At 40.2% G+C, this 61,782-nt stretch overlaps 1 protein-coding gene across 1 annotated transcript; it reads right to left on the bottom strand.

Moving 5' to 3' along the window:
* Window positions 1-8,933: 8,933 nt before the first annotated feature.
* On the bottom strand, window positions 8,934-39,606 carry Frzb (frizzled related protein). The gene is made up of 6 exons (XM_051184393.1): window positions 39,126-39,606; window positions 32,314-32,361; window positions 19,451-19,516; window positions 13,473-13,677; window positions 13,043-13,106; window positions 8,934-9,324 (listed from the first exon to the last, which is right to left on the bottom strand). The coding sequence occupies exons 1-6, from the start codon at window positions 39,604-39,606 to the stop codon at window positions 9,214-9,216; spliced, it is 975 nt and encodes a 324-aa protein (XP_051040350.1). The 3' UTR covers window positions 8,934-9,213.
* Between the last annotated feature and the right edge of the window lie 22,176 nt (window positions 39,607-61,782).

The raw sequence follows: 61,782 nt of genomic DNA, 5'->3' as shown, positions 1-61,782 counted from the left end.
AATTTGCCACCTGTGGTTAGGTGGTTCTTCTTTCAGCTCTTTCTTTGGTTGTCATCTGTTTTTCCAATATAGACTAGCTCAAGTCCTTCATGATTTAGTTTTATTTCCCAATGCAGTAAAAGCAGCCTGTGTTTTGAGCCCTTTCTTCAGAGTGCAGCCTGGAATGCAGAGCCTGTACTTTTTTGAACATAAACACTTTGTCTCAATATACATTTAGTACTTCTGCAACTCCCTAGGAAATGAAAAACATTTAGAAGCAACTCAACAAAACTTCAGCTCTTATTAGGAACATGTATCTTTCTAAATGGTCTCTGGTTGCTGCCTGAGGGTATACATAGTGACTCTCAGGGAAAACAACACAAAACAAAACTTTTAACAATAACATTGAGAAAGTGGTTTTGCTTGTTGTCTTACTAGGGTTTCTATTGCTGTAGTGAAACACCATAACCAAAAGAAAGTGTCTATTTGACTTACACATCTTGAATCACAGTCCCTTGACAGAAACCAAAGCAGGAACTCAAACCTGGAGGCAGGAGCTGATGCAGAGGCAAAGGAGGAGTGCTGCTTACCAGCTTGTTTGGCCTGCTTTCTTATGGAACCCAGTACCACCTGTTCAATAGGCTTATCCCTCCCACATCACTAATTAAGAAAATGCCCTACAGGCTTGCAAACTGATATGCAGGCATTTTCTCAATTGTGGATCTCTGTCCTTGGATGAGTATGACTTCTGTGGCATTGACTACAGCAAACTAGCCAGCACACTTGTTTTTCTGCTTTTTAAGACTGTTTATGTTTGTGCATGTGTGTTTTTATGAATTTCTGTGCACCCTGTGCCAACAGATGCCTCCTGAGGCCAGAAGAGGTCGGGCACCCTGGAATTGGGGATCCAGGAGATTGTGAACTGCCACATGGGTACTGGGGACTGAATCTGGGTCCTCTGTTAGAAACATAAGCACTCCTACCCACTGAAGCATCTCCCCAGCCCCTTGCATAGGTATGCAGAACTCTCCCGCTGCTGTTTTTTGGTTTGGTATTAGAGACGGGTTTCTCTGTGTAGCCCTGCCTGACCTGGGTGGAATTCTCTCTGTAGAATAGGCTAGCCTCAGATTCTTAGGCCTGCCTGCCCCTCTGCATCCTGAGTGCTCTGTGTGTGTGTGTGTGTGCGCGCGCGCGCACCCACGTACGCCACCATTCTTGCTGCTGCTTTTTTGAAATATTAACTTTTTAAAAATATTTAAATTTGAAACAAGGTTGTACTACATGTCAGTCTCAGTTTCCTTACCCTCCCGTCCTCCCTTATCACCCCCACCAGACCCCTGACCATCCCCTTCCTGCTCCCCAAGAAGGATGAGGCCTTCCATGGGGAGTCTTCAAAGTCTGTTATATCATTTGAGGCAGGGCTCAGGCCTCCCCCACTCATCCAGGCTGAGAAAGCACCCCTCCATGTGGGATGGACTCCCAAAGTCCATCGGTATACCAGAGACAAATACTGATCCATTATCAGAGGCCCCATAGACTGCCCAGTCCTCCTAGCTAACACCCACATTCAGCGGGACTGGGTCAGTCCTATGCTGGTTTCCCAGCTGTCAGACTGGGGTGCATGAGCTCCCCCCTCGTTCAGGTCAGATGTTTCTGTTGGTTTCTCCAGCTTATTCTTGACTTCTTTGTTCATCACTCTTCCCTCTCTGTAACTGAATTCTAGGAGTTCCGCTAGTGTTTAGCTGTGGGTGTCTGCTTCTGCTTCCATCAGCTACTAGATGAAGGCTCAAGGATGGCCTATAAGGTAATCATCAATCTTGTTATTGTGGAAGGGTGTTAAAGGTAGCTTCTCCATTATTGCTTAGATTGTTAGTTGGGTTCATCCTTATAGATTCCCTAGTGCCAGATTTCTCCTTAAATCTATAACGGCTCCCTCTATTATGGCCTCTCTTTTCTTGTTCTCCTCTATTCTTTCCCTGTCTCAATCTTCCTGTTCCCTCATGCCCACCTCTCCCTTCCTCTTCTCCCCTTCTCTCTCTCCTAACTCCCTCTCTCCTCCCTCCATGCTCAAGAGATCTTGTCCCTTTCCCCTTCTCCAGAGGACCATGTATGTCACTCTTAGAGTCATCCTTGTTTCCTAGCTTTTCTGGTGGTGTGAATTATAGGCTGGCAATCCTTTGCTCTATGTCTAAAATCCATATATGAGTGAGTACCTTAAGAGCCAGTAACTCCACTCGTAGGCATATACCTAAAAGATGCACATTCATACAACAAGGACATCTGTTCAACTATATTCATAGCAGCATTATTTGTAATAGCCAGAACCTGGAAGCAACCTAGAAGATCCTCAACTGAAGAATGGATGGAGAAAATGTGCTACATTTACACAATGGAGAGTGGAAAAACACAATGGAATCTTGAAATTTGAAGGGGATGGAACTAGAAGAAACCATCCTGGGTGAGGTAACCCAGCCACAAAAAGACAAACACGGTATGTACTCACTCATATTTGCTGCTGCTTTTTAAACACATCTTCCTGGCCAAGACAAAAGGAAAGGACTTTCAGTAGTGAGCTTCAGGTGATTTGAGGATTTTATTTGAGTCAGGCATGTAAAGACATATGAGAGAGCTTAGGGTAATGGGGTAACATCTTTGGGGAATTTAATTTTCTTCCAACTTAGTAAACATTTGCTAGAGCCCTGTTCAGGAATTATGAACTTCTCAGTATTTGGGAGTCACAGATAGAATGGTCCCAATACTTATTAAGCATCTACTATGTTCCTACTCTGCTCAGCTCTTTGTTCCTGTTCTTAATTTACCAGGAGGCTGTGTAGCCTGAAAACAGCAAACTAGGAGCTTAACTACAAGTACCCAACCCTAAAGCTTTCTCAGGTTGTAGTATAAGGTCCTGATTAAACATCAGGGGCTATCTCCAAGGAAAGAGGAGGGTTGGGAGTTTCAGTTCTGCAACTGTAGACAAAGACCCAGACTGTTTGATCTAGGGATCCAAGAGAAATTTAAATGAGCTAGATGAATATTGAACAATGAATTTAAGGACTACTAGCTTTTAATATTTGCTTCATGATTGATCATCTATCAGTTCATAACATAGAGAGTCATTTGACTTTATCCATCAAGTAATAGGTGAAAAGCAGAAGAGGTATGGGGGCCTGGCGAGGAGAGAGGAGTGTGTCAACAGGACAGTCTTGTCTCAGCTGGTATGCTGTCCTCTGACCTTCATGGTTCTCATTAAGACTTTGATATTTCCCTCAAGTTCTGTTTCACAGGGAAAGGTTTTCGGCTGAGATTTTGTATTTATTTCTTCTTTTGCTGAGTTCTTCTAGACTTTTTTTTTTAACCTCAAATATTACTCTTCAGCTATGGTTTGAATATAAAATGTCCTACATGTCCATGTGGTTCATGACCCTAGCTGATGACATCAGTTTGAGACCTTCTGAATATTTTAGGAGGTTTGGGCTAGCTGGAGGAGGTGGAACATGAGAGGTGTGCCTTTGATATTTGTACTCTGCTTCCTGTTTGATATTTGTACTCTGCTTCCTGTCTACCATGAAGGGAACAACCTCCTCCATCACAGGATCCCACCATAGTGTTCTGCCTCACAATGGATGAAAAGTCAATGAAGCCAAGAACAAAGATCAAATATCTGAAAAAGAAGATAAAATAAATCTTTTTTTTTTAGCAAAAATTTTGCAGGTATTCAATTTATTTTTATTTTAGGTACATTGGTGCTTTGGCTGCAAGTATGTCTAGATGAGGGTGTTGGACCCCCTGGAATAAGAGTAATAGACAGTTGTTAACTGCCATTTTGGTGCTGGGAATTGAACCTCTGGAAGAGAAGTCAGCACTCTTAACCACCGAGTCATCTCTCCAGCCCTAAAATAAATGTTTACACCTTTTCCATTGTCCCCTCAGAAATTTTGGTTCCAATTACACCAATACACAGGGATGCAACCTCCAAGAAGCTATGGTTTCCATAGAAACACCCAAATAATGTAGAAATAGACATTAGAACGAATCCAATTGGCTTTACTCATGAGCTTTATTCAATATGATGAAATACTCTGCTCCCCCATCTCAGACTAACATCTCTGAGCTAGCTCATGCTTCCCACCTCACTCATCTTGCAGAAGCACCTAGCCTGGCCTACAGTGATAACATCCATCCCACATCTCTATGCAAACATGTGACTATACTGCCACTGTAGAGTGGGTACTGTCTCACCCTCATATCACCATGGTTATTGAAAACTTCTTTTCCATTCTTCCCTTCATTGCTGCACCAGCCTCCTAAGCATTCTTCATTTCCTTTCCTTTTAGACAAACTGACCTGAAGTATCTATTATACCTTTTCCTTCTTCATGGGCCTACAGCTCAAGTCTGTAACATTCACTAAGCAAAAACGTAATGTTTGATTTCATCCAGAGAAAAGCATCTTTGTCTTACAATGACATGTTGAATCTGTCATAATAAAAATGCTTCAAGAATGACAAGCTGGGAAAAGGGGCCATGTGGAAGAGTTCCTTTTTAGATTATGATACCCCTGATGGTCCAGTTATAAAGGTGATGGTCTGCGTAGGACATGACAGCATTTCCCTTTTGGAAAACAGCCACTGAGTCTGCTGTGTATCAGCCACAAACTTTTGACTTCACCTTCCTTCAAGCCTTGAAAACACTAGGAACTTCAGACTTTTTCCAAATTCAAAGACAGAAAAATAATCATTTTCCAATTCAAAATCATGTATCTTTATGCTACCAACACCAGAAGAATCACTTGGCTTGTTTACCCAACTATTCAGAACTAGAACAATTACACTGAAATGTTGACTTCATGGTGGGGGGACACCTGGATGGGTAAACTGACAGTATTTTGGGGTAGTGTTGGATGACACGGTGTAGGTTTTCTGAAAACCTACACCTTCCACTCGCTTTGTACTGTGCTTTTTGAAAACCATATTAAGGTACACTTATATTTTTATTAGTAACTATAGCAGAAAACATACAACTTGGGAAATATAAGACTAAGAGATTCTAAACTCCCTCTCTGACACTTAGGATGCCTGAGGTCCTGAATCTTCAATTCATCTCTAAAGTGGGATAAACGATAAACTTTTAAGGTACCAAAAGGACATGTGTAAGTACTTTTGTATAACTTACCACTGCTAGATAGGACCCCAAAGAGATTCCCATCAAAGGTATGAGTACATTATTTTTGTTAGCCTGCATGCAGCTGGGAACCATATACTTTAATTCTCCAGGTTGCATTTCAGGGACACACTATTAAAAATCTCTGCTTCATTTTTACCATCTTCCTTAGTGCTTTTTCTATATTAAAACGTTAAAATCCATAGGGCTAAACAATTACCAATCTTGAAATGCTTTTTTAAAAAAGTCATTTTACTGTTGAAATGTAATTGCAAATAATTTCTTGCAGAAGGCAGTAAGTAGAGCTATTTACTCACAGTGATTGTAACTGTTGTGTTTGACTTCTTAATAGGTAACAGATGTGGAAAGACACAGGACCGTCCCATCCCACCCCCAATGCTCAGTGCACCATATGGCACCGAGTCAGATTACACTATACACAATGCAGTAAAACACTCATGGATCCGTGGAAAAGGGAGTACAAGTTTGCTGCTCATTTTGCACTGGTTCATTTAGCAAGCGCATATGACCGTTTTGTTGTCGTCTGGCTAAGAAAACTAAAATCCTGAAGGTGAGCAAATTTTCCTTAAGAAAATTGCAATTGACTTTAAAGGTCTCAAGCAGGCATGTATGTTAAATTTTTAGTGACTTTTGTTTGTTTGTTTTTCAAGACAGTGTTTCTCTGTGTTGCCCTGGCTGTCAAGGAACTCGATTTGTAGACCAGGCTGGCCTTGAACTCAGAGATCTGCCGGTCTCTGCATCCTGGGTGCTGGTATTAAAAGTGTGTACCACCACTGCCTGGCTTTTAGTGGCTTTCAAGGTGAGCATAAAGGGCCTGTATGGAGGCACTACTGAGACATATATGACATTATTGGCATGGAAATAGTTTTGCAGTCTGCTTAGATATCTGACTATCGTGATAAAATTGTGCTGTCCATGATGTCTGCACAGTTAGTGAAGATGCTGCAGCTAATAAACTGGAAAATGGCACGTACTTTGTTCAAGGTGTTGTCATGTTAAAAATGACAAGTCTCATACAGACAAGACCAAACATCACCTGTATAGATGACTAAAACAGAAAATAGTAAAAACATTGCTTAAGACACCCACAGCTAAACACTGAGCTGAACTCCTGGAATCCAGTTACAGAGAGGGAGGAGTGATGAGCAAAGGGGTCAAGACCAGGTGGGAGAAACCCATAGAAACTGCTAACCTGAACAAAGGGGAGCTCATAGACCCCAGCCTGATAGCTGGGAAACCAGCATAGGACTGACCCAGACCCCCTGAATGTGAGTGTTAGGAGGACTGGGCAGACTATGGGGCCTCTGGTATTGGATCAGTATTTACCCTTAGTATATGAATGGACATTGGGAGCTCATTCCACATAGATGAGTACTCTCTCAGCCTAGACACATGGGGGAGGGCCTGAACCTTGCTCCAAATGATATGACAGACTTTGAAGATCCCCCATGGAAGGCCTCACAGTCCCTGGGGAGCAGAAAGGAAATGGAATTGGGGTTGGCGGGGGAGCAGAGGAGGAGGGGAGGGAGTGGGAATTGGAATTGATATGTAACAAAGGCTTGTTTCTAATTTAAATAAAAAAAATAGGAAAAGAAAAAAACCCGCTTAATCTGAGATATTGCCTTCTTTTGTCCATAAATGCAATTTTGTAAGAATTAAATTTGTTATATGTGAAAGTCGTATACTTATAAGCATGATGTTTTCCAATCTACACACCCACATAAAACATCTGCAGGTTTTCAGTCATATCAAAATATTTCATCATGGCTGGATGTAGCTTAGTGGTAGAAAACTGTTGGGCCTGGTTCCATCTTCAGTACCACAAAAAACGTAAACAAATAAGCAGTCAAATTTTCAACACTTAAAATAGCTTCAATTGCTGTGCAATGGTGTTGCACGCCTTTAATCCCAGGACTCAGGAGGCAGAGGCAGTCAGATCTTCATGAGTTGGAGGCCAGCCTGGTTTACAGAGCAAGTTCCAGGATAGGTTCCAAAGCTACAGAGAAACCCTGTCTCAAAAACAAACAAACAAAAAATAGTTTCAACTATGCCCTGGAAACACTGATGGCATGTTAGAGATCAGATGCCAGATCCTTCAAGTCTCCTGTAACTAAGTCCTGCCCTTTCCCCAGGATTGCTATGGAAGCCTTGAGAAAAATATAAGATAGGTACATTTGGCCTGGGAGCCCAAAGCCAAGGCAGGTACCCTGAGGACAGATTGGAGGCCAGCATCCCTATAGGAGCACTTTGTCCCTACCTAGTGACACAAAATTCACCTTAAAGGGAAGACAACAGCACTTAGGAAGAGACACACCTACCCAGCATCAGAGAATACAGTACAAGGTACCTGAAAGCAACCACATGGTAGATCCAATCCTGGGCTGTCCTCCTATAGGCAAACATGGGATTCTGCTTCTGGAACTGGGGGAAACTTTGGTGTTTAGGGTTCATTGGAAGGTGAGGATGCTGTTTTGCTTCTAAAAGAAAGAATTTGGATGAGTTGTTAATTACCAACATAAGAAACCTCTGACCAGGAATGAATTTCATCCTTGCACAATAGTTCTTACAGAAGGAAACACAGCATCATTTGCTTCATACATGTTTTATTTTCAGCACACCATAGCTTAGAAATCTGCATCTATTACTATCTCATGTGTAAATTGCAAGGAATGAGACTTTCAAGTGATTGGTGCATGCTCTAAAGATCCCCACTGCAGGAAGCAAGAAATGACATCACAGGTTTCCCATGATAGGTAGGGGTCTCACTGCAGGTTAACTAATAAAAGCATTGTGTTGTTTTGTTGTTGTTGTTGTTTAACAGTCAGAATAATCCCTCTTCTGACAACCATACCTCCTTCTATTAATTCTATTAATTCTCTATTTGAACTGAGAATTAAACAGTACAAATTCAAATGAAAATGTCTAGGCTAAAGAGCAGGCCTACAATCTAGTCCCACATGGGTGTGTGTTGGTTTAGACCCACTTCTGTGCAAATACAGATGAACACACCCCAAAAACCAAAATCACAGGCCCAAAGCAAAAAATACAAAAACCAAAAACCAAACCAAAACAAAACAAAACAAAAAAAAAAAAAAAGAATTTGTATATATTTCACTGTCCTATAAACTAGAGTATTTTATAGAGTTACATGCCTCTTTAAAATATCACCCTGGTGCACATGCAAGCTGCTTTATCATGTTCTTTTTCTGGTCAATACAGCAAGCCAAATTTATTATGAATGGAAGGAGGGCATCTAACTGTGGATTTTATTAAGAAGGAAGCAGGGCTATAGTGATAATGGCAGATGTCTAGTATATGTCTTTTTCTAATGCCCATTAATATATTTATGAACAAATCAAATACATTGCCAGAAGAACACTGCTGTTAATGGCTCAAGGGCTACTGGTTCCAGCATGCTCCTTAGTCAGGCAAAATACCCTTTTCTTGGCTCCTAACACTATTTATTTTGCTTCCTGCCAATCTTGAAAATGATTCATGCTGTGTGGCATTTCCTCATAAATGCTTCCTGGTGTTGCATTTCTCTGCATGTGCAGTATTTAATTTCAAACTGCCATTCTACCTTTAATAAACATTTAGAACTTTCATAGCATGAGGGAAATGCCCAAAAGGCATACAAAAATAAGGCTGGAAGAACACCAGCTGAGTTGGGTTTTCAGCAATATCTAGTTTTCGAGGTATTACCAGACATTTCTCTTTATATCCAATATTGCATTCTCAATCTAGGTACAGAACACAAAATCAATACCTGGGTACTCTGGTACAGAGACCTTAGTGTCAGTATGTTTAATTTATTATTACTGTGTGAAAGGACAGCTCCCCCATGATTAGTAAAAATAGAATATATAACATATTTAAGGATCTAACCCAGGCCATTAAGCAGGAGGGGAGGACACAGAAGTAACATCGGTTGCCACATGGTATCTTTAGTAAACAATAGGTCATGAGTGCAATAGTGCAATTTTCCTTTGCTAGTCCAGCAATGCAAATCTTAGTAGGGAGTCCATGGGTGTGGCCTTTTGCACTTCAGGACTTAGCTTCGTGCTGGCCGGGGATTAGAGTTCCTGCCAGCCTTCTGATTCTGAGTGGACTCACTAGCATCCGTTTTACCCAGTCCAAGATGACGGAGTTTCATATCCCAGCGCTGTAAAATGTAAAAGAGAAAACAGTCACACGGACATAGCACAAGGAGCATCAATTCTATGATGTTAGTAGTTAGGAGAGATTGCAAAATCAGATCTCTAAAGTGTTTTACCACTTTCCCAAAAGCATAAAATCTCTATCCCAGGATAACAATGAAACTGATACAGCATAAACTCAATGCTGATTTCAAAAAACACAAAGGAGACCATCTCATCTATAAGACATTCAGTAATGCCGTCATACCAAAACTTAGAAGTAAAATTCCCATGTTCGTAAGTGATGCAAATGTCAGCAGTATCCGTACTTTCCAAGTTTATATTCAAGTGGAAGACTTATCTTGATACATTTGAAAGGGGGGCTATTTTTCATCCTCCTAAGACCAAAGCAATATAACCTTTTAAAAGTTTATTGAGTGGCTGGGGAAATGGCATAAGAGTAAGAACATAACGTTTGGTACCCAGTATCTGGGGAAAAGCCAAGTGGAGTAGTGCAAGTCTATCCCCTCAGTGCTGAGTGAGCAGTGAGGGCAGGGCACAGAGACAGGGGGCAGGGGATGTTCCTCCAGCTTCATGGTCAGTGAGCCCAGCTTAATTAGTTGGGTGTCAGCTTTGGGGAAAGACGTGTGTGTCAACAAGTAAGGTGGAGAGCAACTGAGGAAGACACTAACAGTGACCTCCAGCCACCATATACACATTCACCAGCATGCACACACATGAACATGTACACACAAACACACACACACACACACACACACAAAGTTAACTAATTTGCATAGTGAGAACATGAGGTGCCCCTAGAATCACTTTCTAAAATTTACTGATTACAGCCAAACCACAAGATCTTGCCTCTGCCTCAAGTTTTACAATGTATTGTCGGATTTTGTTTGTTTGTATTTGTTGTGTGCACTGTTTTTAATAAGAAACATCGTATTTACTTGCATTTCATATGAGCAATGTCAATAATGTTGATTTATGATATAGGGAATTGAATGGAGGTTATATTTTGGAAGTGATAAGAACATTTGTACTTGACAAACTTCAGTGAGCATAGGAATCATCAGAGGATCCTGCTGGAAACAGATTCTTGTTCATCAGCTCTGAAATGGAGTCCATGATTTCCACATCAGATTCTCTCCAGTGATCCTGGGGCTACTAGTTCAGTGACCTCACTTTAAGTAGCAAGAAGCTAATGCCAGAGTATCCAAGTTATGATTCTAAATTACTGCTTACCATGCAAAGCTTTTGAACTTAATTGATGGCATTTTATTGTTTCTACATTGAGATTAATAACATAAATAATAGGATTGTTATGAAGACTGAATTATGTACAAAATGAATAGCAAAAGGTAAATTTTACTATTTTCCTATCCAATTATATCTTCTTGGCTGACTTTGTCCCACAATATTATTGCTTTCATATTTAAAAAGCAATCTGATCCTTAATTCTCTCTAAGATAATTCAAATATCTTGATTTGAACTACTGGCGGTCGTGGAACTTAGGCAAACAATTATGTACATAGAAGAATGGCAAAGGGTCTTTTTAAATGGACTTCTCAAACAAAAATCAGCCATAAAGAGCAACTTTGATGGGGTTACAAAAAAAATAATGTCCTTTATAAAAGTCTTTTTAACATTCCTGAGTTAACTGAAAACCTATAATAAGGGTCCTAATAATTCCTGCCAGAGGAGTTTTTCCCACCCCAAACTTCTGGCTCAGAGCATAAACATGAACTAAAAATTGGCCCATTGGGTCTGAAGAGATGGTTGATTGGTTAGGAACACTTGCAGAGGTCCTCAGCACCCAAGAGACTTCTCATAAACTTCTATAACTTCACTTCTAGGGGATCCCACACCCTCTTCTGGTATTCTTGGGCCCAGGAACTCAGGCATAGACATACACACAGACAAACATTCAGACATAGGCAATAAAAATTTTAAAAAGTAAAAAAAAAAACATAATGGAAGAGAGCTGGTGCAATGATATATTACTATAAAACAAACACCAGTGCAGGAGGACAACTGAGAGTTCAAGGCCAGCCTGCACTACATTGCAAATATCAGTCCAGCCTGTGCTGCATCATAGGTACTAGCCTAGCCTGTGCTAAATTTAAAGTATCAGTCCAGTTCAAGTTACTGGTTAATTATCTCCCATTAGTGTGTTTAAATGCAGTCTGAGAACATCAATGACTTCATAAAAAACTGTGAGTTCCTTGCAGGAAGAATTGGGAAGTAAATCTACCATAGTAAGAAACAGGACAAGCCATGCATCCCAGGGAGAACATAACCAGCCAGGCTTGTTACACACACCAACAGAGGTGCTAAAGCTCTTCCAACTGGTACAGAAATTTAGGACAAATTCTTGTTCTGTACTAGGAAGCAGAAAACAGACTTGAAAGGAAGAAAAGAGATCCCAGTATTCTGAAGACAAACCATTTCTCCACTCATAACTAAACACCAGGTTAACTGATTGATGAGAAATGAAAACAGAATGCTCTCGGTCAGCATTTGAAAGTCATCTTGCTACTGACAAAAACACTAAGGACAAGGGGGACTTGGTTGTGGTAGCTTCTATCTACAAAATGCCCTCCACATTTTTGTAGGTCACTTCAATTCACATGTGTCTGCTGGGCTGAGTGCCAGATGTATAAGATCAACTGCCTAGGGGTGTTTAGCTTACCCGGTACATGCTTCACAAACCTTCCACTCTTGGGGAGAAGAGGATGTATTATGTTTGGTAAAATTCCCACCCCCACCTCAGCACACATCCGAGGGGATTCTTCAGCATCCTATGAATTTCCCCTGTTCATCCTTATCTTTGAAAAGGATGTGCTAGTTCAATAATTAGAAATGAAAACCTTTTTTTTTCACTTAGTAATTTACTTGACTTTTTTGATATATAAATTCTAGGGTCTTAATATAAAATATTAAAGTCACATTAAAGTTCTCAGGACCTGGTTTGGTCAGGTCCCTTCTCCTCTGATGACTGTGGCAGCACCTTGAACATAGGAATTGTCTGTACATTAGACACTGTGCTATATTTCCATTCATCACTCTTTTTTTCCTTTCCTGGAGGAGAGCAATTTGTTTAGAAGCAATAAAAATCCTGTTTTCCCTACTCTCACAACTAGAGATCGACACAGCACCCATCCTGATCAAAAGTTCTAAAGTCAGTTTCTGGACAGGATTCTTGGAAAGGTGTGTTTTCCTCCTCCTTTCTTCCTGCCTGAAATGAAGTATGATGTTGGCAGTAGAAAAGTCCTCTGTGACTTCCACTGAACATGAAGATGGAAGTGATACCCTACCAATGTCAGGGGGCTGGAGTTCAAAATAATGTGAAGCCAACCTGTGATTGGCTAACTACAGGCAGTCTCACAAGAAGGTAGGACAACTGTAGTTAGAGCTTCATACCTGTACAGAGAATTCATTCCCCAAATGAATAGGCATTAAAGACAATTTCAGTTCTTAGAATATTCTATGAATGTGTGTAAGTCTATGCACATGTGTATGTAAATATATCAAGTCTTAATATTCTCATGTAGTTGAGGGCAATTATTTAATTTATATAAGAGGTGGTTTTCTGTGGAATATATTACCAGACAGATTTTTTTTTTCTGGTTCTGGGGTCTGAACCTGGAGTGTGCTTGCTAGGTAAGCATTGGACCACAGAGCTGTCCCAGACCCCAGCACTTAACTACCTTGAACACAACATCTAATCTTACCTTGACTTTCTTACCAAGCCGATCCTTCCACTTCTCAGCTATAGTGCCTTCTACCAAGAGTAACCTGAATTTTAAAAATCAATGACCACAAAGCATATTATTGAAAAATTCAAGGCACTGGTGGCAAGAAAAACTAAAAAAATGTTTATTCAAGAATAGGGAAGCCAGAGAATTGAAAAGAGTCTTAACTGTTTACGAGTCATGGATTCCTTTTAGAAATAAGCAAAGTTATGATTCCTCTTCCCAGAAAAGCCCATACCCATAAATTATGCCTACATCCTTTTCTATCCAATATATAAAATTAAAATATAGCCACAGTTCCCAAGGAAATAGAAAGAGCCAAAGACAAAAAGATCATAGGAAGGTGTGTAAAGAGAAATGTTATGGCTAGGAAGGATACACATTACCCTGAATTCTTAGGGGAACTTACCTGGAGCGTTCCTCGTCTTCATAGCCCATGATTATATATTCCTCATTTACATGAAGTGGGGGGCAGAGGCAGCCAGAGGTGGTGTAGAGGTTGATGGTATCCCTTGGGATGTTCACCAGAGATGCCTTTAGAATCTCTTTCACCTCAACAACAACAGTCACATCATGGCACTTCGTCTTTACCTCTTTAACTTTAGCCCGGATGACTGGATAAAAGAAAGTATATCTGATATTATGATGACACATAGTAGCTACACCATTCAAAAAAGCCAAGAGAATTCTTTCTAGTTGATTCCTTTCCATTTCATACTCAATGGTTAGAAAGGAGAAGTTAGGCAGACATTTTTCTTCAGTGAAATTAAACGCCATCCCTGCCTTCCCCATGCTCAGTCCCAATTGCCTGCCAATTGTATGCCTGTCTGTGTATGCACACATTGGTGTTTATATATGCATGTGTATATAACCCACTTAGATAATCAGAGTTGATTGAGTAATCTGTTATATTTCCCGCCAAAGTTTCATGTGTACAACACCAGTTGCTGCCAAAGAGGAATGAACTTACACTAATGTCACCCTCTGTACAGGCCTAGACTCAACTCTATACTTTTTTTTTCTTCATGAGCATTCCACACATGATCAGTTTTCTCAAGGCAGGATCTCTTCAAGGGCTGCAGCAAGGTCCTGTCTAGTAGTGTTCCCAAATGAGTCTTCCATCCTTTTACCTTCCTCATCTCAGCTCATCATCCGGACATTAGCACTGCTCTTCCTTCGTGTTAGTATCATGTTTTGTATCTCCTTTAGGTATACTGAACTTTCTTCTTGAATGAAAGTTGTCTGTTAGGCCTTGTTTGTGCTCAGCCACGCTGCCACCCCATGCTCCTGCTGTGTTATAGAGAGCATTCTATCATGCCAGTTGCATCAGTCTCCCTCCCACAATGTTTTATCCTATAGAGCCCAGCTTCACTCCTCAATACAAAGACAAATGGCCCTCCCTCTACTGCAAAATCAAACTGTGTGACTCAGGATCTAGAGGGCACATGCCTTCTTCTACTCTCTTGTGTCTCTCCTTTTGAAGAGCCACACTGTGTAGATCTCTACCTCTTGTACATAAGCATTTTTACAGAAAAGGTTTTTTTTTTTTAAGATGTGAAAATGCCAATTAATAAAAAGTCAACAGCAATAGCTCAGAAAGCTTTATCATATTAGTACGAAGTCCACTGAGGAATCAAAATATATCCAAATGAATCTACTTTGGGAAATCTTTGTAGGTAGGCATGTATATACAAACCCCTACTTGCAGACCCTCCAGTGTACTTTAGGTGTTCAGGACTACACAGGATTGATAAAATCTCTGCATAAAAACATAAGGCCAGTGGGCAATCTATTCCTCCACCATTGCTCTAACTTTATCACAGTAACTTAATGGTCTACCAGAACACTGATGTACAGGACAGAGATTTAGTTACCAGAATTTGTAAATCTTTAGGATAAAGCCTTATTTTCACTTTATGACTATTTCAGTCTTCAGAGTCTTCATTTGTCCCAGTGCTAGTATGAGAGTTTGGGGCACACAAGGTCTAACTGCCCAGCTGGCCCTGCCTAGCTTGATTGGCAAGCAGAGTCCCTTTCTATTCCTATTCTCTCTGCCCCCCTGTATTTTGACAAGAAATAAAGTTTTCCTTCCAGATGATCAGTTCTGAAGCCTAGCTAGCAGATGTACTTGTGTGAGTCGTGACTTAGATGAACGTGCTTCACAGGGTCCATCAGCCACTAGCGATTATGGAGCCAGGCAAATGTTCTCAAGCTAATGATTTATTTACCCAGTACACCCACTGTTTTCATTAGAAATTTTTAGCACATGTACCTATGCCAAAAAAAAAAAAAAAAAAAAAAAAAAAACCTCTCTACAACACCTACTTTATTATTTGAGTAATTTTGCTAAAACTTACAAATTTTTACTGAATTAGACAAGAATGAGGCTGAGGTTTTATAGGAATTGCCAATTGTTCCTGCCTGTACTTTGTTTTCTCAATAGATATATGCAAATACCTAAAGTGAAAATCAATATATTTTTTTAAAAAAATTTCCCTTCCATTAGTTTACCTTCTAGCAAAGCACTGGAGTGCTTGTTTTGCCTTAAGGATCTGTAAATTCTATTATGGCCTCTCTTGTTCTCTATTCTTTCCCTGTCTCAATCTTCCTGTTCCCTCATGCCCACCTCTCCCCTCTTCTCTTTCTTCTCTTTCTCCTAACTCCCTCTCTCCTCCCCCTCATGCTCCCAATTTGTTCTAGAGATCTTGTCCTTTTCCCCTTCTCCAGGGGATCATGTATGTTTCTCTTAGAGTCCTCCTTGTTTCCTAGCTTTTCTGGAGGTGTAAATTGTAGGCTGGTGATCCTTTGCTCTATGTCTAAATCCATATATGAGTACATATCATGTTTGTCTTTTTGTAACTGGGTTACCTCACTCAGGAGGGTTTCTTCTAGTTATCCAGATTTAAGGAGAAATATGGCACTAGGGAAATACCCAGAGATCTACAAGGATGAACTCAACTAACAATCTAAGCAAGTGGAGAGGCTACCTTTAATGCCCATCCACAATAATGAGACTGACAACTACCTTATATGCCATCCTAGAGCCTTTATCTAGTAGCTGATGGAAGCAGAATCAGACACCTACAGCTAAACACTAACCAAACTCCTGGCATCCAGTTACAGAGAGGGAGAAGTGATGAGCAAAGGAGTCAAGACCAGCCTGGAGAAACCCACAGAATCAGCTGACGTGCACCCCAGTCTGATAGCTGGGAAACCAGCATAGGACTGACTCAGAACCCCTTGAATATGGGTGTTAGTTAGGAAGACTATGGGGCCTCTGATAATGGATCAGTATTTATCCCTAATATACAAATGGACTTTTGGAGCCCATCCCACATAGAGGGATACTCTCTCAGCCTAGACACATAAGGGAAGGCCTAGGCCCTGCTTCAAATGATATGACAGACTTTGAAGTCTTCCCATGGAAGGCCTCACCCTCCCTGGGGAACAGAAATGGGATGGGTTGGGGTTTGGTGGAATTGATAGAGGAGGATGGGAAGGTAAGGGAACTGGGATTGACAGGCAAAAAAAAAAAAAAAAAAAAAAGCTTTGTTTCAAATTTAAATGAAGAATAAATAAAGAAAGAATCTGTAAGTTCCACTTAAAAGCTAACTTTAAATCATGGGTGGCTTGTTTAGTATCTGGCTATAAAAAAATTCCCCCCTTTTTTTTCCCATACAGTCATAACTAGGGAAACCTAGGTTGGCTTTGAACTTGCAATGCAAGTCGAGGTAGGCCTTGAACTCTTGATCCTTTTGGCTTTGTTCCAAGTGTTGGAACAGACTATAGATGTCAGCTGCCATAAAGGCTCCTCTTTTTAATCAGTTGTGATCCAGAGCTGATCTTATAGTACTCATTCAGCTACCTTCTCTAAGATCTCTGTTTTGTGATTTGTAATGATTAATATTTTAACTTTTAATGGTAAGAGTACCACCAGCTATTGGGTTCACAGGGAAGCCGCATAAAGTTAATGGTAGTATGTGAAGATAAAATTTTTGTTGCTAGTGTGTTTTGGTGTGTGTGTGTGTGTGTGAGTTGTTGTTGTTGTTGTTGTTGTTGTTATTGTTACTGCTGCTGCTGTTTGTTTGTTTGGAGACAGACTGTCATGTATCCCAGGCTAGCCTACAGCTTACTACATGACAGACAATGGCATTGAACTGCACAACCAGTTTTATGTGGGGTTGATGATCTAATCCGGGCTTCCTGGCATGTCCAGCAAGCACTTCCCCAACACTGCTAGTGTTAATTAATTAATTTTTTTATCATAACTTTACTTAAAAGTTCACATAGCCTTTATCAATTTAAAAAATTCCCCTGCAGTCACATGGGTTTGCATAAGGGATGGGGTCTTCAGCATCTGATACTTAGGTAAACTAAAGCTTCAGCCTGGGATGTCTATCCCTGTCTAGCCAACAGTAGCTAAGATTCTGTTAAGATAAGCAGTCAGCTGGGCTTGGTAGCACATACCCATAACTCTAGCTTCAAAGAGGCTGAGAATATGAGTTCAGGGGGAACTTGGGCTATGCAGCAAGTCCAAGTATAACACAAAAAAATAAAAGACCCAGAGACTGATATTGGGGTTCAGACTTCAAGCTTAATATCAGAAAAGCAAAGCAGCTGGCCACCAGCTTCTTACCTTTACCTCAGGCTGAATGGGCTGATCCTGGCTCCATGAGCTCTCACCAAGCCTCAGACTGTAATGTTGAAAACCCTGCTTCTATCTTGTATATCCCTCTGGTGCTGGGGTTAAAGGCATGTGATCTTTCAGACTGATTCAATCTCGTGTATTCCTGGGTGGCCTTGAACTCACAGAGATCTGTCTATCTCTTAAGCCTGAATCCTAGGATTAAAAGTGTGTACCACCACTTCCTAGCTTCTGAGTGCTGGAATTAAAGGTGTGTCCCTGGCTTCTATGGCTTGTGATTGACTTTGCTTTCTGAACCTTCAGGCAAGCTTCAATAAACCATAAATAATATATCACCACATCCTAGGCCAGCCTTTGAAGTACAGAATCCCCATCTAAAAATAAATAAATTATAAGTAAAAGATAAAAACTGATTCCACTGAAGAAAAACTTGGGAAAGAAGTTGCATTCAGATTCTCCTACCCCCAGGAATTAATTTTACACTCTTCAAAAATAATTCTGTAATGGTCTTTCATGGTTCTCTCCTTCTGAGTCCCCAGATAGTAGAAGTTTACATAAATTTCTACATACCCGATGTCCTCTAAAGTAAGGCATATGAAGACAAATTTCTTATTTTAATAATACAGTTCCCTTTGGAGGTCTTTGCAATCTATTTACCCATTAACTCAGGGGAGAGTGGCATGACCTTGTCAGTGTCCTCAACAGGCTGGGCATCCCTACTGCATATCCAACATAATACTACATACAGAAAATTTCACATCTGACTTCATGTGACAGGCCACAGTCAAATTGAATATGCACCTATAATTACCTTCGGGAAATGTTGTCTATGAAACACAAATTTCATGCTTTAGTCCCATTCCAAAGATTATTACATACCCGCAAACACTCCAAAATTCAAAATGAAAGTCTGAAATCCTAAATACTTCTGGTCTCAAGCATTTTGGAAAAGGGATATTCAGCCTTTACTCAAAACCAATTATAGTAAAATTCGGCAACACTGAACAGACCTCTATTTTAACAGCTGAAGAACTCTAGCAACTGCCTCTTCAAAACATGACAGTGATTTTTATTGACCTGACAGTGATGCTTATTGAAGGGTAACAGTGCCCAAAATACATTATGCATAATGAAAGAAGGGACAGCATTGGCTGGGTGATCACTCATAAAACCAGAATACGAAGAGTGTTCATGAACAGTTGGGAAAATTAAATAAGATAGTACAGAGAAAGCACCTAAGGTAGTCACTAGTAGAGATAGCATCCTCCCATTAAGTCAACTCTGTTTGTTAGAGGTGGCTCTTCAATTAGCATTTAGCTTATTTAAATGCTGTGTTTGATCAAGTTAAATAGCAAAACATCCCTTAGATGGATATCCAGAACTACTAAATATTGATTCCCAGTGTCCTTTGACTCACTCCACTGGAGAACAAATTCACCCCAGGTGATGAGAACCCGGAGATGAGAACGTCTACTTTTAAACTGATCTCTGGGTACTTAATGTTATGTTTTAAGGTAAACAACAAAACAAAACTTGAGCATATCAGGCATTAGAGGAGAGTGTTGCAACCATAACAACAAATTAATTAGCTGAGGCTGGGACAACCCTTACAAGTGTCCTTCTCTGTTTTTAAGCCTTATGTTTACACTACACATTTATGCACATGCAAGCGTGTGTGTGTAATATACACACAGGTTTCCCAACCCAGCAGTCTACTTGTGGACTTAAGAAAGTAGCCTTACCATAGTTGTAGTTGTTCCGGAAATAGGTCTTCTGTGTAGCTCTGACAGGCTTACATTTGCAGCGTTCTGAAAAACAGGTAGTGGTAAGTGACTTTTCTGTTTCAGCTGTCTTAGTTGATCCGTGTGCTTTAAGAAAGACCATGTGAACTTGATGATGATAGGTCAATGCACTTCTGCATCTGATTGCTTTATCCTGGCACTAACTTGCTGTTCCTCATGTCTACCCAGGCTGTTTCTCAGTGGCAGGAGGTTCTCAAGTTCCCAATCTCTCCCATCATGCTGTACCACTGCTCACCATCCTGCTTGAGCTAACCAGGAGCCCAGACTCCCAGACTCCAGGTTGAGAGGCTTACTTAGTCCTTTTTGGAAGTACAAAGAAGGCACAATATGAAGTAATCTTCTCACATGTGTAGATAGCCAGTGTGGCTCTGTGGAAGACCTCTTTTGTGTATGTGTGCTTTTTACAGACTACATGGCATTCCTCCACATATGAGGTCCTGGATCAGAAAGCCACTCAAGATAAATAAAAAATGCAATAAGCCAGTGAATACCTTCCACAGGTAAAATAGCTGTCATTATATGCAATGGTATGCCTGTGCTTGTTGGGGAGACCATACATCCTTTGAAAGTATAAATCCTATATACTAAAAATATCTACTAATAGCCAGCACTGCATATAAATAACATTATACAGACTGAGAAGGTTGTATTTCTATATTTAGGAATAGATGTCTGTGTGATATGTATGTTATATATGTCATATATATGACAACAATTTAAGAAAAAGAGGCCATGAATTTGAGAAAGAGCAATGGGGGTATATAAGTGTATGAGAGGGGTTGGAGGGAGAAACAGGAAGGGAAAATTAGAACTATATTCTAATTCAAAAGTTAAAAATTATTAATAGAAAAAATAAATCATAAAGTGGTGACCTGAACCTATCTTACCTAGGAGAAATGTGTGTCATAAAATCTCTGATTATTTCAACATTTTCCAACTGTAGATAATTTTACTTGTCAAGGCTGTATTTTTAAACCTGTTATGGAAAAGCTATACTACCAAAACTACTTAGTTGAGAAAATGGAGTTGGGGATGTTATAATGTTATACGTATATGCTTAGATTTATGAGGCTATGAGGTCTATCCATAGTAACACACACACACACACACACACACACACACACACTGTAAGCACAGCAATTTGTCAGCAATATCAATATAAAAAGAATATAGATCACAGTTTTCTTGAAAGATATTTGATTATGTCTAAAGGTTTCTTCAAGTCAGTACCCCTGAGACAGCTCCGCTGTAAATTAATAATTAAAATTAAATATTCAAATGGTGACACAGAGCACATGAGTTGGAGAAAGGAGGCTAATTTTTGTTTTAGTTCTGTTCTAAAAGTGTTTTGTGTATGGCGACCAACAAAAAGAAGACTCTCATGCTGACCACTTGCTATTGCATTTATTATTTTATGTTCCTAGGTATTTGCTTGAAGACATTCTGTCTGTCTGTGTACCATGTGTGTGCATTGCCTGTGCAGGAATGGGAGCCTCTGGAACTGAAGTTACAAATACTTGTGAGTTGCCATATAGGTGTAGGGAATCAAACCTGGATCTTTTGGAAAAGCAGCCAGTGCTCACAGTGTTGGGCCATCTTTTCAGCACCCTTTTCTAAAATTTTTAATTATACATGTATTCATTTTATATACAGGTATGTGTGTGTGTGTGTGGGGGGGTTATACATGTCACAGTGTATGAGTGGAGGTCAAAGGAAAACTTTCAGGAATCAGTTCTCTCTTTTTATTATGTGGGCCCAACTCCCATCATCAGGCTTGGCAGCTGGTGTCTTTGTCTAATAAGCCATCTTGCCAGTCCTTGTATATTCTAACCGAAATTAACATTTCTTCAGTAGAACCTGTAAATGAGCAGCAGCAGTCCCAAGGACCAATGTGCCCTGCCTGTCGGTTTTCATGTTTAGAAATAAGCATCTTTCCTGGCTTAATAAGTTAGGGAAGTAATTGTTCTGCGGTGGTATAACAGGGATGTCTCAGTGCTACACAGGGCATCTTCCCTCCTCTATTCTGCAAGGGGGTTTCAGCAGACTTCCCTTGGAGCTCAGTGCAGTAAACAATGGATGTTATCAGTGTTTGTGGGATACTTTGAAGAGGACCACTCCAGTGATGACAAGAAGGCTCAGCAAGCAAAGGAGCTGAGTTCTATGCCTGGAAACAGGAAAAGATTGTTCTCTGACCTCACTCACACACACTACATAATGTGCATGTGTGCACACATGAACACACACACACACACTGGCGGCAATATGATTTTTTTCATTTTTTGGTTTTGCGAGACAGGCTTTCTCTGTGTAACAACCCTGGCTGATCTCTGTAGACCAGCCAGGCTGGGCTTGAACTCACAGAGATCCACCTGCCTCTGCATCCCAAGTGCTGGATTAAATGCATGTGCTGCCACACCTGGCTAACAATATAATTTTAATAAGGAGAGCTACTTCAAAAATGATATTCCTACTTTTAAAAGTTTGTATTCCCTTTTAAAGAAAATGGAAAGTTACTGAGGACTTGCTTTGTTAGCTATTTGATTTTGTGCTAATATCTTGTAATCTTATACATTTTTATAAAGGTCTCCTAAAAATGAGAATATTTCTGAAGCAATAAATGCTATAGCTTGAATTTAAAAACTACCCTCATAAAGGTATAGATTTGTTATTTCTTTACTTAAGAATACATCTGTGTCAACATAATGCTTGCAAGGACTAAGATTTTAGCTGAGTACTAGAGAGCTTACCAAGCTGTGATGGATCTTGGTTTGATCCTCAGCATTCCAAAAATAAAATAAAACTAGTACACGTTGATAAATTAGCTATACACTTCTAATCTTCAGAAATTAACTATGTTCTAATAAAAAAGTTTAGTTAAAAATATATACCAACTGCCACTAAATTGATTCTAATCTGATATTGTTACCCATATAACTTTGCCTGAAGCATAAACAAATGTATTAGATCAAACTTCCCATGCAGCGATTCTTTTTTGGTTGTATTATAAAGTGATTTAGGAATATTTCAAGAAGGCATTTATATATTACAATTCCCTCTACATAGACTGTTCCCTAAGAGCTAATGAGCTGGACAAATATATTTTTAGGACCAGCAGTTGCTCCTCTGCAATATACTCATTATTCTTACTGGTCACCAAGGGAACATTGTCGCACCACATACAAACATAACTCTTTGTCTGTGTTGATGTCCATTTCCCATGTTGCCGCAGAGACCCAAGTTGGGGTGCAAGGGTCATGCAGAGCTGACCCCACCTCCTCACCTGAGAGCTGACCCTGACACTGGGACAGCAGAACCCATGACCCCAGCACAGGAGAGTTGGCCCCACCTCTCACAGGAGAGCTGTCCTCCAACACACACTTGGGAAACCTGTTCCACCCTTTTACCACAGGAGAGGGGTGGCTCTGACCCTCTGGACTGAGGTGGGAGGGCCTAGTAGCCCTGTCAGATAAACTCAGCTACCACCCAGACACACATCCAGGGCTTTGAGTTGGCACTCCCCAACATCTTCCCCAACTGTTGGAGTTTGGAAAGGGACTGGTCCTGCAGTAACATGGCTACAGGATCTCCATGACTCACTCAGAGCAACAGCCAGGTACCTGAGAGGAGTTTTAGTGAGGGTCCAGTATTGATGATGTACCAGAAACCAGAGGTTTTGAACTGATCAGCAATTACCCAAAGAACATTTGCAAGTAAAGCTGTTTGGAAAAGGGGGTGTATTGTATGATATATAGCAGCTCCTAAAGCCGCTAACATAAATGAAGAGACAATGGAGAAGCAGGAAAATGAAAAGCAAATTTGTTTGTTTGTTTTGTTATTGTTGTTTGTTTTTAAATTAATATTCTTATTTGCATTTTTAATTTTTATCACTTCTTTTTTAGTTTTGTTTTGTGGGGGACACTACAAGGGTGAAGGACAGATACAGAGAGACTGGGTAATGAGTGGGATTTGGCGTTTGATACAAAATTTCCAAAGAGTCCAAAAAAAAATAAAAATAAAAATAAAAACAACACTTTTTGCTCTAGCTCTTAGTTCTTGCTGTAAGAAAATATTCAAAAATCTAGTTTGGTTATCTAGTAATTCAATGTGTTATCAATAGTATAAGATAGGTAGAATTTTATATCCTCCAAGTATAAATGAAGAACGTCTTTCTACTTACTTAAGATTATTTAATACAAAATATTTATACTTTACCTTAATAAACCCTCCTTCCATCTATCCGGCTCTCCCTCTCTCCCTCCCTCCCTCTCTCCCTCTTTTCCTCTCTCTCTCTCTCTCTCTCTCTTTCTCTCTCTCTCTCTCACACACACACACACTGTCAACAAAGTCTAAGAACTAGGAAAATACAGACAGCATGGAAAGAGAAACTCCATGTGTCATTTACTGCAGTTTGTGTGTCTGCTGTAACAGTTTTTTTTTGTTTTTTTTTTTCTTTTGTTTGTTTGTTTGTTTTTGTTTTGTTTTGTTTCCTAACAACAGTTTGATTTCCTGATGCCTGGACTTTTTATTGAGCCAATAGAATTACTATTATTACTGTGTAAGTGTTAGTATGCTTCTGCTCCCAGTTTCCTGGTGTGACAAGGACTTCAAGTTTTGGTTCTGCGATGGCAAAATCCTCAAATTTGCAAAAAAACATTATATATTGAGAATAAAATCTTATAAAGGAATTAGAGGCTGTCTTGGTGGTTTATTTCAAGGGAACTTATAATTAGATAACATTTTTTTCTTTAAACGAAGTGATGAGAAAATCTTTAAATGAACAATTTTAATGTTCAAAATCTAGAATTAAACACAATACCCTGGACTGTGGAGCAGACAGTAGCACTCATCTCATGAGTGGTCATAACTATGATTCTGTGTTAAGCTTCTCTTTCTGTTTCTCACTTTCTCACTCAATTCTTTCAGCCACTCTGCTAGAAATATTGTATGTGTATTTTTTTTTACGATACTATAAACATGAGTTCATCATCCTCATACAAATGAGAAAAACAGACAGGCACAACACCCCACAGAACCAGAACCTGCAGGGATATAGCTGAATGACTAGCATATGTAAGGGCCTGGATTCCATCCCCAGTGCTGAGATGCCCCCAGTTACTTCACAGTATTTGAGCTAATTCACAGCCTACTGTCTCTACAGTGAGACTTCTGATAAGCAAAAGCCACTTGGGGCAATCAATGATCACACCCTTCTACACCTAGGTCTGCTCATGATAGTAGCCTCATTTATTAGAAACACTTAGGATACTGTTTTTATATAGATTTAAAAGATCAAAACAATTCCAAAGAACTGATACAATTAGAGAATTTGTTATTGACTGGGATTTTGCTGCTTAATACAACATTGTCTAAGATCCAGCTTAAGTGTGATACAAATTTCCAACCAGTGCTGACCTTTGTTTGAACTCATTTTGATCTCACCCACAGCTGTAAGACTATAATTAACTTCACCGGATGTCAACAGCCCATTAACCAATTCTGACTTTGGAAGATTGAGTAGATATTTTTCTGATTTTTCTAAGACCGTATCTCCAGTCTATACTTAGGACATATGGTCAAAAGGTGAGAGGAAAAGGAGAAGACACAATTCCAGTATTACATTTCCATTGTTCTCTCATGACTGACCATTCTGATGAGATCAGACTCCATTTTCATCTGTTCCAAAAGTGCGTATCCTTGTATCTGACCCAAGATCCACTTATCCCTTCCTTCTACTTTAAGACACTTAGGAGAAGGACATGGCAACCTTTAAAGATTCACAAAATAAATGCCTTCAGTGTGAAGGTCTACACCCTCAACTCTGACTTTGACATATTTTCAACTGCCTAGTAGCAGTGTTCATAAGTTTGTGCTTAAGTAGTTTTAGACATCTGTTAGTATATACCATGCCATGCCTGTGTCCTCCTGCTGCAGAAAAGATACTGTCCTCTATTTCATAACCCAAGGACAGCCAGGCTTCTCTAAGTACAAGGTGGGAAAAGGAAAGAGAACATTTGTTGAACCTTTTCAGTCACTAGTGTATTCGTTTATTTGCTGTGCTAATATTTACTTGCCATGTGCCACATTCTAGGCTCTGTCCCAGGGCTGTAGGACATCTGATGGACAACATAGCCAAGAGCAGAGGCTGCAAAATAGCTACACACACACAATCTGCAACCCTGTGTGCATGTGCTATGGAAAAGAAGCATATTACATATGTGCAAGGCATAACTTGACGGTCTAAATCACTCTGGCTGTCCTAGTCCTCTGTGGAAGTGGTCTTCAAGTATAAGTCTAGAAAGGTGAGTTCCAGTCATCTGGTGAAGAACTACTTTTTGCTAACTTGATTGATAAAAAACATTTAAGTACACAAAGGACACTTCTAAGGAGTATCAGAGATGTGGGAGGAAGCACAGGAGGGCATAGAGTCACAAAAGCTGGGAAAACAGGAAATTCTAAGGGAGAAGAAGGGCAATCTCTGTGTCAAATGAGCCTCAAAGCTGAGGTTAGTTAAGAAATAAAAGGGTCCATTGAATGTAATTGGCAAAGAGATGACAGGGCCCTGAAAACTAAAAACAAAGCCAGGATACTTATCCACTGCGCAAGAGATAAGGACAGAGGGTACTGAGGTGACAGGATGATGAATTTGCTAGGGGGAGGATGAGAGCCGTTTCTTCAGTGGCTTTTACTCTCTGGTCCAAGGGTGGAGATGGTGTCAGCTGTGCAGCTTAAGGACAAGGGACACAGCTGCACAATGTGTGGAGAAGGAGGAATGAGATGATGTTTGAAATAAAGGGCAAACTTTGCAGTAGGTAAGATTGCCAAACAAATTGCTTCTCCAATGACATTTCTTTCCTGAAGTGAGTCAGTCACACATCTGTGTGATTTACACCACTGACCCTTGTTGAGAATTGCCACAAAAAGAGAAAAGGGGGAATTAGAGATGTTTTCAAGAAAGCCACTTATTCTTGTAAACAATACAATCTCACATAAACGAAGAAGTCAGAGGCTTGACAGATAGTAAATGGCAGCTGATGGGCAGGCAGTCTTAAAGGGGTAAGAAAAAAATCAGCTACTATTCCAGAATGAATTATCTGGAAGGAAGAGCAGAAGTGGGTGAAGTGTGGGGTGCTTGAAATTAAGATTATAAATGGGCACCATCACCACATCACCACATGGCGAAGTAAAGCCTGCCCATGGAAGACAATGGCTGCAGAACAGGGCAGCAAGTGAGTACAAGTTAGGCTGTTGGTCCATCTGCTGTATCACAAGTCATCCAAATGGCAACAGAGAGGATGCTAGGTCTGTTCTGACAACTTTCTGATGGAGAATGGCCTAGAGACAATGTGCCCTTAGGAAGGTTTGTTCCATTACCCTTCTAGTAGCAAGGAGATAGGAAAATATTCCAAGAGTCTACCCCTAGGGCCAACCACACCCCTCACCCTGATGTTGAAATCTCCGAAAGGATACTATATGGAAAAAAATCTCTAAAGTCTTACTGTTCCTAGGATGTTAAAAACAGAAGCCATCAGAATGCTAGTTGTCTGATCTCAGTGATAAAACAGGAAGTGGGGGAGGTATCATAAGAACAATTCCTGCAAAATCAGAAACCAGTAACTCCCTTGAGCTGGGAACAACATTCAAAAGGATAGGAGCTTCTAATTTGACTTTGACTGGTATTAATGCATTGGAAGGTGCATTACCATACACTGAAAATAACCAAACACAACTAAATAGATAAACCTTATAAGCAAAATCTGCCTGTGACAAAGAATACACTGTACAGTTGATCTGTTTGCATGAAGCTAAAGAGTTAATGGCACTAATTATAGTAATGAAAATTGGAACCCCTATTGGTATAGGCTGGGAAATCTCTAAGAATGACAAAAATACTCTTTATCCTAGTCGGGATTATGGCTGCACAGGTGCAGACATTGGTAAAACTTGCATTTGTTCATTTTATTCTACACTAAACATTAGTAAAATACCCATTAATGTAAAAATCACAGGACGTTCTTTTCATTTTTTTTCCATTAAACATGAAGTGACTTAGCAGCTATGCATCAGATATTTACAATAATTTTATTTTGTGAATAGTTGCATAAGGCAAAGTGTGTGTGGGGGGGTTAGAGAAAAACATGGGCTCAACTCAGCTACAAAAATAAACCTCAAATTTTGTAATAAAGGTCTCAACTCATAATGATTTGTGCTTTGTAAAAGGAAATTGCTTAAGATTGCAAAGACTAACATTGCATCACCAAGAAAAGGAAACTGCATTTATTTCAAGATTAGATTTTTAGAAACATTTAAATAAATTGTTTTCCCACAATGCTTTGGGGGGTCTTAAAGTCATCCAAATTGTCTAAAATATGAGTCAATTCCATTTTGTTTTCCCATTAACTGTTTTGTGGTGTCCTTAAAGTGAAAGAACAACGAGACAAAATGGGCCCCACTGTCATGACAGTGTCTGCCCAATGCCACATACAGAAAAGAGGGAGAAGGCAGAAATGCCACTCTGTCCCTGCCTTATCTTTTGAGTTGCCCTCCATGCACAGGAAGTCTGGGAGAAACCAGTTGCCATTACATTTTGAAGAATGGGAAGATGGATGGACTAAAGCCAATTCTGAAACCCTTATGCTGGGAGCCTAGGAAGGAGATGGTCCCACATCACTCCTGGTGGAAATTTGTTATTAAGAGATTGCTTTTGTTGTTAAATGCATTATCTTTGGGACATAAATAGAATAGGTAGATAGGAAGTAGAAATATGCTGTTCTTCCTGGGAGAGTGAACAGAACCATGGTCAATGACGTGATGAAGGACCTCTGTGAACAGATGAACTCTAATAGGAATGAACCCTTATGAAGAGAGAGGAAAAGAGGCCCAAGGATGCTTGGGAAGTGCCTGGGGGCAGAAAAACTAAGACAGTTTTGCTAACAGTTCAATGAAGTAGTAAAACTACAGTATAATCACAACAAGTGCTATTTTTTCCCAGTTGTGCCTGGTTAATTCAGCCTCTGTAGTCAGCAAGCATTTACAGAAACGGGAGCAGAAGCCAATGCAACCCGATATTCATACTGGGAAAGACCAGTGAAGTCATATCAGAATTTATTAACTATTAACTCCCTGGAAAATTTTGTGCATTTTTAATGTTAACATTTATAAATCAGTTGTCATCATACATACAAAACTAGAATTATTATTATTTTTTATTATTTATTTATTTATTTATTTTGCTTATTTTAATTTAAAGGCCAACTCCCTGGCCTGGGAGTTGGCTTAGTTGTTAGAATGCTTGATAGCATGCATGAAGCCTGGGTTCCTCGCTCACCATGTTTAAAACTAAGTGTGGTGGTGCCAGCTGTAATCCCAGTACTTGGGAGGTAGAGGCAGGAGGATCAGAAGTTCATACTCATCTTTAGGACATGTGGAGTTTGAGGACAGCCTGGGATACACAGATTCTTCCTCAAAAAACAAATAAAATTAAACCAAAATACAAATGAACAAAACCATACCTTTTTGTTGAATGAATTAAATTTTCCATGTTGATTTGACAAAGTGACTCAGTAGAATGAAACTGAATTTTTCCACATCCCATACTATGTCAATACAGAACATCTATTTCTTTTATGATAGTAGATTTACAACAGTAAAATACACTCACAAATTGGAAGCTGTTCAGAGTCATATTCTCAAAAAAAGAAAAAGGGAAAAATGTTAAGTGTTAAGGCAACAAATAAACTAATTGGAGAGAAATAACGTCTTTCCCAAATTCCAGACACAAACAGCTTGACATTTTGGAAAGGGGTCATAATGTGGGTTGTAATGATTTCGTGGCTTCCTCATTTCCCGTTTTATCATGAGCCTTTTCAGCTGCTTCCTTTCTCCAAAGAATAAAATTGATGTGAAAAACTACATTTACTTTTGAAAACATGTGACTATGTCAAAGTTTTGCCCCCACAAAAAGAATGTACTCTGGCTTCTCTGTTGTTTTCCTTACTCCCATTATATGGGGGGAGGGGCATTTTGAAAAAGGGAACAAAACACTGATTCCCAGAAACACTGCATCTACTCGGTAGTTTTCCAAGTGGATCTGTTTTTTGTTATGTTGTTGTTGTTGTTGTTGTTGTTGTTGTTGTTGTTGTTTGGGAGCTGTTTATTCAGGTTTTGTCATTGCCGCTTTTATTTTTTGAGACAGGGCTTCTCTGTGTAGCCCTGGCTGTCCTGGAACTTACTCTGTAGACCAGGTTGGCCTTGAACTCAGAGATCTGCCTGCCTCTGCCTCCCTAGTGCTGAATTAAAGGCATGCACCTCCATACCCTGCTTCAAGTGGATCCATTTTTGTATGTTGTGTTATTGATGTCTTTTCTCATTGACACATTGAAGCTCTAACCATAACTTTCAGACAAACTGACAGCTCACACACACACTTGGCAAGAAATTCTGACTGACCAACTGGGTTACTGAATAAGTGAACTTTTTAGTTTGCTTTCAGAAATCCAGCAGAACGAGTGATCCTCAGAGTAGCACAGACACCAACAATGTCTGACTGCTCTTATGTGACAGCAAATATTCTTCTTTGGATCACTAGGACTTAAAAAGTTCTATTAAGCACCCAGGGTGAGCACCCTCTGGAAAGCGGGATTTACTACGGGTCCCTACAGGGCATCTGCAGCCTAGCTACTTTAGCAGGGTGAAAATCAGCTATGTCATGAAGTCTGCTGTGGATGTGGATAGAGTACTCTTCATCACCTTCTCCTGTTTCGGGGTCAGGGTGAGGGGCTGGGAGTTGATGGGGGGATGAGAAATCAGGGTGCTATGGTGGCACCTTTGGCTCAGCCATGGCCATTGAAATGAGCACAAAATGCTAATCAGAATAATGGCTGCCTGCTCCCTCTATACACTCCAATCCCCCTGTACCCTTGTATTATAAAAATTCTAAATTAAGGGGCTGGAGCGATGGCTCAGTGATTAAGAACACACTAGCTGGTCTTCCACAGGTCCTGAGTTTAATTCCCAGCAACCACATGATACTCAAAACCATCTGACATGAGATCTGGTGCCCTCTTCTGGCCTGCAGGGATACATGCAGACAAAGCTCTGTATACATAAAAAATAAATCTTTTTAAAACATTCTAAATTGTTATAAATCAGTTACTTTTACATAAGGTAAATGGTTGATAGGGCTGCATTTGCTGGACAGTACCACAGGTAAAATACTTGCCAACCTGATGATGATAATACTTAATGGATGTCTCCAATGAGTGAAAAAAAAAATCTGTATTTCAAACCTATTCATGAATTGACAAATGTTTCCCTTTCACTTACAAGGTACCTGACAAAATATAGCATATTGGCCAAAATCAATAAAAGTTACCAGAAAAAAAAAAACTATGTGGAAACTATGCAGCCTTTGGACACAGTAGCAAAGAACAGGAAACAACTCAAATACCCAGTAATATTATGTAGGGCTATGCCTGGTATATTAATGATGGGAAGCATTAATGATGAAAAACAAAACTTTTGTGTATTAAGAAAGCTATGTACAACAAAAGGCAAACTTTATTCACACGAAATTCAAGACTGGGCAAAATTAAACTGCAGTATTAGAGTGCTGACTAGAAGCCACCACTGTCAAGAAATGTAAATGCTGTAGTGACTCAGAAGCTTCTAGAACACTGCTAACATTTACTTTCCTGGTGTGTGGTCTGTACAAGATAGTGCCTACAAAAATGCACTAGCTTATTTGGTTTGTTTGTACTTTTTTGCACTTTATTAAAAGGTTTATTGTGTGGTAAGATGACATAATTAGACCCATTCTTTCCCTCTCACTGAACAGGCTCTGAGGAGCATGCATGAAGCAGCTCCTTAGGAATGCTCAAACATAAACAGCAGAAAGATCAGGGAAGGAAACTGGGCTCATCACATGATAGTGGGTTCATCATGTTTCTTTGTCTGTCATCTGCCGATCTGTTTCCACATAACCTGCAACCTGGAAGTGGGCATTGCAGGTCGGGCTCCATACCTGCTAGGCAAGCACTTTATAAATAGAGCTACACCCCCAGCCCTGAAAAGTTATTATGAAAACAGTTTTGCATTTTAAAAATCAAGTTAAATAAACACTTACCCCATGAACAGCAACCTTATCTCTGCATATTTACTCTTGAGAAATGGACATTAATATTCATACAAAACACACAAGTATTTATAGCAGCTCTTTTTATACATGCCCCAAACTAAAACAACCTAAATATTATACAAGTAGTGAAGAAATAAATAAATAGTATACACACAAATAATGAGTTGTTCCTCAACAAAAGGGATGGATTGTTGATATATGTAATAACTTCAGTGATTCTCACAGGCATTGTTTTGACTGAAAAAAAATAACCTTGAAAAATTATATAATCTACTATTGAATCTGCATCCCTAGATACCATCTGACAACCCCCCAAAGACATCACAGTGCCAGAGAACAGCTAGTGCTTAAAAGCAGGTGAAAACTTGCATTAAAAAAAAACCATGAAGGAGTATGGTTAGGAGTTATAGAATTATTCTGTATAAATAATCTGTGAATTATCCTGGACTGTGGCTACACGAATTTATACATTCATTAACATTTTGTATACCAAGCTATAAACTAAAAGATCAATTTACTTTGCTAAAAGTAAAGTCAGCATAGATAAGGAAATTATCTTTATGTTTACTTTTAAAATGAGACACAAGTATTCAAATAAAACTTAAGCATTAAGGCCATATCAAAGATTAATGACCCCACAAATGATAGGCAGGAACATCAATGTACTCACCACTGCTGGTCCCCCTGCAGTGTCCAGTACTAGAATCCATAGGAAAGTCTGAAAATTGATAGAATAAAGAAAGAATGATAAAAGTTATTACTTCAGGAATTTACATATAAAATGTAATTCTGTGACAGCTTGGGTAAGGACCAGGTGTCTCTAAGACATGGTCCTTCATTAGTGCTGTGAGGTAGCCCCATTAATGGGGGTTGAATAAGGATAAGACCCTTTCTTGGATGTGATTGAAAGTTGTTGCTCACGAATCCTCATCACCTGTGCATAAAATTGTAGCATTTAATAAATATCATGTTCTGGAATTTCATAAACACTGTAAATGAATATTCTATCTCAGTAAAGCCCACATAAATATTAGGCACTGGCCCAACACGTGTGACTTTGTGACAGATAGAACCAAATACACCTTGTCATGAATGGCTGTGTCATACTCCACTGGCACGTTGTCTATGGGAAATCCAGAAAGAACTCCAGGCCCTTTGTTAAATGCAGACTAAACAGTTCAGCAGAAAGGAAGCCTAGCACTTGTAGATCACTCAAGCCAGTACAATTAATAGATATGGCAATAATTAGGATTCACCATTGGTTCCTTTTATGATGCTGCAATTCCAGAAAATGGTAATGATAATGGCCTTCTGTGTTTTAATAAGGAGAGCAGCCTCTAATGAATTGTGCTGCATGTCCCTGCAAAGTGCCATGCTGAGACAGTAACTGTGGATTCTTGCTGACACTCAACCCACACTTTCATACAAGAGTTGTATACCTGGATTAACACATAATGTTAAACAATGCCTCTACTTAGCCTGATAAAACAAGCATCCTTCCTCTGTCCTTATTCTTCATATGTCATAAGGAACACAAATGAGGAAGAGTTTAAGGTGCTGGGTATGGAACCCAGAACTTCATGAATGCTAAACATGGGCTCTACCACTGAGCTACACACATGGCCATAAGCTAACATGCAAAAAACTGTATCGGAGGAAAACCAAAGGTCTCCAAATAGATAAATAAGCAACAACTATTAGTTCTACAAGCATTTGACATGAGCCATTAACTTGATGGCTTTTATCTTATTCAAACTTTATTTGTGATAAATGTACCAAAGTTTTAAAGTCATATGTTGATGTTCTTATTTCTGAAGAATGATGAGATGCAATGCATCTGGTTTACATAAAACGACTTTCCTGTAGATGAATGAATTTTATTGGTCCATAGTTAAAACATTTAAAGTTTAAATGAGATGAAAAAATAAAGCTTCTTGGGGTAGGGAACCCCTATGAAATAGCTGAGACAAGGTGAATGCTTTCTTTATTTCATGTTCTTATTTCAAAAGATGTTTCTGCACGTCTAAAAAATGTTAGAACTCTTAGAAAAAAATCAGAGCTTCCTGATCATTTTTCTTTGAAATTCTACCATCACAATTATCCTGAATTGAAGTGGTAGCTATGTGTGATTGCTAGATTTTGCACCTCAGGGGTTTCTAGTGAAGTCACAGAGATTTCTGGGAGAGCCTGTGTGAGAACAGTGCTGCAAAGGGATCCAGGTGACAAATCCAGCACTCTTTATGGGACCTGAATGTCCTCCTGCATGGCTAGAGTAGAGATTTGGGCAAACAAAGAGTACATCTAAACATAGAAGAGGGGAGTGATTCTAAAGGACGTAAGTAATAGATACACATTTCTGGAAAGTCATCTTGCCAGGAGATGAAAGAGGAATACTGCAGATATAAGAGCCAGTCATGGGTGTGTTATCATAATTCTGGTAAGTACAGTGAGCTGGAAGAGAATGACAGGGAGAGAAGGAAAGAAATCTGATTCTGACTAGAGTGGTAGTACTTGATGCCTCCTGAACACCAGGGATGAGGAAAGACGGCATCAAGGCAGAATCCTAAGCCTGAACACAGCATAGAGCATGTTGGAAAAGAGTAAGCGGGGGGGGGGGGGGGGGACAGAAAAGCTGGGAGTTCTGGGGATGCTGAGCCTGAGGGACTTGGGTTAGATGACATCCTCTTCTATCTCAACAGTGTGCCAAACAGTCATTCCTTATCTCTTGGAATCCATTGTCCTGGGGGCCCTTTTATTCTTTTTAGCCATAAATTAACACAATGGAAAAATTTTGCTCCTTTCACTTTAACCTAATGAACAAAAGACACAGATTTCCCCAAAGACCAAAATCCATTTTCTTAGCAAGAGAAGACGGTAGTGTTGAACAGACTCTGGTCTGAACCCTTGTTTTCTCACACACTGAATTAACTTGACAAGTCACTTTTCTGTGTACCTTGCCAGTCTTTCCTGTAAAATGGGAGTAACAGTGCTGACCATATATCTGTTATGAGACCTCATATGCACAACTCAGATGACAATGCCTAGAACATAGTAAGTATAGTCAGCTTTTATTCAGTCACCACTAAGGATCCTTGTCCTAAAACAGCAGGTCCTCTCCCTGGTATGGTTGTCTTTAAGCATGCATTCTAAGCTTTCCCAATTACCAATTATTCATTTCTCTTGTTATACACCAATACTGACCAATGCCAGTCAAGTGACTTGCTGTAAATGAATGACAAAACCAACTAAGGGCTTGCATTGCTGAAACTGTGAGTGTCTCTAAATTTATAGACTGAGGCTAGTGCTTAATTATTCAAAATTATATGTCTGCACAGTGGCTCTCACACTAGGCTTCACACCTAACAGAAAGACAAAGGCCTAAGATAACATGGTCAAGTTTTCTCTTCCAACAAATATTTCAAAGTTTGCTAAAAGGGAGACAAAAGGTGACTGATTAAAATAAGTTAGGGGCAATCTAAGATTTCATTAGCACTGACAATTGAGTTATCACTAAATGAAATTAATAACACAGACTCTCTTCCCAAGCCAGGCAGAATGCCTTTTGTTATTGACATGATGAAGGATCTGTGTTTTTCAATCTAGCCCTAACTTAAAACTTTACTTCTTTCTTGCTCCCATCCTCCCTTCTTGGTATTTGGCCCCTCAAATATTTGTAGACCAGGGCTAACACTAAAGAAAAGGCTGCCTGTTCCTTGGAGAGTGGAGAGATGATTAAATGGCCGTTTCTGCATGTGAAAGGTGGTAGGGCTCTGCCAGGCCACAGCTTGGAGAATATATTGTGCAAGAGCTCAGGGAGCACGTTAAGCCTAACCGTAAGCCAGCAATAACAGGGTGGTTTTAGAGGGGATTATAAAGCTCTTGGCACAGCAAGCTATAAGTGTTCTAGAAAGAGCAGCACAATGCCCTATCGTTTATATATTTGTTAAAAAGTTCATTCTTTTTTCTCTTTGATGAACTTGTGACTTTAGTTAGGAGCATGGGTGAGGGATTGGTTACTTACATCAGGGAGAGCCACTTATCAGTGGCCACACTACTGAAGAAAATGTCTCTCCCTTCCCTGCAACCATAACCTGCCTATAGCTATTCAGGGAGGGGTGGAGCCTCCAGAACCACCTCCACCCTCCTGATGTTCCCAGCATCTGTTAACTGCTTATAGGTCCTCAGGGAGGGCAGAGGCAGAGTCCTTTCCCCAGTTAACTATTTCTAGTTAACAGACATCAGCGGTTCATATGCTGTCTAGCCCTCACCTTGCCCTTAAGATACAGAAGATACAGACACATTTGCTTTTACTTACATATAAGGGTTGTAGAAGTCATAGAGAGCATTTCCCTATAGCCAGAGTGGGATAGGCTTTAGTACCTGGTTTCTAAGCCTCACTCACTGTGCAATCTTTTTTTTTTTTTTTTTTTTTAAGACTGGGTCTCTGTATCTTTGGAGCCTGTCCTGGCACTCACTCTGTAGACCAAGCTAGAATCCAACTCACAGAGATCCCCCAGTTTCTGCCTCCTGAGTGCTGAAATTAAAGGTGTGTGCCACTACCAACTAGCTTCACCGTGCAATCTTAGATTTGCCCAAATGTCTCAAATAACCAGCAGAATGGTTGAAGTGAGCTGAATTCTCAAATAGTAGTACACAAAGTCCTACTTTACAGCAAACATGAAATATACAATAAATTTAACAATGAAATCATTAGCTATGGTCAACATACCACATGTTCTTTATAAAAAATGTGTTCATGCTTAGTGTCTGGGAAGCAAAAGATAGTTTGAAGCATCAGCCTGCTCCATTCAGACTTTGTTCGGTTAAATGCCCTAAGTTTGTTGTTGAGTCACAATATGTTAGGTATAAACAAAGAACCATGAATGGTATGAATGGACTAAAATCCTGATACAGTGCTGTGAAGATTTGTACCATTCGTTTTAAAGAAATCTCATTTTCATATCTGGTTAGATTGGACCTAGTCCTAAGACACGGGGATTCTGCTTATACATATAGGAAGGAAAAACAAAACAATAAAAAAACAAAAACAAAAAAAACCCCACTGTTTCGTAAACTATTGTATCCCAATAAACCAAATAATAAATTAATTAAAATAGTGACATGTGGTAGTTTTCTTTTAATTTTACGTAGATGGATGTTTTGCCTGCACCACATGTATGCAGTGCCCTTGGAGTAGAGATTCGGCACCTGGTTCTGCACTCTAAGCAATGTATGTATGTATGTATGTATGTGCACCATACTGTAAAGTACTCACAGAGGCCAGAAGAGGGCACTGAATGTCCTAGAACTAGAGTTACAGACTGTTAAACTACCATGTGGGTACTAGGAATCAAACTCAGGTCCTCTGGAAGAACAGTTGGTACTCTTAGTCACAGAACCATCTCTCTAACTCCACGTTGCAGTATTAAATAATTCCAGGTTTCTGATAGTTTCACCCAACAGAGGGACTATGTAATTTTCAGCAGACTGGAAGCCAGGAGCTCTTCAGGTCAGCATGCACTCTCCAACCCTGTCCTCCTGGTCACTGTTTCATATGGAAATGATGGTTGGGAGCAGGCTGACTATCCCTTGCCCTCAGGTGCTTTTCTTCCAAGGATATTGTCAGTAGAACAAATACTCTGGCACTAACTTTAAAGCATTTCAGCAATCTTATCTCCAGTATAGACAAATCATTCCTATGTATGGCCTATTTGAGTGCTCCAATGAGGCAATTATGCCATGTTTGGTCTACGTTGATAGGTAACTCAGGAATGCCTAATGAAACTGCTTCCCATCTCCATTGACTATGGCCTTCAAGTGCACTTAGACTTCCCAAACCTCACTCACTCCAGGTCCATCTCTAGGTTCAGACTTGGGAGAAAAGCTTGCCTTCTCAGGGGAGCATGCATTTCAGAGGGAAATACATCATCATTCCTAGTGCTTGGCCTGAGAAGAGTACCAGCATTTAACTGACTTTAACAGTGTTTGTCAAGCCAGGATAGCAACCGCATGAGCTTTACCAGGGTCTGCAGAGCCTGTGCCTTCAGTCAGTGTGCAAGGGCTCAAGAGTGCTCTTTTAGCCAAGCAGTAAAAAGAATGTTTCTTTTGGATTACCTTATGAAACTAGCTCTTGGATTGTTAATTGACTTTCGGAAGGCAGCTCCTATATTCATGGTGCTAAGCTAAGTAAAGCAATCACCAGAAAGCTGTGAGATCTTCCTGTTCTGTCTTCATTTTTCAGCTCTTTGTACTTTTCCCTCTCACCAGCTTTAAGTTAATGAACTGAATTTTTCTGAATCAGCCCGGTAATGACAGATTCATTAACTATGAACTGAGGACATGAGCCTAGTTTGAGCAAGCTGAGAAACAGAAGGAAATGTTGATGTTGATTAAATGAGGAGATGATTCAACCAAGTGAAGCACAGCTAAGAACAACCCTGGAAGATTCTGAGAGAGGTTCACTAGTTTGCTTAAGTTTTATGTTTAAAGTACATGAATGGGGAAAATCTGAGGTTTGGGTTAATTGGTAGGGAAATATTGAGTTTACTGGATTGAGTTGGGGGCCTTAAGATTATGAATGCCACAACTAGACCAAACATCAGTGACACAACAAATGGTGTTTAACCCATTAAACGTAGAACTATAATTCAGTTTTATACTGAGGAAAGGACTAATGTGTGGATAGTGTATACACATAGAGTATTGATAGGATGAAGGGTGAGATTAAAATTAAAATTATATAAGGCTATGAAGATAACATGTTTAAAATATAACTCTATTTGCCCTTATGCTCTTTACAAAATGATTTGAAGACATTTGGGCATGTGAAAAAAGCCCATAATTTCAGTTCTCCAGCTATCAGGCTGAAGATTAGCAGTGCACAGCAGTAATATTTCATTGCTGTTTCTGACTGGAATTATTTATTATCTACTTTGTTGAAAGGAGAGGGAAATTTAAGGTGACAGTGTTGACAAAACTGAGCTTTGAGCAAACACACCTCACTAACAGATCCCTGTGTTAGAAGACGTTTGTTGGCATTCTCTTAGCACTTCTAATGATTAGGAGAAAATCAGGGCTTCCGCTTTCCTGAGGTTCCCATACAATTGTAAGCAGTGAAAACACTAAAGATAAAGCAACCCGATGACTGAGACTGCAAAAGAATCAACCAAGTAACAAAGGAGAAAGTTAAGTGTGGGGACTTGTTCTTCCTGCATTCGAAGAGTGGGCAGAGAAGGACAGCTGTGGAGGTTTGGTGTGAAGGACAGGGGACAACAAATGGGTGAATCAGACAGACCACCTGTTTGGAAGGGACTGTTTGGAAGGATGATAAAGTGATTATTTTTTGTTTTGTTTTAAGTAAAAGGACAGGACTCGATGGTTAAGGGGAGATTAAGTGATCTGAAGAGCAAAGAGCGAGCCAGAAGGTAAAAGCAAATAACAAACTAACTCCTCCTAGGAGGTCGGGCAGAGTTCAGGACTCACCCGCTCCATCAGCGGTGACGATGGCCTCGGGAGAGATGCACACACCACGGTCGTACACCGGCAGCTCCTCGCAGGCCAGGCTCTCCGGCCACGAGTGGCGGTACTTGATGAGAATGGGCTCGCAGCCCTGCCGGGCGCGCTCGCACACAGACTTGCAGGGCTTGATGGGCTCGTGCTGGAAGTCGATGGTGCAGATGGGTGCATACATGGCGCAGAGGAAGAAGAGCAGATCCGGGCTGCAGTGGGTGCCCAGCAGACCTTCGAATTGTTCGATAGCCAGAATGGCGTTAGCTTGGGTGCTGTGGTGCAGGTGGTTGGGCATCTTGGTCATGTTCCAGGGCAGGGACTTGCACAGGGGGATGCGGACAGGTTCACAGGCTGCTGCCCGGATTCTGGGGATCTGGAGCAGGCAGAGAGCAGCTAGGATTAGCATCCCACCAGCCCGTAGCAGTAGCATCCGTCCCGGGCCGCCACAGACCATGATGCCGGCAGGTTGCGATAGGGCTCAGCTGGGCGGCGGATTCGAGTTCCGTGGTCTGCTGTACTCTGTGAGCGAGCACAACGACCTAAGAGCTGTCCCCTCGGACAATCAATCACAGCTTGCTGGAATCCAAGTCCCCCGGTCCGGTTCACGCTCTTGGAGGAGCCGGGTGTCTTGCCGCGCTGGCTGCTCTTCCCAGGCGTCTAAGCCTCTGGGCGAGGCAGCATCTATTTATTCCTCTCGCTCTGGCAGAGGCATCAGCCTTCGCACATCAATCAGATGAGAAAGGCAGAAAAGGAAGCCAGAAAGAAATAAAAACAAAAGTTGAATTCAGCTAAGGGACTCGCAGCTCTGGGGTGTTAACAAAAAAGGTGTTGGAAGAAGCAATGAATTTTGCAAAGTGAGAAGGATGGGGGACCTGGAGGGAGGAGACCAGGAGGAAAACTAATGCAAGCGGAGGTAGGAGTTTGCCAAGTCTTGCAGGGTCGGGAAGGTCCTGCGAGTGGCGGGAGGAGCTCAGGGGAGGTCAGAGCCTTGGCTTGCAGCTGCGCCTTCCTACCTCGGCTGACAAGAGCTCCACCCCGTGGTCCCCTGCCCTCCGGCTCCTCCTTCCCGGAAGGCAGTGAGTTTTCAGCGGACTGGCGGGTAGATGGGACCTTGCCTAACAGCGAGGATGCTGTGTAACCCTAGGCAGCTCCTGATGCTCCCGCGCATCTTTACCACTCCACTCCAGGCTCTGGCTCCAGAGACCAAACCCTGATCCCCACGGGAAAACCTGTCTCAACGCACCCACGGAGGAGTACCCTCGGCCCGCCCCGGGAGTTCACTCTGTCCCTCTCTCCCTACAACTATTTCCTCACTAAAAACCAGAAAGCATCTCTGCCTGTGAGACTGGAAGGCAGGAGCAAAGAATCTTTAAATGTCCATGTTGCCCCCCCCCCCGCTCCCCATCTCCAGCAGCGGCGGGGTCCCTTCACCAGCGAGAGTTACTGACTCCAGGAGTCTGTGATTGGAGTAACTGTGGAGAAATGAACGCTCAAAGGGAGAAAAATGTGCTCGAATACAAATAGACTCACAGGAACAAGGAATTAATTTCCTTTCTTCTTTCCCTTTTTCCTCCCTCCCTCCCTTCCTTTCTTCCTTCGTTTTTCTTTGCCCTATAGAATCGGAACTTTTGAGTTTTTGTTCCTTAAATCTTAAGAGTGGAGACTAAAGCACTTGGATCAGCCCCGAGATTTCCCACTGAAAACTACTTTTATTATCTAACTCTTCCCGCAGGCGGTTTCATCTAACGGGAAATAAAACGGTGCAGACAAACTACCCCACACAGGTAATGATAATAGTAAACAGGAAAACGGTTCTCATCCAGATGAGTTCAAGCAGAAGGAGAAAATAGAAAACAGATCCCTCACAGGCTATGCCTTCCAAAAGTCTTCCGTTTCCACCCCGGTTGCCTCCTTGGCTTTCACAGAATTGTACGTGGGATGTCCTGCGGCGGCCCAACCACTGTGCCCCTTCAGAGGAAAATCATCCAGCAGAGGGACTTCAGTGTCAGAAGACAGCGGGTGAGGAGAGGCAAACCCTACAACAAAGCCTGACGTCACTAGAGCAGTCCTCATTTATCCAGCCTTTTTCCGCTGGCAGTATTAGGCAGGGAAAGTCAATCTCCACTTCCAAGAACACACAGTGGGATACGGATTTAATCCCCTGCACCGGCTCAATGGCACTTAGGGAATGTCAGTGGCGACTGGAGTTTATGGAATTTTTATCTCTAAAAATGATCATTAACAGCGGTCTGTGACTTTAATGTTTTCAGAAGGAAGTGTGTCCACTTCATAGGAAATCAACAACAGATGGCGGCTAGGGCACCATTTAATTAATAAATAAACTATTCCTGATTTACAATTATTTTGTATAAAAAAAGCTGAAAGTTATATAAATGAATTCAATAAAAAATGACACGGCCCCAAACAAAAAAATTGAGTGGGGGTTTATTGACAGTTAACATTAGCATATTTGGGGCTTTACTGGGTAAAAAAAAAATATAGGAGGGATTTGTGATAAATCTGAAGGTAAATAATGAACATGTTAAACATGTTTTCTGTTCATCTCAAATCTCTTAGGGGAAGAAATAAGCAGTGTTTGAATGGTGCTGCCACTACCACCACAACCAAAAAGAAAAAAAGTCCAATATATAGTTTATATTTATCAATTTTACCAATTAAAAACAAAAGGAAGGAGAGAGAAAAAGAAATGTGCTTATATGCCTATAAGCAGAGATGTTATGAAAACAGCCAGTTGAGTCCAGAATGTCTGCTTTCTATCACTGTGACAAATGCCTGAGATAACTTAAAAGATGGAGTGGAGTAATGGTGGCGCACGCCTTTAATGCTAGCACTCCAGAGGCAGAGACAAGTGGATAGATCTCTGTGAGTTTGAAGCCAGCCTGGTCTACAAAGCCAGGACAGGAGACAAAGCTACACAGAGAAACCCTGTCTCCAAAAACAAAACAAAAAAGGAAAGGAAAAAAAAAAAAAAAAAAAAAAGGGAAAGGGGAGTTATTTTGGCTCATAGTTCCAGAGTTTTCACTGCATGATCTGTGCAGCAGAGCCTATCATGATAGGCACACATGACAACAGAAGCCCGTTCCTTGCCCAGCTGCCTAGAAGAAACATAGACCAGGTAAGCTGCTGTAAGACCCTCAGAATGAGGAGTCTCCCAGTTTCGGTCGGTACCCCCAAGAACTCAATGGCCAGTCCAGTTGATGCAACACGAAAGAGGCTTTACTGAACAGAAAACGTTTGTGCAAACGGCTCCCTCAGCACACGGGCCAGAGAGAAGCCTCATTCCCCAGGCACAGGTGTTTTTAAAGGCAAAACCCACAAGCTTAGGGAGGGGGTGTGACCCTCTGTCCATTGAGTCCCTGACCCTTTGAGGCTGGATGGTCTTGCTGTTAGGGTCAGCAGACCTTAGGGTCTTGAGGTGTGCTAATTAATCTTGTCTGGGCAAACCGGAGGTGCAGCTATCTCTTTGTTTCTTAAGGACCCTATTTACCACCTGCTGACTCACAAAAAGGAGGGGCAGTGAGAGTTCTTGGTATCCTGCTATCTCAGGGCCAGTGGTTAGCAAATTCTGCCCAGCATTCCAATTATTTGGGCTTCATTTCATTTCTTTGCTAATTTAAGTCTTTCACTGCCAGAGAAAGACACCCTCCTACACTGCAGGCTCTGCTGTGTGCTCCAGGTTCCCAGCTTTTGTGAGCTGTCATGCTTGGGTTGGATTTGGTGACATAGCCGTCTTTGAGTCATTTCTGCTCCTGAATGTAACTCCTCACCCATATTGCTGCAATTAATCCAATGACACTTATCAGCTCACTAAATTCAAATTTGGAAATATCCATACTTTGGTCTGCTGTCAGTTTCTTATCTGAGGTAATTTGATATTTGTTCATATCCCTCTAGGAATAGTGTCACATAATATAGGTTCCCCCTAAGATGGTCTACAGACCTACCAATTCCTTTGAGTTCCACTTTAGGAAGATCTCAGCATTTCAATGACAGCTTCCCACCTATTAGCCACAACATTGTTAAGGGAGTGACTTTTAACCCATAGCATGAACCAGGACCCTCTGTAGGAGCTCAGAAGATGGATCAGGACAGAGTAGGGCTCCTTCTAGGATTTCTGAAGACTGGGTTGATTTAGGATGTGAGGATTTGCATTTCCAAGAAGTTCGAGCCTTCATCCAGTAGCTGATGGAAGCAGAAGCAAACACCTATAGCTAAATGACTAGACAGATTCTGATGATCTCTCATGGAAGGCCTCAACCTCCCTGGGGAGTGGGTGAGGAATGGGAAGGGGGGGTCAGTAGGGGGCATGGGAGGATGGGAGGGAGAGGGAACTGGGATTGGTATGTAAAATAAAACAATTTTTTTAAAAAAAAGTTCTCTAGTGGTACTCCTGCTGAGCTGCCCACAGGTGCTTAAAGGATCACTCTGTTAAGGCTGAGGTAATGGCTAAGTTGGTAAAGTGCCTGCTGTGCAAGCATAAGGACCTGAGTTCAGATCCTTGCTTTCACATAGAAAGCCAGCTCAGCAGTCACATGTCTGTAACCCTAGTTCTGTGGCAGAGAGACAGGAGGATCCCTGGAGTTCATTGGGCAGCCCGTCTAGCCTCGTCAATGATTTAGTGATTTAGTGAGAAACGCTGTCTCAAAAAATAAAGTGGAGAGCAATTGAAAATGATAGCACACATGCAGACAGGAACACATAACACCACATGTTTACAAACAAGAGAGAGTCACCCTTTTAAACAAACTATTAAGCCTTCAGTTATCCTTTGTCAATTCTTTCCACCCTGTTGACATTTTATTAAAAAAAAAAAATCAAATCTCATTCTTTACTGAGAAACTGGAAGCAAAAGTTATCATAAAGCAATCTAAGAAGAAGACTAGCGGAAGGCCTTTCTATTTCCATCACTTCTACAAAAGCCTTACTAACAGCATTAATGTGACTAAGTATTAAAATCATGAGGCACTCAGGCTTTAATGTGCCTTCCTAAGGGGTCATGGCACAAACCCCACCTGCATTTGGTGCTTTGGTCCGATGAAACTCAACCAACAAGGTCACCCACCCTTCTGAAAGTTCCACTCCTACATGAAGAGAGGACTCAAAGAAATGAGAGTCCACAAATGAAGTTCATTTGTAGTTCGCTGTGCATCCCAGTTCACGTTCTATTTATGTCATTCTGCTTCAGAATGCTACTTGTGTGTTTTTACACACTTCAGATCACCAAGTACCATTTAAATATATCTGACATCGAATATAGCAATGTTCTGTTTATATAATCCCTAAATGTTATCCAAGCTTCCAAATAGTCCCAAAGTATTTGGGACATCCAAGACCTGTTTCCCTATGCCTCATGTCAGCTAAACCCCAAACCATTCGATGTTGCTTTTCTTTCTTTCCTTCCTTTCTCTGCATTTGGTTTTTGTTTGTTGTTGAGTTTGTATAGGTGGTGGTGGTGGTGGTGTATGTGTGTGTGTGTGTGTGTGTGTGTGTGTGTGTGTGTGTTTGTGGTAGGATCTGGAGTAGCCCAGGATGAGCTATTGTGTAGCCAAGGCTGCTTTTACTACCTAAACCAGCTGTGTCAGCTTCTGGAGAGCTGGGATTATAGGTATGCACTGCAATAATCTGGAACCCTTTGACAAAATAAAATGACTGACAGGCTCTTGCATGCTCTTACTCTAAATAGACACACACACATTTTGTTACCGCTTTCCTCATATTATCTCTTTAAGGGACTTATTTTGCTCTTTGATTTATCTTATAGTGACAGAGGAAAAAGCCAGTAGCCTAAAGTTCATTTTAATGTGGAGTTAGGGTTGTTATAGTGTAAATAATTAACTGTGACTATAACGGTCAAATTAGAAAATAGCCATAAAATTATCTTTATACATCTTGAAATCCACAAAGCAATCACTAAGAAGCAATAACCCAGCTGGTTCTCAGGCCCCTTGGATTTACTACTGAAAGTGAAACACATCTATGGATATGTGATAATGAGAACATAAATTTACAGAGTTGTCACTTCCATTCAATACAGAATCCAGCAGATTTTTCTTTAACCTAAAAAAAAGAGATATTTATAGACTTCTGTGGAGGCAGTTGTGGCACACACCTTTAATCCCAACACTTGGAAGACAGAAGCAGGCAGATCTCTTAAGTTCAAGGCCAGCTTGGTCTACAGAAGGAGTTCCAGGACAGCCTGGGCTATATAGAGAGACCCTATCTTAAAAATACAAACAAACAAAGAAAAAGAAAATAGAACAAAAACCTAAAATATTCCCTCAGTTTTAAAGAGGAAATGTTAATCACAATGATAGGAATGGTTATTGAATAGTTTCTGAGCTCAAAGTGAGCTCAGGATATTTAGCCAGTGCCAATGGCCTAAATCTTAATCTGGATCCTCCTGATGCAAGCAGAACCTTTCCTGGGAGTATGTTTAATGCTTCTGCATTGCCAACCAGCTAGTTGCATCATCTGGATGTACTGATTGGCTGTCTTTGCTAAGCCCCAAACATCAGTCATCTCACTAATCGTCCATGTAATTTTCCCTAAGATTTATTTCATTGAGCCCCTGATCCTCAGGGTGGTCCTTGACATCACCACTCTTCCCATCACTGGCTAACACTTCCAGCTCTGGCTAGCAATCATTCAGTCATCCTTTCCACTCTTCCATCACAAGAAACTGTGCGTCTTGCAACTCAGGACAGAAAAGTGGAATCCTCTCCAAGCCAACAAGCTTAGCTACTCAGCAGTGAAGCTAGACAGCATCCTAACTATAAGACTAAGAAGATAAATGCAGGCATCTCTTTCCCCCAGCATGTTTAATCAGTTATACGGACATGACATTAGGAGGAGGGAAGTACAAACACTTTCTTCCTCTATTTTGTTATTCTCTATGAAAACTGTTTCTTACACATCAATTTTCTACATTAAATTTTTTTCTGCCTCCTCTCAAGTGGTTGGCTGCTCACTAGTTTGAAGTTGGAGTTCAATCAACCCCGGAAAGTTATGCTTTGAATTTGCTCACCTACATAATAATATTTATGCCAAATATTTTCATATCACTTACTCTGGTTTATATATTATACCAGGGCCTGTCAAAGCTTTAAACATCACATCACCCTTATTATATGGCACCACAATTATCATCTGTTTAGGAATAAGGAAACTATGCCACAAAATAATTTTTTCCAAATCCCATGACTCAATAAGAGCTCATGCCACAATTCAAATCTAGGTACTCCAGCTGATAAGGGAAACTGAGGTCCCCTGTTGGATACTCAGTCTCACTAAGAAAAGAAATTAAGAATGGACTCAAATGGAAGCACAGGGCAACTTTATTATAATTTAACAGGAAAACCATGGAAAGATAAGCTGAGAAACCTCAGAGGCTGCTCAGAGGAGAGCAATGCAGGAGAGAAAGGCAGAGCTCTACTATTTGGCTGACATGGATGTCAAACACAAGGCTGACAGCCATACGGTGGGGAGGGAAGATTCAAAGAAAGAGTAAGGAATCCTAAAGTGTTGAGGGAAAGCCCAAAGTGGCATGCTTAGAAGGCAAATAGAAAAAGAGAAATTATCCTTCCCTCAGCAACTTTGAAAAGTGGGTTGACATGAGGGCCCTTCCTGTCTGTATAAGCTTCTGCACTTTTAGCTCCTTTTGGTTGTTTGTTTGTTTTGTTTTGTTTTTTGTTTTTCAAGACAGCGTTTCTCTGTGTAACAGCCCTGGCTGTCCTGGAACTCACTTTGTAGACCAGGCTGGCCTCAATCTCACAGAGTTCCACCTGCCTCTGCCTCCTGAGTGCTGGGATTAAAGGCACGTGCCAACACCTCCTTGCCCTACTTTTTAGCTCTTCTAAATAAAGCTGTTATGAATATTTGTAGGCTATAACATCATAGGTTATTTTGAAGTAGAGACAGGAAGTTACCTGTCCTTTCTCATGGCCTGATAGAGACAAAGTTTAGTGAAGTTAAGCAATCAACCCACATAATGACCACATGGGCACATCCAGATTCTCCTAATACAGAATTTCTATAATTAGAAAAAAATAATTACATTTACTGTGTATATCCACATGGGTATGGTGAGTTCAAAGGACAATTTATGGGAATAAATTCTCTTTCTATATGGCCCTGAGTATTTAACCATCATCATCAGGCTTGGCAGTAGGCATCCTTGCCCACTGAGCCATCTGACCAGCTCAACATTTTTTAAAGATTTATTTATTATGTATGCAATGTTCTGCCTGCATGTATGCCTGCAGGCCAGAAGAGGGCACCATATCTCATTATAGATGGTTGTGAGCCATCATGTGGTTGCTAGGAATTGAACTCAGGACCTCTGGAAGAGCAGCCAGTGCTCTTAAACACTAAGCCATCCCTCCAGTGCCAGCTCACCATTTCTATAAACTCTTCTTTTCATCTGACAGGGATGGGTCAAAACATTTACCTAATAATCACCAATAAAATGTTAGTTAAATATTCTGCAAGAATATAATCCCTCTTGTTGGGTTTCCTGTTTTTTCCACTTTTAAAAGTAAAACCTTTTAATTTTCATGAAAAAAAAAAACATGATCTGCTTTGAATAAGAATAGGTATTAGTCCTTGAGAAGACTTTGGAGGGAGTGTCCATTAGAGACCATTGATTCTAATTATTAGACTTATTATTAATCTAATTTATTATTCTTCTAAGTATTATTCTATTATTTTTCTATTATTATTAGAGACCATTTATTTATTATTTCTGATTATGACAATGATGCACTTGATTAACACACAGCTATTCAGATCTTCAGTGCTGTATCTAATAAGGTCAAACTGAACACGAAAAAACAATAAAAGTTCTTTTGGAGACAGAGTAGAACAAAATCTCTGAAGAAGGTATTAAAAAATGTTGTTCTGGGAAAAATAATCCATTCTTTTTCTTTCTCTCTTTTCTTTTTTTATTGAGCCCTTAGTGTTCAGCTTCTTGACACAGCCATTGTTATTTTGGAAGAGGGGATGTCTATTGAAAAAGTATCAAGACATTAGCCTGTGGACAAATCTATGGAGCATTTGTTTGATTGATGATTGATATGGGATGGCCCAGCCCACTGTGTGTAGTGCCACCTCCAGGCTGGTGGTCCCGGATGCTATTAAAAAAAAAAAAAAAAAAAAAAAAAAAGCAGGCTGAGCAAGCCATGGGGAGCAAGCCAGTGAGCAGCATCACTCCATGGCCTCTGCATCAGTTCTCGACTCCAGATTCCTAAGCCCGGAGTTCCTTCTCTGACTTCCTGCTCTGACTTTGCAGGATAATGTACTGTAACCTGTACTATGAAATAAACTCTTTTCTCCCCAAGTTGATTTTTGTCATGGTGTTTTACCACAGCAACAGGACCCCTAACTAAAACAAGTATTGACTTCAATCCTTAAAAATTAAAATTAAGTCCTATAGGACTGGAATGTAGTCAAGCACTTTCCTAGCATTGCCTTGGGTTTGATCCTTAGCACTTTCTAAAGCAGGTGGTGGTACACATTTGTAATCCTAGCCCTCAGGAGGTAGAAGAATGAGGAACAGAAATTCAAGGTCATCCTTAATGACATTGAGAGTCTGAGCCCAACCTGGGCTACATGAGATCCTATCTAAATATACATATATACATATGTATATATACACACATACATATTTAAAATCATATACAGAGAACACATTTTTTTTTTTAAAGACTTGTATGAAGCTGCCCCACAAACCAGGCTGCATGCCTGTTTTCTTCAGATAAGTTCCGCATGTAATTGAAAATGAGAGTAATTGAAAGGTGAGGTTTTGAAAGACTGGTAGGTTGAAAATAATGAATGGGACATGTTAAAAAGCTACCAAGAGCTTCAAAGTATACCTTTGAAGTAATTCTTTGCTCATGAGTGAAGTTTTGTCATTTCATTTCACCAAATTATAGGTCCACATTTTCATTTTAGTTTTTCCTCTGTTCACATCATCCATGAACATACTTTTTTGCAGAATATTACATTGCCTTTTCTAGGTCCAAAGGTTTTAGCTAGAAGTATCTTTGAGACCATAATTGCCAGGTTTGTACAGAATGTAAGCAATGCTGTCAGGCTGTGGCACATCACCCATTTAGTGAGCATGACCTGTGACTAAAATGTCACTTGTGATGAGAGGCTAGAAGGGATTGTCATGCTCTACATCTGTTATGCATCTCACTTGCAGATGCCTTTTTCTCTGAAGAATGTGGTCAAGCCAGTGGTAGACTAAGATGGGCCGTGAAATATTTAAGGAGCCAGCAGAAATGGATATACTTGTAACAACTGACAGTGAGCTATGACAAGAGCAACAAGCAACTGCAGAGAAGGGATCAGTCACAGTTGGAGAAGAAAAGCTTACCTCAGTGGGCCACTTACCAGTGGCTTCTATTGAACCAGTGCTCTGTTGAGGAAGTGGTTCTCAACCTGTGGGTCTTGACCCATCTGGGGGTCAAATGACCCTTTCACGGGGGTCTCCTAAGACTACCTGCATATCAGATATTTACATGATGATTCTTAACAGTAGAAAAATTATAATTATAAAGTAGCAATGAAAATAATTTTAGGGTTGGGGGTCACCACAACATGAGGGCTGTATTAAAGGGTCACAGCATTAGGAAAGTTGAGAACCACTGCTCTTAGCAAAAAGAAATTTCTAGGTTCCATTTATGAGTGAATGTCTTTTGTGTGCTTCTTAGTCTTTACAAATGCAATGTCCCCAAAGTATTCATGTTTCATGTTCTCCACTTTAATTTTTTTCTCCCCTGAATATATTTTTCATTTCCTATATAGATCTAAAGTACACTAAGTTATATGTTTCCATTTTTGCATTTGTAAATTATTACAGACAATATTACTAAGGCTACTATCTGTATTTGAAACAAAGTGTCAGGAAAAAAGTGAAGGAAAGAAGGTGGGTGGTCACATTTGTGCTTGACCTTTGTGTGGGCTCAACACCAGCTTTACCATAAGGAAATCTATTTTAAAGGCTGGAAAAAGAAAAGGCAAATATTTGCTAAATTTTTCAAAGGGAAACAGTATTCGAGGCTGCCTGTGACCAGCGCAGCATGGACCTCTCCCTCCAAGCAGGGGAAGAGGCAGAGAAAGAGTAAAAGAGGCACTGGGGCTGAAAAAGATCGCTGTGATGAACTCTGCCTGCAGGGAGAGTATATTTCCAGACAGAGAAGACATCCATTCCCCAGGGAATGGCAATACAGGGGTAGCCCAGGCAGAAGAGCAACCTCTGTGAGGGATAGAAAGGTCTTTGACCACTCTGGAACTCCTGCTTTTTGGTGCCCTGTGTGATCACCCTGAGGAGCGTGCAGCGGAAACCCAATGGGCCAGTACTCACAGACTTGTCATGACTATTAGGGCCCAAACTAACAAGACCCACTCAGCCATGGTCTCCAGTGAACTTGTGTCAGTGATAATACCTATTGCTTTCTCTGTTGGGTCTTGTTTCTAATTTGGATTGTCCATGTGAAGGTTTCCAGAAAGCAGTTACATTTTCAACCTGAAACGAGTCAGATTGACTGATTGGACTTCAAGGACTATGGAACACCGAAATGTTGCAAGTCTTGAGCCTAATTATAATTGATTTTGGGCTGTCTGTGGCCTTCTAAATAGCTATCCCTTGCCCACCTCTGTGCTGACTGTGACTGATGAATTAAAAACTTTCTGTAATGTATTAACAAAGATATAGTTTCTACCAACCAAGGGGCTAGGAGTCTTCAGGTAGCACCTGAGGCCTACAGCTGACATTCCTCTGCTCACTTGCAAGAGTCCACTTAAAGTTTCCACCAGTGTATTTGAAAAGCACACAACTTACAGCTTTCTTTATTCTGTTACTATAAAAATTTCATGAAACTGCTTCCACATTGGAGCACAGATGTGCAGTAGCCTAAAACTATATGCCTGGTATACAATTTTGACTACAGAACAAACTATCTCTTATCCTCTTTTGGTGACAGTTTTTGTGTTGGTAGCAGATAGACCTTTGGTGGTGGTGTCTTTCAGGTTTACCAGGAGTCTTGTCTTACCACCTCAGGGACCCTTTATAACAAGATGTATGAGGTCTTTCTGCAGTGACTCAGCAGTATACCACCAAACACCATGGGTTTAAGATCTAAAGATATCATTCTTAAGAATATTATCTACTAGAGTTAATTTAGTTTTGTTTTGTTTTGTCATATTTTCTGAGACAAAGTCTCCTATAACTCAAACATGATACATAGCTGACAATGACCTTGAACTCCTGATCCTCATGCCTTCATCTTCCAACAGCTGGGATCCACAGACATGGATCACCATGCCTACCTAATAGCAGCTATCTTTCTAAATATAGTCAAAGAAAAGGGCCTCATAATAATAAAACAAAAAATACTGTTTACAAGGACCCTAATGCTTCAATTTTTATCCTTTTCTTAAATTTCACAACTCCATTCCAATCAATTTTCCTCTTACATTGCCTGTTCTTTGCCTATCTGTAAACAAAATGCCCTAGACATTAAACACTACATAAAAATAAGATGTGTTGAACAGCCTTTCTCCAAAACCCAGGCCTGAAGTGGTTTTGACACTTTTGACTGCCTGTTTTTATAGGACCAATGCTATGTTACATGTGAGTGTTGTTCAGAAATCTGATCTACCTCAAGGCTAATGTTATCAACTACTATAAGATTCTGAGGCCACATCCATAAATAATAGCTACACTCCTGTGTCAACCTGCTTGCAATTCAACACATCTCTCTAGGTTTTTCTTCTGCTGTGACCAGAATTCACTTTACGTGTTTTATTTCCAACAGCCCATTGATAGAATTAATCAGTTCAGAACATGTTCTCATGAGCCATTGGTGTGTCTAAAAGCAGCCGCTATAAAAACATCAATGGAGCATCTGATAGAGATAGACAGTTAACATAATACAAGGAAATATACAAGAGGAACAGCAGACAAAACGAAGCTATGGACCTGAAATGGGACTCTGAATGGGGCTCAAGAAATGATTTACATGTGATGCAAAATTTTCCCAAAATTTCAGCCTTCACACTTCATTTTCTTAACATACCCAAGTTTTCTCTTGCTTTTCTTCTTTCTCTTCACATATGTAAAGTCTAGTTGACTCTAGTCAAATTTTCACTTACTTGGCTATTTGCTAGTCATACTAAGGTTTTCTAAAGCTATTTTTCAATGCTAAAACAATTCAATAAAATATTGGCAATTTAAGTCACTGTATTCACTCAGTTCATATTCATGTCTTCACTACTGACAATAATTTAGGGAGATAGAGGAAAGAGAAAAGAGACCACAAGGAATCATGGAGGCTTGAAATCCTCTTGGAATAATACTGTTAAATGGGAAAATTGTGAGGAGAAAGCCAAGTCCTTGATTATCTAATTAAAGCAATCTTTATTTAATACTGGTGGGAAGATGGACACTGGCCAGGTCCACACCTGGGATCCCCAGAAAATGGCTGCTGGATTAGGTTAGTCGGGTGCTCACAAAGGTAAAACCCACAAGACTGTTGTACTCCTCACCTTTGTGGAAATGAGGGCAAGCTCACACGCTGATATACCTCCTGTCCATGTACCTCCCTCCTATGTATAATGAAGCATATCCTGTGCAGGTGGGACCACCAAACTGTTTACAGAAGTGAAAACACATGGCTTGTTATATTACATGAACAACAACCCCCAGCATCCCAGGAAGTTATCAGTCCTTGGGCAATCTGGGCAGTCGAGGCTTACAGGTTAACTTTAGCCCTTACAGTACTAAGGCAAAGGAAAGAAGCTTTTCAACCACTGCCTCTTCCTACCTCTGATGGTACTGATTTGACCAAAGAATCACAACATGGTTCTAATTAGATTCCACATCAGTGTTAATATGGTCAGGACAGGGACAGTCCATAGTATCAACAGAGGAGGGAACCACAAATGTATTGCATTTTGTAAATGTTCTGTTCTCTGGTAGATACACATTAAGCAAGTAAACATGAATACCAAATGGATAAAACCAAACCTCCTGCCCCCAATTAAAGATTTGTTAGTGCAATATTTGAATATGTTCCAGAAACCTCAATTTCTTTCTAAAAATAAAACAAACACAAAAAACCTCACAGATTTCCTTTGGTTATTTTTTGGTTTGGTTCGGGGCTTTTTGTTTGGTTTTGTTTTCTAAATTTAGTTGTGCTGAGTTTGCTCAGTTAAAAGTAAAGAATTCAGGACTTATATCCGTAAATAAGAAAGGACAACCCAAAATGTAGATGTATGCCACAAATTACTGAAATCATGTGTTCCCTTCTGGCTTTGTTGGGTGGAAAAGACATGAAATGTATACTGGACCTAAGTTAAAGTCAGGGTAGCTAGGGTTCTTCTCCCATGTCCAAAAATTCACTTGACAAAAGAAGGCTTTTAGAGAAAGACTTAATGTTGTTAGTAATAAGTTTTTTGAAAATGCTTTCACCTGGAAAGTCTTAAAACCATCTATTACACAGAGCACCATATGTGTTATTCCTGCTCAGCAAAAATATCCCTTGTTATCAGAATAAAATTGCAAAACTAATACTACCATTCCTAAGCTGTTCTGTGAGCCACTGTAGGATGAGTGTGTGACATTGTACAAGGAGCTCATGACAAATAAGGCCTGTGATTGGCTATAATGACAACAAAATAGCTTGTCATTATTTAACCAAGCATTTGGTCCTTCCTTTTTTTCTGAGGCACACAGATTTGAGGAGACTAAATAAAGCTAAACCCATTCTTTGAGGGTTATGAAGAGTAAGAATAATGGGGTATGTATTTGGTGGCTTTTCTTCTAATTTGAAAGTGTTTGAATCATATGATAACATAATATGAGCCATACCAGGGAGGTACCTCTTGTGAAGGCAAGAGATAAATTCTCAGAATGGAATTGTTTATTTATTTTTATTTGTTTATTTATTTTATTTATTTATTTTTTTCAGGTCAGGGTTTTTCTCAAACTCTCTCTGTAGACAAGGCTGGCCTTGAACTCAGAGATTCTACTGTGTCTGCCTCTGAAGTGCTAGGATTAAAGCATATACTAACACCACCAGGCTTATTTTGATTTTTTATTAACAAATAATAATTTCACAAATTTATAGGATGCAGTGGAATGTTTCAATGCATGCACGAAATGCCTGCTGATAAGATCAGGGATGAGCCTCTCTCTTCCTGTCTTTTAAGCTTTGAGATTTAAGCCTCCCCCTTCTAGTACTTCATACAGTGTTTAGTAGATTAGATGGATGCTGAAAACCCTACCATAGTGAGACAATCTGCTTTAGTTAGGGATTTTATTGCTGTGAAGAGATACCATGATCACGGCAACTCTTATAAAGGAAAACATTTAACTGAGGTGGCAGCTTACAGTTCAGAAGTACAGCTCATTATCTTCATGGCAGGGAGAGTGGTGGCCAGCAGGCAGATATGGTACTGGCTACATCTTGATAAGAAGGCAATAGGAAATGGACTGTGACACTAGGCAATCTCTTGAGCATAGGAGAACTCAAAGTCTGCCACCACAGTGACACACTTCTTCCAACAAGGCCATCCATACCTACTCCAACAAAGCCATACCTTCTTTTCTTTTTTTCTTTTTTAATATATTTATTTATTTATTTTACATACAACCACACTTTTTTCTCCCTCCTCTCCTTCAGTTCCCTCCCCCCTCCACCCCTCTGTCACACCTCATCTACTCCTCTTCAGTCTCCATTCTGAAGGGGTAAGGCCTGTCCTGGAGTCAACAAAGGATGGGTATCAAGTTGAGGCAGGACCAATCTCCTCCCTCTTGCATCAAGGCTAGGCAAGGCATCCCACAACAGGGAATAGGTTCCAATGAACCAGCTCATGTGACAAGGACAGGTCCTGGTCCCACTGCTAGGGGCCCCACAAATAAACCAAGCTACACAACTGTCACCCAGATGCAGTGGACCTAGGTCAGTCCCTAGCTGTGTGGGTCTAGAGTCTGTGAGCTCCCATAAGCTCAGGTCAGCTGTCTCTGTGGGTTTCCCCATCATGATCTTGATGCCCCTTGTCATATAATTCCTACTCCCTCTCTTCAACTGGACTCCCAGAGCTCAGCTTAGGGCTTAAAGCCATATCTTCTAATAGTGCCATTCACCCTTGAGGATCATTTTCTTTCAAACCACCATAGATGTACCTCTCTAATGATGTACCTCTCTAACCCCTGTTTGGTATTTACCTTGGTTAGAATGGCTACAATTTAAAGATCACAAAACAAGAATCACTGGAAAGGATGTAGAGAAATGGACCCCTTCCACACTTTTGATGAGAACAGTATTGGGAGGGGTTCAAATATAAATAAATAAATAAATAAATAAAACTAAATTTCCCACATGATCCTTCTATCCTGCCTGAATATATGTGCAAAGAAGCCGAAATCATCATGCCAGTGAACTATCTATGCTCATATGCTTGCTGCTGTATTTTTTGCAATAGCCAAGACAGGAAGTAAACACAGGTGCCCATCAGCAGATGAATGAACAACAACAACAAAGAAAAAGTGCTGAAGTGCTATATATGCACAGTGGAATGCTGTTTTGCCAAAAAATGAAATATTGTCATTTATGCAAAAATGAGTGGAACTGAGAGATATTGTAAGTAAAATCAACCAAACATAAAAAAAGATGAGTTGGGTTCTTAGTAGCATAATATTTTATTTGATGTTCAATGAATGTAGATTATGGGAATGACTGAGAATAAATGAAAACTAAATAGAATATGTATTATTTGTTCTACTATAGCAACTTTTTGTTCTTTAAGAATTTGATATGAGTTGGATATACCTTTAACCCAGCACTTAGATGTTAGAGGCAGATGGATCTCTGTGAGTTCTGGCCAGCCTGACCTACATAGTGAGTTCTAGGAAGGCCAGAATTGCATAGTGAGACTCTGTCTCAAAAACTAAACCAAACCAAAAACAAAAAGGGAAAGGGGAGGGAAGGAAAGAGGGAGGGAGGAAGAAATTGATCTGAAAAAATAATGGATTTTAAATTTCACAACACATTTTTCTAATGAAATGGGATTCATCTCAAGTGGGGTGAAGGAAAGGAAACAATCAGTTCTTGGAAATCATCCATTATGACCATCATATCAGAGTTTTGGGGAGGACCCAGCTCAGAGAGGCCTATCTCAAACCCCTGCATGAGGTTGTATCCCTAAGTCCTGTGTTCAGCCTCCCCAGACTCATACTTCTGGAAGAAACACAAGAAGTAGTCTTGGGATAAGGCTTACCTTTTAAAGTTTTAGCAAAGTCCTATAAGGATTGTATGAGGATAGTTATACCCCATGACATACTCCAACTATGTACGCCAGTCTCTCCTCACCAAGCATACCACTGCAAGGCATCTCTTTTCCACAGAACCCAGCCTCTCCTCTCTCCAAGTCATCATGAAACTGTGTCTCCAAAGCAGTGTTTGCTCCACTCAAGCTGATAACCAAGATAAACTTAAGAGTCCTTTCCTTATTCTGTGAGCCTACATCGGTCTCAACTTTAGAATCACATACTTTACCTGGTTGTTCCTCATTGTATGGACCTATATCCGCTTTCCATGTATCAAGACTGAAGGGCATATCGTAACTCTGCACTTCACTTACAGTGCACTGTTCCCATCATCAACAACAAGTCATCCTGGTCCAAATTTGAATAGGTTATTTTCTATTATGTAAAGTCTTCTTTAGGCAAAGCCGCCCAGGTCAGGAGTAGCTGGCAGACGTGGGCAGAAAATCTTTTAAGTAATGTGTACACAGATGATAAAACCATACCTCCTTTGTATGGTGACATAGAAACACAATTGGAGAAATGAGCCTAAGAATTTCCATATCTCAATACTTACAGAAAAGAACATCCCATAGCCTTCACTCAGTAATGCCTCGAATCTGTTTCCTCTATTAAATAGTCTGCATCTGCTTCAGTTATCTGGTTAAATCCAATGACTCTGCTATTGCCAAAACCTGTGCCTTCAATTTTCCTTTTGCTACCGGTTTGGTGGACTCAGCCACAATCTTTGACCTTTTCTTGGTCTCAGGCTCAATTGCATAGACTACATCCAAAGATAAACTTCTGTGTTCTTTTCACTTAAAATGTTGACAAGAGAAATTTTTACAAAGAATTTCAGAGGATGACAGTACATGTAACCAGAAGTTACAGAGCTTATAAATGGAGGGAGCATTTTATGCCTGTGAATCACCTCTGACACACTCCTGAGGACTTTCATCTTCCCTGACTCATCACATTGTAGTGTTGTCCCTCCTCACAACTGCTGAAGGCATCAGTTCTGTGAGTAGCCCTAAGCAAAGGTCCTAACCTTTCTCAGCCTTCATTTCCTCCCATGTGAGCTGACAATATTACAGTCCTTATTGCACATGGTTGATATGAAAATTAAATTAAAATGTATAAGCAATTACGTAGAGTGCTGGCTAAACATTAATAAATGTTAGCAATTGTCATTAATTGCTATTGAAATCAATGTCTCTCCATCCAGAAGAAAATCCTGTACCCTTGTGTCATTTGGGTGCCTGAAAGCATTCCAGGTTTTATGGTATCTACTATATTGGGTCTCTTCACTGCTCAGAGCCACCTATGCATTTTTTTTCTATATGGCTCATATTTTTTATTAAAGAAATTAGATAAAAATTACTGCCCATCCTGTTCTGTGTGAGAGTTTATGTACATCTGGAAGCCAGGAACGTAACTCCACATAGTGATATTCCTGGTGGTTGTCAGCGAAACAATTTCTGGTTTTGGCTGTGACAGCTTCTGCGGCAGTCAGTGTCCTTCCTTTCTAAAGAGACCATCCATATGCTTTGTGTAAATGGTGTGTGGAGGGTTTTGCACAGAGAAGTGACAATTCTCCAAGTTTTAGTACTTACTTTTCTGGTTGAAAGGGGGAGTAGTCAAAGCAGTTGTGATTTGTTCTACATCTGCACTGAAGTCAAACTAATTCAATTCCAGAAAAGCTGAGTCAGCTCAGCCTTTCCAATTCTGTTTTACCTTGCTGGGTGAAGGGTATTTCACATTCGCTTTTAAGATATAGAAAACAAAGACAAAGCATCCTGTCTTTGTGAAAACCATGAATCTGTTCATCCAGCAAAACTGTAAACTGTCTACTCTGCTCTAGGCAATGTTTCAGGCTCTGAGATTAAAACAAAATAATGGCATGATACTTATTCTTATGGCAAAGCAGCTAAATAACTGGTTCACCTTCTGTTTCTAGGTTCCATTTGTATAGTTAAGTACAGAATAAATTCTCAGCCTCAGAATCTTCTGCATAATTCTGTAGTGAGTACTTTTTTCCTGCCTGTCTGGTCCCTCCTCCACGCCAGCCACCAATTATCACACAGAAACACTGTATTTGATATAAAGCTGTTGGCCAGTTACTAGTTTCTTATAGGCTAGCTCTGTCTTAATTATTAACCCATTTCTATTAATCTAAGTATTTCCACATGGTTTTTTCTTAACCAGAGAGGGGCTGGTGTTCTTTTCTCCGTCCACCATCTTGGATCTCCTCCCTACTACTTCCTCTCTACTCCTACTCTCCTAGTCCCACCTATCTTGCTTTGCTATTGGCCAACAGAGCTTTATTCATTAACCAATAAGAGAAACATATTTACAGAATGACATCTCCCATCATCTCCTCTTTTCTGTCTAAATAAAAAGAAGGATTTTAACCTTAACATAGCAAAAAAATATCACACAACAGTTATCAAACAAGAATCACAATTAACAATATTTAGTCCACTAACATTTAGCAAGATTTAAAGAAAACATTTTATCATCTATCCTATCTTTGTGAGTCTAAAGTCCTATATGTAACTTATCTTTAATCCTAACTAAGGAAAATTATAACCATAACTATCTGTCTTCAACTCCATCAAAGACCAAAGAAGGATAATATATAAACTCTAGAAATGACAGCAACAACTCATTGACTGGTCAGTCACCTGAAGTTCTGTAATATTCCATCTTCAGCCTATAGGCCATATAGTGTCTGGCAGACTCCTCAGCAAAGCAAGAAACTTTAAACTGTCCACCTGTATTGGCAGTTTTTCAGTCACTTTTCTCTGTGTCCTGCAGAATGTCTGGCAGACTCTTCCATGAAGCAGGAACCCTGTAGCAATGCCAATCTTGAACCAGCAGTCATTTTCCTGTGGGTCCTGCAGTCTAGTTTATACAACATAAAGTCAAACCATCTAGACAAGAGCAGTATCTTGCTTAAATGGCTAGTCTTGCCATATTGAAAGTAAACTCCATAATGAGTTTCTTTGATGTCCATCTTCCTTTCTGATGCAGATGGTGTTGCCTGGAGCAGTTGTGCCTCACTGTTAAGAAAAACCCTAAACCATTTTAAATGCCATATTCTGTAGGTCTTTGAAAGGTTTGAAGAATGTGTATCCATCTCAAATACATGTCTGTATATCTAGAAATCTTAACTAACTTAACTATAAGTTTTGACTATCATAGGTATCTATAATCTGTACTGAATTATACAATAATTTCTAAATGAGCTATATAAACACAATACCTAAATATACATATCCCAACATTGACCTTAAATTTGTATCGATAAGTGAAAATCCATTCCAAAACAAAGTATTCATATCTATACCATAATCCCCTTTTTACCTTTAAAAAGAATTGGTTGTGATCATTAACCATTTATAACCAACCCCATTTAAATGAAAACAAACATAATATTTGGGAATTTGGGTGTTGTACTATCCAACCTGCTTCCTGCTGGTAGGGGGTGCTGTCATGGGGATCCTAAGAAGATATAGAAATCCTGGCTGTAGGTTCTGCAAGGCTGCCTGTCCCAGCTGTTTTGAATGTTGGATCACCTGGGACGCTGTTTCAGGGAGTCTGGCTTGATTAAACCACATTAGTCTAGAAGGAATCCACAGCTTTTCATTTTCTGTGGAAACAAAAATAGAAATCCTTTTCTCCAGTAACCTGTCCTTAGACTTAAATTTTGAAGTCAAAGCACTTTTAAAGTATATAAATTGAATTAATCCAGCAGTATTTCTTTTAATAGTTGTTATTTTCTCAGCAGTCAAGTGATACAAAGACAATATAATACCATACAGTATCCAGATTCTTTCCATGCTTTCCATCTTTACGTGGCTTTTTTATTACTCTATTTCTTCTACTTCTATTTTTTCATATTTTGAGACAGGGTTTCTCTGTGTAACTTTTATCTGTCCTTGAATTAACTCTGTATAACAAATTTACTTTGAAATAACAGAGATCTGCTTGCCTCTGTCTCCCGAGTGCTGGAATTAAAGGCATGTGCCACCATACCCAGCTACTCTCTGTCTTTTTAAAACCATTTTATTCTTTTTCTCTCCCAAGCCTACGTATATTTTAAACCACACTGTAAACCTTTAGAAGTTTTTCTTAATCTGAATCTGTCTTTACTGTAAATCTTTATCTTTTTCTGGCCATGAGTCTTTATCTGGTAAAGAACAACATTGCTAAAATGAAAGCCACAGTTGTTTCAGCCAAGGTCTATCAAAGATGGCAGCAGGTACTTTTACCACCAGAACTGAGAGCTGTGCTCACTGACTTGGTCTATGCTGTCATCCAGCAGCATGCTGCCAGCTTGGAGATGTGGTCACTGCCACTGCCAGCTCTCGTACACACCATCAAGTTGTTAGCAGAGCTCTTTAAAAGCTTGCAGTGTTTTGCTGCTTATGCTGAGTCAGGAAATCTCCCTTAAAGGAGCCATGAAAATCTCTGCTCGTCTCTAGCAAAACAGAGTCCAACCCAGAAAAATGCTGCTACCAAGAAGTCTTGCTTGTCTCTGTTCTTTTGTTTCTAAAATGCTTTCTTAAGCTTTTGTTAAGTTTTAAGTGGAAGTTCATAGTTCATATTAGCCACATTGTCTGCACCATTATGTTGTCTGCACCATTATGTTATGAATAGTTTTTTCCTGCCTGCCTGGTCCCACAGCTGCACCAGCCACCAATATCACACAGAGACACTGTATTTGATATAAAGCTGTTGGCCAGTTCTAGTTTCTTATTGGCTAGCTCTGTCTTAAATATTAGGCCATTTCTATTAATCTAAGTATTTCCATGTGGTCTTATCTTACTGGGGAGAGGGGCTGGCATTCTTCTCTCCGTCTTCCATCTTGGATCTCCTCCCTACTACTTCCTCTCTCCTCCTACTCTCCTAGTCCCGCCTATCTTGCTTTCCTATTGGCCAACAGTGCTTTATTCATTAACCAGCAACAGAAACATATTTACAGAATGACATTTCCCATCATAACCCAACTCTGTCTCCCTTTTTTTCCCCTATCTTTTCTAACTTTCTTACTCCCTTTCTCTTTTCCTCCCTCCCTCCCTTCCATCCTTCCATCTTCTCTTGACTTTCCTTCACTACCACTGTCCATTTCTGTGCATCTTTATTTATTTGTTTATTTATATACTGACACAAAACTTGTAAGTTGCTTTCATTTCACCAGTTATAAATGAAATAGCCCTTCTTAGCTTAGTATGATAACTAAGCTGGCAAGTTCTGTTGAGGTGGGGTTTAGGTGGCAAGAAACTGTACTGTTCAGTG

This window comes from Phodopus roborovskii, unplaced genomic scaffold (assembly GCF_943737965.1).
Source record: "Phodopus roborovskii unplaced genomic scaffold, PHOROB, whole genome shotgun sequence".
NCBI classification, from domain to species: domain Eukaryota; kingdom Metazoa; phylum Chordata; class Mammalia; order Rodentia; family Cricetidae; genus Phodopus; species Phodopus roborovskii.
Note: the sequence above shows the minus strand (reverse complement) of the source record. Positions and strands in the feature narration are given on the sequence as shown.

Excerpts from the sequence above, each read along its gene's own strand:
- Frzb (XM_051184393.1), bottom strand. The coding sequence starts at position 39,606 with ATGGTCTGTGGCGGCCCGGGACGGATGCTACTGCTACGGGCTGGTGGG. Across the intron at positions 32,362-39,125 it reads CGTCACCGCTGATGGAGCGG|ACTTTCCTATGGATTCTAGT; the intron begins GTGAGTCCTGAA and ends ATCAATTTTCAG. Across the intron at positions 13,107-13,472 it reads GAAGACGAGGAACGCTCCAG|GTTACTCTTGGTAGAAGGCA; the intron begins GTAAGTTCCCCT and ends TTTAAAATTCAG.